Below are 72,089 nucleotides of genomic sequence, written 5' to 3'. Positions count from 1 at the left end.
AAGCTCTCACAATGTATTTTTGTTGCTTTTTCCACTTCAATCAGTGTGTTATTTTCAAGATCTATTTCCTCTTGCAGCAGTTACCCACACAATTAAGTAAGAAATATAAGTGGAAAAGTGTTAATTTACTAACAATAGATGTGAAGTTCAAATAAAAATTTCATTCTGTTGAAATTAACACTGGAATTGTAGACAATATGATAAAATAAACTTAATGACATTATATTGCAGGAAAAAGGAGTGAAAAAAAAAGCAGCCACATTTAGCTGAATGTAACTAAACCCAGACCTGCAGACTTATGTGCCCGCTTCTTGTCTGATGTGTGAGAGTACTTTGACTGTCCATGTGAGTTGAGTAGCTTCAGAACATTAAAGAGTGCCTTAGTTAAATATTTACAAGTGCTGTTCATTCTTCAGGTTAGCACTTGCACCACTTAAGTCTTCAAAATCTATCTCAAATGCTATGTGGACCTAGGCAGGATTTTATTTGAGAAGAGCTGGAATTCAGTTTTTTTCTTCTGCATTAGTATCAGAAGAATGATTTGCCCCACATTTCTAAAAATGGGCATTGCCATGCCATTTCCATTTCTGCTGGAGCAGAATTTTCTTCTAAAGCCCCCTTCACTAGTTCCTTGTAGATAATTTTGCTACAGTTTTGAAAATGCAATAGATACATCTTCTTAAAATGAAACAGAAACTCAAAATTAGCCAAGCTTAACACTGATTTGACAAGTGTTGCTCCTCACCATGAAACAGACGAGGGACGCAGAAAAATGCCTGCTTGTATGTCTTACCATAGATCTTGTCTTGCAAAACCTGCAGTTTCTTTATTTATTTTAAGAACTGACTTAAGTGGTCAGCATTTCTCCTTTCATAAAAGCATTCTCATTCTGTACCAAGGTGTGGGATCTCTGTCTCTCTAGTTCCTTTTATCTTTGTCAAACAAGGTTTAACAATGCTTATGTGAAGGTGTAACATGGGATGATATCAATTAGTCTGCATTCTATGACTGGAGACACAAACTGTGATTAATCTGTGTCAGAGATTAAGTTTACAAACACAAGTAAATACATTAAACACAGGTAAATACTAGTTACTGTGTCCCTGTATGGGCTCACTAACAATAGTGCTCATTTAATAGAGAAAATGAAGTGTATTACAGCAAAGTTGTCCTGAATCACACAAGTCAAACATAGTGATGTTCTGATCATAAAATGAAAATGACTCTTTTTTGAAAAGTGTCTCCACAAATATATCTTCCTGATATGTTGCATGTGCAGATGTTCTACCCAAAAAATCACACTGTCAAGTAGTATCTGAGTCTGTTGGAACTTCTGGAGTCCAGTTAGAAATTTTTTTAACCAGCTTTACCATTGTGTAAAGGACATGTGACAGGTGTTTGCAGAACTGTCAGCTCTGAGGGGAGATTACCATTACTTTTAAATAAAGTCAATTTTCTCAATGGAATCATAATTTGGAAGCACTCATTCAAGTTACAGGTCCTGTGCGGAACAACTTGTCTACTCAAAGATGATACGCATTCAGTTTTATGTTTGCTGATATTCCCCCTCCATTCTCTTTATAATGATTATGCCAGTTTCTCAGACAGATCAATTAGATGTGCAAAGTTAGATTGGATGAAAAAGAGTGTGTTTAAATAATTTGATGCAAAGCACTCTTAGACAGTTTCTCTTCCTTTGTCTTTGATACTTTCTGATTGACTATCTATTTTTGAATAATAATAATAATAATAATAATTAATTTTGTCAGAAATATGCTTCAGTGATGGATGAGTTAAACCTTAAGACTGTCAGAATTATCACACTAAGAAAAAACAATACTGCAAGTTTTGTGGCATTTATTCCACGTGGTTAAGTGAACGTATTCAAATCTTCTCTGTGTATCCAGAGAACAACATTTTCCTTCTAAAAAGAGAAAAATAAGAGACTGTCATGGTTTAGTGTCTTAAAACCTCTTTTCTAGAAACTTGGCTTTACATTTCCGCATCAGCACAGTGTGAAAACAAAATATGAATCATATTACTCTTAGCAGACATATCTTAAGATCATAAAATCACCATGTAAACCATTTGTGAGGAAAGATCTGATAAAACAGGGGGTCAGAAATACACAAAGGACAACTTACAACACCATCCACTCTAAATGTGAATGAGAATTCTCTATGTAATAAGATTTACTATTTCTCTTCTTAGGTCTATGAATTTACTATAAAATAAAATCTAGAAAAGAATGTGGGATGAAACCCCACAATTTTTTTTCTTGCTCACAAATAGTCAGAATGTTGTTCAAAATGTTCTGTTTACGACATTGAGGTTTTTAAGATTCTGTGCATTTTTTATGAATGCAATACTATATTTTTGTGTACATCCTACTTTAATTAGTTTTTGTCTATTAGCTTGTGAATGCAGACATCAGTTTCAAATCTATTGCCTAGTTTGGGTGTGGACTGGCACTCATTCTAATAGTTAGGTTTATTTGAGCAAATACATGACAGTACATGAGAATTGCATATTCAGCATTTGTATGCTGCATAAATGAAGTATAGCATACATTTTAATGATATATTATTTTATCCTTAGGTTAATTTATCTCCACAAAACCAGCAAAATAAAATTAGTAAGATATACAACTGTTATCCAAGTCCATCCAGACTCAATCCTGCAAACATTGCTTTCATAGCATTTAACTTAACTCTCACATAATTTAATTGAGATGTGAGCTCAAAAGTTGTTGACAAGTTAAGTTAAAAACTGCTATATGCAAGTTTGAAGACTGAAACACTGTGTGTTGGCAGGGTCAGCATGGTGCTTTCACTATGTAGACCTGTGACTATATGCTGTTGACTGTGTCTCAAAAACACACACATTTTCCAGTCAGAGCACTATTAAAACAAAAAAAAAAATATACACAATGGTTGATATATGACAGCTAATGAGCTCCATTCTAAAAGCATAAATGAAAGAATATCAAAATAAAAAGCAATCAATTGTCTACTCTACTTCATCCATCTTCTCTGCTCTGCTCTCGCAAGACTCCATCTGGAGTACTGCATCCAGCTACAGGGTCCTGAGCACAGGAAAGGTATGACCTGTTCAAACAGGGCCAGGAGAGAACCCTAAAAATGATCAGAGGGATGGAACACGTCTCCTATTAAGAAAGGCTGAGAGAGTTGGGATTGCACAGCCTAGAGAAGAGAATGCTCCAGAGGAGAGTTTTTATCAGCTTTTCAAAGCTTTAGAGGGCTTGTAAGAAAGATAGGAGCTTTTCAGCAATAGGACAAGGAGTAATGCCTTTAAACTGAGAGGTGATCAATTCAAATTACATAGAAGAAACATATTTTTTGCAATGAGAGTTATTGAACACTAGCACAGGTTGCCCAGAGCAGTGGTAGATGTCCCATCCCTGGAAACATTCAAGGTCAGTTTGGATGGGGCTCTGAGCCACCTGATCTAGTTGAAGATGTCCCACTTCATTGCAGGGGGATGAACTAATGACCTTCAAAGGTCCCTTCCAACACAAACTATTCTGTGATTCTATAATTCGATGATACAGCACCCAGCAAATGTGATGGCAAGAGATTCTTTTCAAAATCCCATTGGTACACTTGTGTGAGTTTAAATCAAACTACAGTGTTAATTTCAAAAATAATTGACATAAACCATGGTTCATTGTTTGGCGTAAAGATATATATTCTCTAAGGATCGCCAGGAACACTGGACTTATTATTTAGAACTTCGGCTTTGAAATAAAATGTAAGCACTCATGCAACCGTTTGCACCTAGTCACTTATTTTTATGCATGGTTTAAGGTAGGAAGACATATTTTCAATACATCAGTTTCAGAAAAGAATGAGTTTTACAACTGATGCATTGGTATCTTCTCTGCCAAGCAGATGTCAGTTCCATAAGCCTATTCCAATCTTCTAGTGAGACAAGGAAATTATTTTTCTTTTTTAAAACAGCCTTAGACATTGTAGCTTAAGGGCAAAAGTGTCAGAGTTATGTTATCTTCAATACATGTTTCTGAACTATTTCAGAAGAGGTAGGAAATACAAGTTACAATTCCCCAAAGGTAAGGGTATACAGGAAGAATATTTCACAGAATCACAGAATATGCCAAATTGGAAGGCACCCACAAGGATCATCAAGTCCAGCTCCTGACCCTGCACAGGACCATCCCCAAGAGTCACATCATGTACCTGAGAGTATCATCCAAATACTTCTTGAACTCTGGCAGTGGTTCTGTGGTGCATTTTCATGGGTATGAGATTTTTTGTTATGGATTTTGCTAATGGAGATGTTAAAAGTTTAAAATTTTTGTTAAAATCAAAAAAAATTGATTTTAAATTACCTGGAGGTACCAGGTACCAGAAAATTGTATTGTGTAATATTTTTCCACGATGAAAGAAAATGACGAAAAACTTCTAATTTGCAGCTGAGTGAAATGGCTGCATTTTTTGCAGCTAACAAGCCCAGAGGAAAAACTGCAAGTGCAATTTGTTCAATATCTGAGAAAATCAGGCTACACATGGCTGTGTCAAGGTGATACTGTAATGTATATATGCATGGGTTAAAAAAATACTTCATCTACACTACTGAAAATTCAAAATAAAATGTAAGTTTATGCACACTGGGGCATCTCACACAATTTATACTAGACACAGACAGAAGAGATGGGCACTTAAGAAGAAAAAATACTCCAGATACCAAGAAAAGAATGGAGGAAAGTGCTTTAAATTAATGGATGAAGGAAAAAAGTTGTAAAACTGTAAGTACAAAAATAGACTGTGTTAACTGGAAGCAGAGATTTAGATAAGGATAGCACCATGAATTCACTTAACCGAGAATGAGGTATTTGAACTGCATATGGAATGAAGGAAAAAAGAAAGATGGAAGGGATCACAGGAGAGTGGAACGGAATTGTAATGGCAAGGATAAAAAGAAAGAGTAGATTCTGAGATAACTGAAGATGGAAAAGTAAAAATATATGCAGAGAACCTGAATGTGATATAAATAAGGCAGAGGTACTAAGGGAGGGGGGAAGGTTGTTATTATAAAGGATGACTGATACTATCTGATAAGCAAATATTTCATGAAGAACAATTATTTTAGAAAACAAAGCTGGATTTAAAAAAATAATTTATAAATATTTCTTATTGTCTCATAATTGTGAGGGAAAAAGTTGCCTAATGACTTTGATAAATAAGGTTGATTTTATTTTAGAAAGTCCAGAAACAAAGCTAACTATTTCTACCAAAAGGAGGGGATGGAGCTGGGAATTTTCTTCATAAACCTAGGAGAAGAGTGACATAAACTGCTTTAAAACATTATTTTCCTTAATATAGAGAACAAAGAGAGCAAGCAGTGAATCAGCTTAAGAAGGGAGGAAATGCTTCCTGGCCTACGAACGCTGACCAAGTCCTAAACTTGCAAGAGTGAAATCTGGGTGTTGCTTTAAAGGCAGCCTTCCCCTCTTACTTACACTTCTGTCTTTGGTGAGAAATTCCTTTGCTAAATGTCCCCTTTGGACATATTGTCCCCAAATGGTTTAACTATGAAGACTATTCCCATTTGTACAAACTTATGTACAGGTTATGTCAAGTCTGAAGCTGTGATCTCAGATAGTAAGGCAGGAAGCAGGGTGTGACCGACATGATACCAGCATTCCCAAATTCTCCAAAACATAGCTCTATGCTGTGCATTGTCTGACCTTGTGCACAGATAACCTCTCCACCCAGGTCCATCTTTCTATCTAGACTGTGAGAACCAGTTTCTTTGGTGTATCTATGCACCTCTTGCTAGTGGATGAGGCATCTAGTGCAACATTTCTGTGTCAGCCATTGTCCCCTCCTTCACTAGTGAAGGCTGTGAACATGCTGAGCATTCAGGGATGCACACAGTGGAATCAGGGTATGATAAAATGGAAAGTTTTTTTGTAGTGTAGAAAATCCAGTGGTAAAGAGGGATATACTACTAATATATCTTGATATCATCTATTTAACTCCCTTGTCCAAAAGGATCTGAGGTGTCTTCTTACCTTCTTGAATCCTCTAATGCTTTCCTGCTTCACCCACTTGCTGCCCAGCAACATACAATCCATGGTCCACTGCTGCTCAAATTACATATTCCCTGACAATCTGTATCCAGAAAGTGATTGTGTAAGCAGTTACTGTGGCTGTATAAGCTTTTGCCATGCTCAGGGCAGTGAAATGGTAAGGGCAGGAAAGACAGGGATCAAAGTTGTCTGATGAGTGCCTGTATGAAGGAAACCACCAACGTAAAAACCTCCTTCCCTGCACTGAGTCAAGAGATGCTGTTCTGGATCCTTTCCACCTACTATGTAGGGGCCTTCTCCTCCATGCTTAGGCTTTTGGTAAAATGCTTAATTCAGAGAAATAAAGTCTTTTCTGCTTTCTGATGGACTTCTAATATCCCAAGACCTACAGTCCCTGCCCCCGAGGGTCCTCAAAGCCAGATCTCATCCCTCCAAGTTGCACAATCTCTGCTCATTCAAAGCACACAGACCCTACTCCTTATTACACCTTGTGTCCTTACCCTTTGTGCACCCCTTCCAACTTATTACCTTGTATGTTCTTTCTGCTCTGGTCAGTGCTTTTACCTGATACTTTGACTTCTGCAATGTTCAATAGGATATCAAATCTATTTCTCTTCTCATGTTGTCCAAAAAAGGGGATTTGCACTAACTCATAAGACTGATCTGTCAAAATTATTTATTGCTTTGATTTTATTGCAAACACAGTCAGAGAATTGTCTTTTAATGATGCTGGTGAGGTCTTTGTTCCATTTCTAAACCACTGATGGAATATGCCTGTTAATACTAGTTAGATGTCTTTTTAACTCTTCACACTTGAAACACTCATGATGGATCATCAGTTAGAATTTTCATTTCTCAGTTCTTTTGGCTTGTGGCATTGATGCTGATGATACTTCTGCCATTTTTATTGTTATTATTATTAAAGCAAGCTTCTGCCACAGGAATGAAATTCTGTGATCAAAATGTCTCTAGAATATCTAATGAATTCAGCTGATGACTGAGAGTAGGTGAGCTATAGATGTGTCAAAGGAAGGCAACAGTGCTTGATTCTCCTGATTCATTCAGTGACAGATGTTAAATTCAAGGAGGAGGGAGATGTTAGAAATAAGCATTTATTTATTCATTCCACAGTCTCCTGCAGCAAGAACCTACAGTAGTGACAGTGTTCACCCACACTGAACAGATTAGAACTGCCAATTCATGATTAAAAAAAAAGCTGATTGTTCTGTTAACATGGAAACCTTTCAGAACACAACAAAGGAAAAAATAATATACCTTCAGGCCCTTACTGGCACAGTGTGATGTGTATGATAGCACATTACTGCAAGTTTTATTTATTCCAACATGAAGGTCAGGATGTCAGACATTTTTTCAGAACTGTAAGCCTAGAACTCATGCTGGTCCTTTTCAAAGAGCTGATTGGGGCCCAGTATATGAGAATTCTCTAAAAATAAAACTAGGGTTTCTTGGCAAGGGGTGCATTTCATCCTGAATATGGACATTACTTCTAGATGAATGACCCTCTCACCCCTCCAGACTCTTCCTGGAATAAAAGCTGCCACTAATAAAATTACATCAGTGCAAGGTCAATTATAGTTCTCTCTCTCTCCTCAGTCTCTGAAGAGCCAAGAAAGGATGGTCACACAGCTTTAGCATTCAATAGCTCCTTTCCTTTGTTTATTTTGGGATATCAAAGTTCCATTTCCACTGTGATACTGTAAAATTTATGATCTTTGGGAATGGTGGGGGAGAGAATGGTGCATTTGACAGAAAGCCTAACCACCATGATAATTTTTTTTTCCCTAGAATTTTTTTCAAAAGATGAACAAATGTTTGGCAGAGAGAAAGGCCCTAAAATCTCACATATCAGAGCTTTCAGGAACCTTTTCTTTGCTGACCAGTCTTGCCTTCACCCTCATCTGAAGCTCTAGACACTCTGCTGGTGTTGGCATGACACATGAGCTGTGACTGCACATGTGGCTTTCACTGTAGCTCTTAGCCATAGACAGACAGTGTTATCCAATCTTCTGCTTCCAACAGTTGTGAGAAATCTATTATCTACCTGTTTAGATCATTACACTACCTATAAGCTATGTTATAGTTGATAATGACAACTGACTGTGATCTTCTTTGCTCTTCCTTCCCAGGCTTTACCTGACTTCCTTCACCAGCCACAAATGTGTAGTGGCATCCTTTCTAGTGGTATCCTCTCAGTGTGTAGTGATATCCTTTGGGTGTGTATCCCCAAACCATAATCTGCTGGGGAGTTGTGAATGTGTTCCCAAAGCAATAGCTTCCTGTTTGTATTTAAAAAATCTAAAACCTTTTTCTTCCCGTGCTTTTCAAAATCAGTCACTTGATCCATATGAAAGTACCCATCTTTAAATAGGTCATTATGAGTGTGACTTTACTGTGTTTTAGGAATGGTACTCCCCAGTTCAGTGTTCACACTGAAACCCCCAACAACAGGCTGCTTGCTTGCTCCTCCACTTTTCCAGTCCCCCCCCCACTGCAGCTGATTAGAGAAGCTAATCGGAGGCACAAAAGGTGAAGATCACCAGTTGAGATAAGAACAATTTACTGGAAAACAACAATGAGATAGATAAGGAAACTAACAGTAACAGCAACAACATTACTAGTAGAGTGCACAAAAGGAAGACTGCTGAGCTCAACCTGACCACAGCCACTTCACCTTGATCACTCCTTCTGGCTTGGCACCAATGTTACCCCATTGCTCTGTCCACCATGCCTGCTCAACCTGAAAGTATCCTTGTTCCCTGGAACAGAGTCCTTTTACTGTCCCCTTGGCAATGAAGTGAGGTGGTATAGAATAGCCTCTGTGTCCTAGTAGGAATGCTCCCTCTTGGGTACTGCAAAAAAATTAACCCTGTCCTGGCCAGAACCAGGACAGAATTCTTACAGAAAATCACTATTTTTAAATCTAGGCAACATCTCTTTGTATATCTGAGTATTTCTTTCCATTATTGTTGGAGGGCATATACAATGGCTGTATCCTGTTAGCTATATAGCTTTATTCCTCTGTTATTTGCTCTGTAGCTTTATATATTCAATAAAGATCTGTGAACCACATTGTCAAAATGTCAAGCCCCTTGCAGATCTGATTCACATCTGCTCAGAATTCAGGAATTAGCTCCAGCAAACCTTCTGTGAACTTTTAATTGCTGCTGGTACAAACTTTGTGCTCTCCTGCCTGTCTCCAAATGTCTTTTGATACTGTTCTGTGATGAATTTGAAAGCTGGAACTTTTCCTATAGAAAATCAACATTATTCTTTCCATTTCCCTGACTGGCTGAAAGTGGTGTCAGTGCCTCAGAGGATCAACTAGAAACTATTTCACTTCTGTGACTAAAGAAAGATAATCTGAGCTCTTTTTTCAATGTAAAAAAACCCCCAAACTAATCAACCAAACAAAAAATTTAAAATACTAATTTCTCTGAGTCTTTCGTTCTGCATTAACCAGAGTGATGAACTAGTGGAGTTCTATTTTCAGTCTCTCAGCGAGCCCACATGCAGTCAGTGCAGTATGACAGTAGGGCCACAAATGGTCTATCCTTTAGATCACCAGTCTAAATAATGCTCCACAGTTGGTTTGCAATAGTAACCCTAAACCATGTCTGATCTCAATACACAAGCAACAAAACATCACTTACTATATATGACTATATGACATACTGGCATTGGTGTACAAGTGAAAAATCCCTTGTCTCTTATCCCTTAACATGGCTTTTTGGTTTTAACCTCATTGTATCTCATCATCTACATCTACCTTTTGTGAGGAAAAAAATATCTGATTTGTGTAACGGTCCGATAAAGCTATCACGATCCCAGATATAGAGGCAAAAACTGGAATACTGTCCTAGTTAGAACAGCTGGGACCAGTTCATCACTGTATGGGTGTAACCCAAAACTGTGTATTCTGTAGACTTCTATGCCATTTCCCAGAAACTGTTATCAATAGACTATTTACACCCTCTGCCCAGAGCAGCCTGACTCCTCAGGCTACAAACTAGGTGTTAAGAGGCCTGAGAGATAGGAGAGTGCCCCCTGTCCTCACACCTCACATCCACTGTGGAACTCCCTGCCCTGAGGGAAGTACTGGGCATTCCTGCCTAAACTGGAGAATATATAATCTTGGAGTCTTGGAACTTTTTTAACCACTCGTGGGATCCAGAGGAAGACTGCAGATCACTGCTCTCAAACAAACTGCAGACCACCACTTTTCAACCGGACTGCAACCACCACCCTCGACCAGACTGCAATCACCACTCTTGACCAGACTGCAACAGCACTCTCACCAACAGGTTTTCCCCTCTCCTTCTACTTTGGACTCAGGGGGCCCAAAGAACACCACTCTGTTCATGCCTCAGGGTGCTGGGTTATACATTTGGGTTTTGTGGGTTAAAACCAATTGTTTGTCTGTATAATCATACTTATTTTATTATTATATTAAATTGTTATTCTGACTTATGATCTTTCTTTTGAGTTGGATTCATTTCCCCTGCCGGTTTACCTTTAAACCAGTACAAATACCTTTACTGAACATGCAAACCACTATTTAAGGGTCTCAGGGGCTTAACATGCTAATAAGGAGGCAGGATTATGCCAAATAGAAGATTCCACAATCTATTAGCATTTCCAGTAACAGGGGTGACATAAGGGAAAAATGATTTTACATTTCTCGGATACAGTATTTACATTTTGGGAAAAAAGATTTGATATTTCCAGTAAGCACGGTTACATTGTGGAAGGGTGATCAGCTTTTACCTGAAAGAGGATTTACACAGGGAGGGAGAAAACAATGGGGTATCTGATAGCATCATGCAAAGTCTCTCTGCATCCTACTGGGGGAGATCAGGACAATGGATCTTGTCTGGTTTTTTAGATGTTTTTTGTTCCCCAGCCTCTGTGGTCCAAGGTTTCCTGTTTAATCCTAGCAGTTCCTTTTCTGCTGGTATTCAAATTTTGGACTACAACAGATTTGTACTTGGTTTCCATGTTCTTTGCTGTTCAGCTCTGGTCCATCCAGATCTCCTTGCTACAGTACCACTGCATAGCAGAAACTCAAAATGTGTGTTTGTCTCAGGTAGGTAGCTATGACGCTGTATCACCAAACTCCATCTTCAAACTTCCCATTGCTCCCAGATCTGTCATATACAAAGTATCTGTGTTAGTGACAGGCTTTGTGTATCCTCAAGCATTTAACTCACCCTGGCCATGACTGCAAGAATCCTGGGACTGCCATACACTTGCAGACATGACTCCTCAGAGCTTTGATTTGCAGTCTCTAATGTTTCCTCTGTAGAGACTTGGTAGGTTATTGGATTTGCATGTCAGTCCATCTTTCTGATACTGCTTAGCACTGCACCTCACAGGCTAACATATTATCTTGAATCACCAGCAAGTTTATTTTATATTGGTACATCAGTCTGTGAAGAGAGAACATTCTTCCCTTTTGCCTTCATAAAGAACAGAGCAGAAAGCTCTGGGTGAATAGGGAAGGGTGGCACCTTAAACTGACACAGTATGAATCTATGAAGGTGGTGACTCAGTCTTCAGCCTCAAACTTTAGCTAGAGAGCTTGATAGTAGGGTTAGACCCTGTCATCTTATGCTGCCTCAGATCCTATTTCTTCCTTCTTCATGTTTCTCTGCTTACAATATATATTTCTGTTCTTTACATTCACCATTAAAAGGTCTTCTGCAATGTGTCTAAAATCCTCCTTAGTATTTTTCCATTTGAGTTTCAGTGTTGCCTGCGACCTGAATGGGCTTCTGAGCACATGCACAGACATATGATTTGACAATGAAAGCTAACCTTTGGTGGTTCAGCATTTACAAACATGCATACCTATTTCAGACTGAATTTGCTACAAGGAGAACATGTAAAATTTTTCTTCAATGAAATTAACTGGAGACCTCACTATTAAGTTCAGTGAACCATAGTTTCACTCTTAACTTCTGCATATGTGCACTCAGAAATAAGAAGAGAACACTTATTAATGTGGTCTTTCTAGAGCCTTATCTACAGTCACTACGTCTGTTTCCGAAATCAGTTTCATCCAGCTACCTAACACATAGATACTTTAAGGCTTGAATAACAGATCCCTTTTACTAATGATCAAAATCTTAATGACTCAGCTCTGATACTGCTTTCTAACCAATACTAGGTGTACTACTGCCCTTGAAAGAATTGGCTAAAGAACGTAAGGTCCTGTATATCAAATGTCAGCTTTTATAACTGAACCACAGTGATTTCTGAACAACAAAATGTCTTAAGGAATGAACAAGACATCTGTGGGAATGTCTATTTACTGGAAATTGGGAAACCACAGAGACTCACGAGGCACATACGGAAATTGTTATAGAGTATAAACATCCATGAGTTAAGCAGCTACCCAAAAAAATATAAATGAAAGGTTTAATTATCCTCTGTTGTGACCAAGCAGATTATTAGAAATAGCTGTTCAGGAACTCTATCCCACACAGAATGTAGCAGCTGATTCCCCAGAAGAGACTTCTGTAGTACACATTAAGAGACTGTTGGTCATGGGAAGTAGAAAACAAAGGAAAGCAAAGCTTCTTCAGATTTAACACAGGGTTCTGTGATAAAATCAGTAGCAAATAGTGCAGTAAACGACATTACAGCCCTTTAGAAAAGATGTGGTCTCCACTTAGAGAAGAAACTCAGAGCTATATATACAACTGCTTGACATGTATATTTCTGAGTTACAATGAGGTTTTTTCTGGGTTACTATGTATTTCTGAGTTACAATGAATTAGCAGAGATCATGGCAGGCAAGGTGCCTACTGTGTCAGAAGAGGTTTGTGTGGATCCTAGCTGTGCCTGCTGGTCAAGCCTGTTGTGCCGTAACAAGCTCTCTTGCTATGGAGTTACTGTCTTTCAGCACAATAGCATTCTTTTCCCCCTCCAACTCCATGATTTCTAGAATAATTTAAAATACTGATAACCTGGAGCATTTGAATGTGGTCGAAAGGAAATAAAGACCATGGGAAAAGAAGGTGTACATGGACCTCCTCTGATGGAGGAACGGTAACAGAAGTACATATGGCTCTCCAAGATGGAAGAGAAATAGAGCACCTTGAGTCCTTGTAATCAGGAGGAGACGAGAAAACAGACCAAAACTTGTGTTTGTGAAGCTAATGTCCATCTCTGTTTTGAACAGCTATGAAGAGTGACCTCTAATAAATAAATTACTGCAAAATAAGATAAAGAACTGCTCCTGTACTAAGAAATAGTCTTCAAAAAGGAAAATAATTTCCCACCTCACAGCAATACTGAGTTAGCCTCTTCTTGTAGTTTCTCAAATGAAGTGTCTCAAACTGAAGGTCTAATTACATAGCTTCTCTTTCCATGAATCTACCTTTCTTTTTGTTTGCATGAAAGCAGAAATTTAACTATGTCTAAGGATCATCAGATCTAGGTGAAGCAAAAACCTCTCTGTAGTCGACTGCTACTTTGAAAAGGTCTTCTTACACATAAAGCATTTAGAGTGAAATCCAAGCTTTGGCAAGTCTCCTACTGGAGATTTATTTCAGATGAATATGCTAATCAAAAAAACCCACTTTCAATGAGGAAGGAAGTGAACTAGAAATGTAACTTTATGAATAAAAGTATTACATATTCTTGCTACAAGATTTTCCTTCTGTATTTCAGGGTTTAGATGGAAATTTTTTTTCTTCTCCAAGGAAAAACGTATTTATTTCATCAATGCCACTTTATGGCACTTTCTTCAAAGCTAGCTTCTATATTGGAAAGAGTCTCCCTGCAGACATTTTAAGTTCTAACCTGATTAATTTGGTCCTTTTGATTTAGTTTTTGATTGCCTACAGGTACCTGACCTATTCCAATTAAATACTACAGATGATAAAAATAATCCTCTTATTAGCTGGCAGCCACAGCTACCACAGTACTCTCATTTAGTATACTAGAAGAAAGTCATGCAGAAATCAAAAACTTTAGAGAAGTGTTAAACATACACAAATTTTCAGAAATATGAGATTAACTCCCAGCTCTACAAAATCTCTTTTATAACTAACTTGAGCACTAGGATCTCCCAGAGTAGACCAGAATTTGGAAAGGAGATGTGCTACTGTATTTCATTGTTATTAGTAAAAAAGCCTAGAACAAAAAACCCCTACAGCTAAAAGTAGAAAGTCAGACAAGTTAGAGTACTTTTGAACAACCATGTGCCACCTAAGTATACTGAAGAGTACCTGTGTTACTTCTACTATTATTAGAAAAATTTAAACTGCAAAAGACTCATTTGTATATGATATTTCTACAAAACATATTTTTTAATTCAAAAGTAAATTTGTCAGACATTAAGGTTGAGTTCTTCATATATTTCCATTTAATTTGGGGAATGGCTTGGAAAAGGAGGTAGGTATATCCTCTCCATCAGACTGGGGGAAAATTACAAGATCTCTCAGACAATGAACATCACTCTATTTCAGAATCATCTAAAAAAACAATTGATCTATATAAAAATTTGGGTCAATACTTTAGAGTAACAAGAAAAAGAAGAAAAGTGTTTTAATGATGAGACCAAAAATCAATTGTTTTCTGTCAGACCTGATCTATACCAGGAAGACCAATTGAGATGCTCCAAAATGTTGACAGAATATTTTTTAAGAGAAACCAAAACCAAAATAAAACATTAAAGTAACTAGAATTTGAAATGAGAAGATGACAAAGTCATTACTGATTGTCATAATTAAGTAGAGGAAAGACCTTTATTTTTAGCTTCCTTTAGTTTGAGCTTTAATTCATAGATACATTTTTTAGGGGTAGCTCAGCTCCCATTTATCTATGTTAGTAAATAAAAATGGTTATATCTCCATTGTAACAAAAAGAAACAACAAAGCACCGTTGAAATAGTTTTAGAATTTAGTTTGGATTTGTAATGATATTGGAGGAAATGAGATTCAGTCTGTAGATTACGGCACCTAGTGCAAGGATCTTTAAGGAGACTTTCAGACCTACATTGAACAACGTGTGTAGGCTGTCATTATACTGGGGAAATCTGTGTTATATTGAGAGCTTAGGTAACGGTGTGAGCATAAAATGTAGGTGTCCTAATCTTTCAGCTGAATTCTAGCCATGCTGTTTTATAGAGGTTACTGATCTTGAAGCTGAATGTGATTTTTTGAGATGGTCATGCAAAAAGTCTCTGGTTCATTTAAGGAGGGGTAAATAAAAGATTGCATGAGATTCTTGTGCTGATCTCTCTGAAGCTGAATTTAATAATATTTGGCTGTAATGAGATTGCCTACTTCATTTTTTTCTGTGATCAAGAAAAAAGTAATTGACAAAGGGCTTGTATATTGATGGAAGGACTGGCTTTCAGGCTATATACAAACTACAGCTATTGAAAGACTATAGACAGTATCGATCTGGAGTAATGAGTTGAATGTATTTGAGCTTTTTCTCCATACTATTAAACTCTTCTAATGAGAGTAGCCTAGTATTCAACCCATGCTAGCCCCTGAATAGCACTCAGGTGATGTTTGGAGCAGTGCTAGCTGAGTCGGACCAAATCTCCACAGGACCTATTCTAACAATTTAGCTTTATAAACTGATTGCTTCAGGGCTTGGGAATATATCTTTGTACTCTACAGTTTATTACTATAAATATAGCTTATATATTTCTCTAGCAATGTATTTATAGAGATGTATAAAATCATGAGTTTTCCTATGCTATGGCTGAAGACATGTATTTGGATGTAATAAAACGAGCACACCAATAGATATTTCAGATATTCTTTAAAGAAAATGAGCAAGTTTGAGACCCTATTAAGATGTACGAGATTAAATATTGTAGAAAAATGCTGCAGATGAGGATTAAAGTTACAGAGAGACCAGGGAACAAAGTTTTGAAGGAAAGTGTTGGGAGAGCAGGATTGTGTGAACAATTTCTCCTGCATTTTTTGTAGGCCTTGCCTTGACATGGCCAGGCACAGGCAGTAAAAAGAACTGCGTAGTAAACATGGCTTCAGGCTCTGAGGCTGAAACAAAAAAGGATCTGTGCCAAGATTAAGGAGGAGTCCCAAAAGTTAAACAAATGTTCTCACCTGGTATGAACACCTGCCATAGTCCAATTAGAAGTGGTCAATAGGGCATATTTACATCGTGAACACTTTCATGTAACCAATAATGTGGAAGAGAAATCACACACCAGGGTGTAGAACCAGTATTTAAACAGCATCTTTGTAAATAAATGCAGACATTTCGTGGATCACATTGATTGTGTGCAGTTTGTCCCGAGCCTCTCCGCTGATAGGAAAGATCTTGAAAAATATCTAATATTCAGTTACTTCAGCAAAGTCAGGATAGCACTGCTATCCTGCATAGTTCTTTCCATAGTCCTAAACTGATGAGAAATAGAAGATGCCTGATATGTGCATACTTTTGAATTGAATTTTCCTTTTAAAATATCCAGTAATGTCAGGAATTTAATTTATCAAATTTTTCACATTTGTTATTTTTTTATCCTCATATGTCTCCTCATTTGATTGGTTTGAATTATCTTTTTTAGTCTTTTAGTACTTTCTTTTTCAAGTTGTACTTAGTCGGAAGGATAACATACTTCGTAATGTCTATTTCTGTTCTCCTGAACTAAAGTAATTAAAACTTACTGCACTTTCAGTTTGTGTGTTAAGGAGATATCTGTCAACATTCCCTACCCACATTTTCTTTTTCTCTCCTGCATATTTTAAGCGTATATTTGCACTTCTGCAGAAATTTGAGCAAGATCTTAATGTTAAGGGGGGAGAATGTCTGTCACAAAATCAGGGTAACGGAATGGTTGAAGTTGGAAGGGATCTCTGGAGGTCATCTTGTCCACACTCCCTTCTCAAGCAGAGTCACCTAAAGCCAGTTGCCTAGGACCATGTCTAGATGGCTATTAAATATCTCCAATGTAAAAGATTCCACTACCTCCCTCGGCAACTTGTGCCAGTGCTCTGTCACCCAAGTGTTTCCTTGATGTTCAGAGAAACCTCCTGTTTTTAAGTTTGTGCCCATTGCTTCTGGTCCTATCTTGGCTCACAGCACTGAATAAAGGGGAAGGATCCCCTCCCTTGGCCTGATGACAATACTATCTAATGCAGGTGGGAAAACATTTGCCTTCTTTGCCACAAGGACACATGACTGGCTCACATTCAACCTGGTGTCCACCAGGACTCCTAGGTCATTTTCTACCAGGCTGCATTTCTGCTGTGTGACCCATGGCACATATGGGTACATGGGGTGGTTCTTCCTTAGCTGCAGGCCTTCAAAGTTCCCTTTGTTGAACTTCATGAGGTTCCTGGCAGCCCATTTCTCCAGCCTGTCAAGGTCCCTCCAGATGGCAGCACAACCCTTTGTCATATTGACCACTTCTCCCCGTTTGGCATTTGAAAAGTTGCACTCTGCCCCGTTATCCAGATCATCACTGAAGAATGTTAAACAAGATCGGATGCAGTATTGATCCTAGGGGTACACCACTAGTCACTGGGTTCCAACAAGACTTTATGCCACTGCCCATTATCCTCTGGGCCATTATGGCAGTTTCCAATCCATACTGACTGCTCATCCATCTGTGACTTCACCTTGGTGAGGCCACATTGATTACTTCTGATTACTTTCTCCTTCTTAAGGTGCTTGAAAATAATTTCCAGAATTACCTCCCCAGAGACTGAAGTGAAATTAACTAGCTGTAGTTCTTCCAGTCCTACCTCTTACCCTTCTGGAAGATGTTGGGGACATTTGCTTTCATCCTTTCTTCATGTACTTCTCTCAGCCACCATGATCAATTCCCAATTTCTTAAGTATTCCCTGACCTGATCTTTTTCCACCAAGGATCCAGCTTTCTAGCTGTAAACTTTCCCCCTGGGATTCCTGAAGGCTAGTCTTGCTAGTAAAGACTGAGACAAAGAAAGTATTCAGTACTTTCGTCTTTTCCATGTCCTGAGTCACAAGTAACCAGACCCCCAACTCATTGATAAATGGACCCACATTTCCCCTAGTCTTCCTTTTATCTTCTGTGTTTTTCAGGTTTCTGAATTCCAAATGGTGAAGGTTATATCTATAGGGCCCTCTTCACTATCATAAATCTTGTCTTAGGAAAGGTTTAACATGAAGGAATATATTTTGGGTTATCAGAGTGCTGGCTATAGCACAGCCCTGGAGTCCTGTTTCTTGCTTTCTAAAAGCAGGTTCTAGATCCTGCTGCATCAGAGTCGTAATATCCTGCACAAGAACAGATTGTGGCATTGGAAATGGTTACATGTCCTGCTGTCTGAGGGCCAGAGCAAACCGGCAGACGTGTGGAAGTTGTGGGAGTTCTTCTGGCAGTGATAAATGACCTCACCTCAACACACACAGGTCCTCACGTGAACCACTTGATTATACTCTACTGTAAGACTCAGCACCATCATGGATACTGGAAGGCTTAGTGGAGGACCAGACCAACAGGCTTCCTGGGTGGCAGGTCCTGGACATGTTTGTCTTTACCCTAGTTTGGGGACAGCTCTTGGCTGAGGCCAGACAGGACATACAGTTGGGAGGGATTACTCAAGACCTATAGCTTGTTCTGGAAAACTCCTGTATTATAAATACAGTGGCTTATGAGTAGTACAGACTTGAAAGAATAGCAGGAGAGGAGCTTAAAATAGAATGTTTCAAAGCATTTTACTTTGGTGAGCCTGTTGTGGCAGGAGGCTGGTGATGTCAATATATGGGTTTCTATAACCTGAATTTGATCAGAATTTATTTTATTTACATTCTTGACAAAAAAAAACAGTCAAAAAAGGATATCACAACTATGGCAGTTATGATCAATTTTATATGTTGGGTTTTGGGTGGGTTTTTTGTTTTTCTTTCTTTTTTGGTTGGTTTTTGGATTTTTTTTGTTTTTCTTTCTTTTTTTGGTTTGTTTGTTTGTTTGTTTGTTGCTTTGTTGCTTTGTTGTTTTTTTTTTCAGTGAGCTTGGTTTGGTGGTTAGAGAAAAAGCAGAAACCTCTGTGGAATCCAGGTTCTCAGGTGAAAAAAATAGTTCTGGCAACACTGATTTGATTAGATATGACAATTTGTATTAGCTAAGAAATATCTCTGATACACATGTTGGTAATGTATATGCCACCACTTGGAAAAATCATTTGCTAGAGCAGGTGTTATTTTTCACATAATGTATAACGCAGTTTTCTCTTTAAGGTAATGACAAAGTAAATTAAACTCCTTGGGGTGAAATGGAATACAGGCTTTAAATTAGCATGAAAATAATTCTTAATAGCTTTGATAACTCAAAGAGTGGTTCCAATTCACAAAATCTAACACTTTCAAGGAAAAATATTTACATATGATTCCATTAGTTCTTTATTTTTGCTTTTATTAAAAAAAATTAAAAATATCTAATCATTTGTTCCAATCTAATCATTTGTTACCTCCAAGTAACAGTATTTATTAGATGAAGATTGCTTGATTCATTAAGGTAAGGAAACTGCAGACGCCTTCAGTGATTATTACTTGTATTTCTTTTAAAATATGTTAGTCAATGATGTGATCTTTAAATTTAAAGTTTTAATTTTCTGACACTTTTTACTGAAGAGCAAGTTCCATGTAAAAAAAAAAGACTCTTTCCTTATAATTTTTCCCAAAAAATACCTTCCAAAGAGAGTAGAAAAAGTGGTCATGGGTTTTCTTTAGTCATATTCATTGGGTTCTGCCACATGGCTCAAGAGTGTGATTTCAGAGGAAAAAATATTACCTGATTCAACTACTATCTCTGGGGAAAAAATATTGATTTTTCATGAAATTACAAGTTTTTAGTTCTGAAAATTGACAAAAAAAATATTTAGCTTGTTTTTAGTAGTATTGTGAACTAAGACATTCATTAGAGTGCAAGGATGTGCTTCAGGAGTTTTGTATCAAGAAAAGATTTAATATTCTAATTCCAAAGTCTCCTATTCTTAGTTCCTTAAAATTGTAGAATTTATATCCTGTCCTCCTTGTAAAGCAGTAGCAAAAAAAATATTGCAAAAAGAGCTGGAAGGATTGCAAAAACTTGTTAAATTATAAGTCTCTTTAGACTGAACTTCAAGTTAATTCTATTTGTGAGTTTAAAGAGTTTTATGAACTGATTTTAAAAGCAAAGTTATTGGTATTAAAATTAACTGTTGAATTGCAGGTTGTGCTAACTGAATTGTCTGAGAACTATGAAATTTATTTTTCTTGAAAGAAATGCACATAAAGTGACAACAAAATGTCTAAAAATAACAATTGTCCCGAGATTATGAACAGTTTCTTCTTTTTGCTGTTATGCAGTCCTCAGCCTTTCTGTCATAACACCTCAAAATTTACATTTTGTGATCATATCCTGGTCTGATGCAATATTACCACAGTTGAAAAAGAATGAATAAAACTGATTTTGGAAAAAAGCACTCTGTGACACAAACTAATATGAAGTTTGAGCAAAACTTGACTGTACTTCCTTTTTTTTTTTTAGAAATAGTAATTGTTTAAATGTTACACACAAGGTGAAGATTTGATTTAAGTTTGAAAAACAAACAAACAAACAAAACCAAACAAAGCCAGTATTGGCCATTAGGATCTCAGCATTTTCTGACAGCTCTGGGGTAGTACCTTAGAATTCTTTCCAGAAAATCCACAAAATCTTATTTTCCACATTAATTATATCTTACCAGTCTTGTGAACAAAGGACAAAATATATGCTGAGTTTTACCCAGTGTTGCAGAGAAATTTACACAATAAGAAAACACTTATAGGGGTTTTGTTTGTTAAGCTAAGAAGCATTCTTATTAAAACTAAAAGAGGTATTTTGAGAATACCTGATATTTTGAAACAGGTTAAACATTTGCCTCTAGCACAGACCGGTTTATGAGGCATGGCCTCACGCAGAGGTGTGGGTTTAAGAAAAACTGGCATATCTACACTGGAGTCTCAGCTTTACTGTATTTATGTTCACAAGTGCAGTATAGATGGACCCCAGTGTATATTGGCCTGACCTCTGACCATCTGCCCTCAAAGTGATATCCCCAGGGTTGTGTCCAACAGGAAAATTACAGCGGCTAGTGTACTTCATTAGGCTCTTTTCGAAAGAGAATTAGGATTTTGCAACAGCCTAACTTAAACAGCAAAGAACAATTAGATCAATATTGAGGTGAGGGCTACATTTAGGAGTGTCCCAGGTTTTGGTCTGCCTCTAGCTAGGTCAAGGACGTTATAGATATTGTCTTAATCTCTGGTAGTTCAGCACATCTTTGAGTTTTAGCCTGAAGGCAAATGCTGTTTTCAGAAGGTTTTTTTTAGAGGTAGGAATACAGATTACAAACTTGCTGTATGTAGATTTGTATTTACTTCACAAAAAAATGCTGGTATGTAAAAAATGCTATACATCTACATAGTAAATACTGTTAGACTTGTGGCAAATATTTTGATTGTTATTTAAAGTGCACATTTGAATCATGGCTTCCTTCCTTAACATATTAAGAACAAAATTTTTGTGGCATAGCACTCCACTAACCTTTCTTTGAAACATAATGTGCTCATTTTCATGTTCTCCTCAAAAATCTGTCAAAATAGAAATTTCAGCCATGTTCCAGAAAGCCATCTTTTAACCTAGAACAAGCACGCATGAACACCTGCTCTTCCACATATTAAAAGGCTCAAAGGCAAGCAAAGAAGCTCTTGTGTGAACCCAAGGATTACTCAGCAATGGCTGTTGGTGTCTTGAGCAAACACATTTGTCTCTTGCTTAAAAAAGATGCAGGTCACGTTCTCTAGGCCAACAGGCACAGACAAGACTGTTGAATTGCCATCTGTGTTTAATCTGTCACTAAAGAGCAAACAAGGGTGTTCCAGCCTTTCAAAGGAAATGCTGACTGGTAGGAACATGTGACACATTAGAAAGCCCCCCAGTCACAGGGCTTTCTTCACTTGTGCCTTCTGTTTGATTGCTTTCTTAATTAATTATTTGACCAAGATAGCTATCTTAATCAGTATAGGCATTTATTTAAAAGATTAATTGCTAAAAAAGAAGGACAGAAAATTCCTCTTGAAGATTTCTTTTTTCAGTATATTATAGCAGTTATATGATTTCTGGTCATGTCTGTTCTAATTAACCATCTTCTTGTTAAAAAGACAGTTTTTTTAAAACATCATTCTCTGAAAGTATGTGGTTAGGGATATAAAAATGCACAAGAAGTACTTTCAAGCTACTTTAATATATTAGCTGAGGGCGTTTTTTAGAGACAATTCGCACTGAAGCATGTTTTTAGAAGTGTTCTGTCAAAACCATTAGTTTGCCAGTGGGTTTTTTAGTCCTCTTTTCTACGGTAGGTATACTTCTGTGGATTAAAAGCAGACTTCACCTTGACAAAATCCATCTCTTCTCTGAAACTCTCCTATGTATATACTAATTCATGCAGCTCCCTCTATCTTATTGGCATCACTAAAGAAAGGATGTAATTTCATAAACCATGTATTATGACTCAGCTTCTGCAGCAACTAGAAAAACATATCAATTTACTTTCTCTCTAGGGACAAGACATCACTGTGATAATTAATCAAGACAGAAAAAGTTGGTGAAAACAAGATCAAGACAAATCTCCCAGCATTTTAAATAACATGGATGACACGTATATCTTGTATGAAATGATAGAGTTTCACTGATATAAATGATATCTTTATTAATACAGCCTGAAAATTAAGTTTGATGTGCTTTGGGTTACTGTAATTTATCTAGCAAACTACTTAGCTACCTGCTATCATGAACCAAGTGCTGGAGGCAGAGAGAGAAGATAAAATATAGTCAGGCAATTCAGTTCCCCAAGCAGTTAGAGGGTTCTCCCACAGAGTCACTGAAAGAGTAGAATAATTTTGTTGCACTTTCCATTATGCTGAAAATCTACAGCAAACTGGACAATTTGCGAGCCTTTAAAAAGTCTACATAAGCTTGATTACCTAGAAAAGAAGTAAAATTATGAAGAGACAGGCTTCTGAGGAGAACATCTATTTTTTTTTTAACTCTGCCAGAGCATGAAATCCTCACAAATCTTCCTGAATTTCAGACATTTTCTGGCCAAGCATCCCCTTTTCTGAAAGTTACTCTTATATTTTGATATGCATCTGTCTCAGATAATTATAAGCAGGTTTTCTTCTACATTTAAGAGCAACAACCTCCCTAGCCTTTGTTTTGCTGAGCCTAAAAGGAAGAAGAATCATCCCTAGAACAGTAAAACTCTTTTTTTTGTTTGGAACATTGCCAAATTCAGTGGTATATTGCACCAGCTATGGGCACCGCTATAAACAAATCTCTCTCATTTTTTCAGACTATGGACATAAAATATATTCCATGAATTCAGGATTTTTTCGTGATCTCAAATCTATTCTATAGAGGCAATGACATTAAAAAAATCACTGCGTGGATTTTTTTTTTTTAAGTATCCAAAACATTTCTAAGGTAGCTTTTATGCATCCTTCGTGGTGTATCCAGAAAACATGGCAGTGGAATATAATGGTCATTTTGAGCAGTCTTTCAGGGTGTATGATGCAACTTGATCCTGCTCTTACCATGTATAGATAATTCTGTTTCCCCAAACTCATGCTAACGGAAATGAAAAATTATTTGGAAACAAAACCATAGCATATTTCATTTTGCTTTTAGAAGAATCTTCCCTCTGTCACTGTCGTTACTTTCCAAACAATGACAATTTTCCGCTGTGACCCTGAACTATGCTTTAATTTTGACAAATTGTGTTTTCAAGGGGGAAAATGCTCTGTTAGACTCTGACTAGTTCTGCATACTAGAGATGAGCAGATGGAAGGCTACTTGTACTACTCCCACCAGCAGTGAGATTCAGGGGGTTGATGCTTTTCACTTCCCAGGAATTTTTACTGGCTTCAAATTTTTCTCCTCCCACTCTCAACCCTCAATCCTCATTGGGGCTGAAACCAGCCTTCCCTCCTGTTTTTCAGATCTTGTTTCTCAGTAATAGTTAAAAATACTCCCCACCTGAAATAAGAGCTAGGATTGACCCCAGGATACACCGATGCTTGTATTTCTTTTGTAGTGTGCATCCAGAGCTTTCTAAACAGCTTATGAATGGATTAAAGACATTGACATATCTAGGAATATCAAGTAAAAGACTGCTATTTTACCTGTATAAAAATCAAATTTTAAAGTAGTTTGGCAACTCACTTATGACCATCAGCGTGCCAAGACTGGAGTGGAGATTGAAATCCAAATTTTACATGGCTGAGGGCAGATTATTCATGCTTGCTTGAAGTATTTTCTCTCTTAAGTATTAAGGCTATAAAACTATTATGGACTTGTCCTAAGATGACTGTCTCTTCCATGCCCAAATAATGTAGTGCCTTAGTGCCCAGGTGTCATTTGTTAGGGAAATTGAAAGGATATTTTGAGCTGCAATCTGTTCTTTTCAGGCTGCAGGCATTCGGTGCTAAAAGCCCTGCTGAACAGGCAAGTGCTTCAGTGAAAGGAATAAAGCCTGGATCTCACAAAAAGCTCCAATCATAAATAAAACCTTTTTCTACAAAGAGCCTGCCACTTTCTCGTGAGAAATACCCGTTGCGCTGACAATGCTTAAGTGCCGCTGCTCCCCTGTTTTGCAGCTTCCTGAATGCACTGAAATCATGCCTCTGCTGGAAAGGACCGGCGGCCTGGCTGTAAGGGAGCGGCAGGCGCGGCGGTGCTGCTGGAGCTGGCAGAAGGAGCAGCAGCAGTCTCCCTCCCAGCGCCGCCTCCGCCTCCCTGCCTCCCCGTGCGCGCAGCGCCGCCGGCCGGGAGCAGCCCCGCCTCGCCAGCTCTTTGCCTCGGAATCCGGCACAACTCTTTCCGAGAAGCAAGAGCAAAATGTAGGGCCTGGAAATTATTCATATACAGAAGAAAAACAAACAAACAAACAACTCCCCCTCCAAAACAAAAAAACAACAACACAACACCACAACAACCTGCCCCCCAAACATGCCACGTTTAATTCAGTAAATGCCCCCTCCCTTGTGTCATCATACTGGCTCCACAATTACTTATGGATTCCCATCCAAGTTTTTCACATTCAAAAGGAGTTTAAAAGATAAGTAGGTAGTTTAAGCTACAGTTTTGAAGAAATAATACAGTACTGGGATCTCAAATTTGTCATAACTGAGTACCACAACCCGTCCAGCCATCTAACTGAAAACATCATGACTCACATCTCTGGACAGCTTGTTCTCACCTAGAAGACAAAAGTTTTCCATGGGCATCTGAAGTAGTAGATAAGTAAATACTGTATCCTGCTAATATTTCCAATATTAGCTAATATTGCTAATTTGAACTCCATAATGCCTCAGAAACCACCTTTTGCTCCTGAGGTTAAAGCTAGCCATGCTGAGGATGAGGCATGGAGCTGAGCTCAGTGTGACCTAAAGCTGAGCTCAGTCTTTCAGGACTGAAGATTATTTTTTTCTTTTGTATCTGGACCATGTTTTTAAAGCTTTTGCAGTGACTGGGTGTCAGGTATCCACTAAAGCTGCTCTCTCACTCCCCTCTGGACCTGGATAGAGGAGAGAAAATATAATGAAGGGCTCATGAGTTGAGATAAGGACCAGGAGAGATCACTTACTGATCACCATCATGGGCAAAACAGACTCAAAGTGGGGATATTAATTAAGTTTATTATTAACAGAATCAGAGCAGAAGAGTGAGAAGTAAAATATATCTTAAAAACACCTTTTCCCTACCATTCCCTCCTTCTAAGCCGTACCTCCTTCTCCCCGGTAGTGCAGGTAGGCAGGGAATGGGGGTTATGGTCAGTTGTTTCCACTGCCACTCAGGGAGAGAAGTCCTTCCCCTGCTCCCCGTGGTGTTCCTCCCCTGGGAGACAGTCCTTCATGAACCTCTCCAGCCTGAGTCCCTCCCAAGGGCAACAGTTCTTCACAAACTGCTGCAATGTGGGTCACTTTTCCATAGGGTACAGTCCTTCAGGCACAGGCTGCTCCAGCGTGGGTCCCCCACCAGGCCACAAGTCTTACCAGGAGAACCTGCTCCAGCGTGTTCTCCTCTCTCCATGGTCATCAGGTCCCTGCCAGGACCCCCATGGACCTCCCACGGGGCACAGCCTCCTTCAAGCATCCCCCTGCTCCAACATGGATGTAGGTGGATGTAGGTGGACCTCCGAACCTCTGTGGCCCTCCGTGGGCTGCAGGGGCACAGCTGCTCCACCATGGTCTGGACCATGGGCTGCAGGGGAACCTCAGCTCGGGTGCCTGGAGCACCTCCTCCCTCTCCTTCTCCGCTGACCTTCGTGTCTGCAGACTTGTTCACGTGTTCTCACTCTGCTCTTCTCTGGCTGCAATTCTCATCTGAACAATAGCTTTTTTTTTATTATTTCCTTCTTAAATATGTTACCCCAGAGGCATTACTATCATTCCTGATTGGCTCAGCCTTGGCCAGTGGCAAGTCCATCCTGGAGCTGACTGGCATTGGCTCTACCAGACATGGCAGCTTCTCACAGAAGTCACCCCTGTAGCCCCCCCACTACCAAAACCTGGCCACAGGGACCCAATAGAGCCTTGTAGGGGATATCTAAAGTTAGGTGGGATGATTCCCATCTCAGGTTTGGGTATGAAAACTTTAGCACAGACCAAAACTGTTTATTTTATCTGGTATCCTGTTGTGTTCTTAGAATATGTTTTTATTCAGTTGTAATTTCATAGGGGAACAATTGCTTCATATGTGTGCAGTTTGTGTTGGTATTTCACTAGTTTGTAATTTTAAGCATTGCCTATTATCAGAGGTAATTCTCACTATAGTACCGTCTCTTCAGGTGTTTGTAATTGTTTGAACATGGGACTGAAATTTTCCCTCTTGGATATATTCTTCAGTTTTAACTTTTGGGAAACTGATAACTAAATTTATTTTAGCTGTTTCAGAGAATAACGCTAAGAAAAGGTGTCACGTACCTGTAAAAGGTCTACGTACTCCTTCTTTTTCAACCTTCTGTACTTTCTCTAAAGAGCAGAAACTCAATGTTGAACTGAAGAATGGCTTTTATTTTAGGGCACACCACTTCTGTTGTGAATGAAAAAAAAACCCACTAATTTGTCTTCCATTTACAAATCTTGGAAGAAAGCACAGTTTAGTTATGACTATAGGGGGCTTGCAAAGGTTTTACAGTTTGATTGAGGATCCCACTTACTCTGAGTACACGAGTACTATCCGCATGGGCTGATATACTATCCCATGTTCCAGTGCAGGGTTGGAAGGTGTTCAAAAGGTTTTGAGCTGAGTTGAGGCTGTGGACCAATATCATAACAGGAAGCTTACTACTGTGCTGTTACCAAGGAGCAAATGTCAACCTAGAGGAGAGAAAAGGGAGCTCAAACAAGAAAGGGAAGGGCATGCATATCACAACAAAGTCTCTGAGTCTGCATTTGGCCTTGAGGCCAACTGACATAGCATAGCTTATTTCTGTATAGCTCCCCTTCCCACCCAGAATAGGATGACCTCATCCAGATTGCTTACTTTGAGTGGTCTCCAGCCATTGCTAAGTGCAGGTTAATTCATTCAGGATAAAAATAATGCTAAGCCTTGTACTGATGGTATACAGAGCTGCACAACAATGCCTTGTGTTTTCTCATGTAGATGAAGCTTCTGGTGGTAGTGACGTGGCAACAGGGAAAACATTCAACGGCTTAATCTGGGAATGTTAGAGAAGATGACCAAGGAAAGGGTCTAAATAGAAAACATAAGACTGAGAGAGAGCACTTAGAGAAATTGCTTACTGTGGATGAAGAGCTTCTGGATGGGGAAGGTTGGGATCAGAAAGTAATTTAATTGCAGTCTTTGTAAACAACAGTATAATTTTAAAATGCTGTATACTCATCTCCTAAACATCTATCAAAGAAAGGGTCCCAGATCTCTATTCTGATACAGCAATAACAACAGTCAGACAGAATGATAATCAGTCTGGGGCTTTGCAATCCCAGATCAGTTTTCATGGATTTTGAAGGACATTACATTCTTGTATTTTTGTAATGATATCAATACATAATGAAACATAAATCATGTGGATATCTCATTTGCAAAAAAAAAAAAAAAAATCAAAATTACATTGTTTGGATTTCTTTTAAGCATATCCTTAGCCTTGCATGTCTTAAATCTATGTGGCATAATTTGTTAACAATTAGAAGTACTGCTAATGTTTACATTTCAGATGTATATTTTAGGCCCCACCTCCCACTTAAACTACAATTCCTGGAGGAATTTTGTTGCATTTTGAAAAGTTCATTCATGATCTCTAGGAGGGTAAATGCAAGGGAGCATTACCATGCTATCAATAATGGTGTGGAGCTGTCCTTTTAGCAGACTCAAAGGTTTACTAAACTAGTGATTAACAACTTCTCTGTTTGCCAAAGGAGAAAAATACAACTAAGACAAAGTGCTTACAGAATCACACAATAGCTAAGGCTTAGATGTTGCGTTGGAGATTGTTGAGACAAACTCTGATGTCAGAGCAAGGTCTGCTAGAACAGGTTACCCAGGACTGTACCCAATCAGGTCTTGAAGATCCAAAGGTGGAGAGTTTGCAGCCTCTCCAGGTAATCTGTCTCAGTGTTTGACCACTTCCACTAAAGTGGTCAGTATTTCTCATATTTACATGGAATTGCTTGTATTCCAATTTGTGCCCATTGCTTCTATTCTGTTCACTGGGCACCATTAAGAAGAACCTCTGACTCTCTTCTGAACTGCCCTCATTGGACATTCATGCACATTTATAAGATTGCCCTCAGCCTTCTCTTCTCCCAGCTGAGCTGTCCCAGCGCTCTCAGCCACTCATCATATGTCAGATGCTCCAATACCCTAAGCATCTTCCTGTCCCTTCCTTGCACTCTCTCCCGACATAGCTTAGTCTCCCAACGTAGCTTAGTCTGACTCTCTCAAAAGCTTTTTTGTTTCAGAGTAACATGAAAGTGGAATAGGGATGGGTGCATCCCAATACCTTTCTTTAAAAGTCTTTCTCAATAATCCTGTTCCATTTTCTCTAGTAGTTTTCTCAAGGAACCTGAATTGTCCTTCACATGCCCATCCTCACACCCAATATAGAGTCATTCTCTTGACACAGTGCAGTATTTAAGAGATCAACCCAATAGCAGCAATGAGATTTCAGGAGTCACTGTGATATCAGAGCTGTAGGATAAATTATCTGTAGAGGAGACGTGGACACATCGTGCTTAGTTGAATTATCCCTGGTGATGTAGCAGCCATACTTAAGAGTTAATTAACTATCACTCTGAACCTATGAGGTCATAGGTATTTCATATCAATATATGTTACCAACACTGCCTTGGAGACAGTGTGTGCAAAATTTCTATTCTAGTTACACCACAAGGATTCAAAGAAGAGATTCTCAAAGTTTCTGAAGGTGGGGCTGATACTGTTCTCTCACCGTTTAACAGCTCAATGACTTAAATACTTAGGATGCAGGAGACGTGACTGTTGATTCTTCAGTGTGACCTTAATCTGTTTTCTTGACTCTATACAACTTCGTAGTACCATAAATTGCAAAATGGGGCACAGATAAAAATCCAAATCTCTTATCTTTTGAGACAAAATTCTGAACTAGTGTCTGCAAAGCTCTTAGCTTATATTTGGACACTGTTTGCATGCAATACCTAAAGTGAAACACTGATCAGCCTGATCTCTTGCCTCTAACACATAAGACAATTAAAAGGAAGGGAGAGCATGTTTGAAATGCTTGAGTAGAATAGAATAGAACAGAACAGAATGGAATATTTTCAGTGGAAGGGACCTGTAATGATCACTTAGTCCAACTGCGTGACCACTTCAGGGTTGACTAGAAGTTAAGGCATGTGGTTAAGAGTATTGTCCAAATGCCTCTTAAACATTGAAAGGCCTGGAGCATCGACTACCTCACTAGGAAGCCTCTTTTAGTGTTTGACTGCCCTCTTAGTAAAGAAATGCTTCCCATTGTCCAGACTAAGCCTCCCTGGCACAGATTTGAACTATTCCCATGCATTCTGTCACTGGACACCTGGGAAAAGAAACCAGACTCTCTTCATTTCCCCTCCTTGGGAAGCTGTAGAGAGCAATGAGACAGCATCTCAGCCTCCTTTTCTCTGAAACAAGCCCAAAGCCCTTAGTTGCTCCTTACAAGACGTGTCCTCCAGCCCTTTCATCAGCCTTGTTGTCCTCCTCTGGATGTATTCAAGGATCTTCACATCCTTCTCAAATTGTGGGGCTCAGGATAGCCCACAGTGCTCAAGGTGAGATAACAACACTGAGTAAAATGGGAAAATCCCCTCTTCTGCCCAGCTGGTCATGACATGTTTGATGCACCCCAGGATGCAGTTTGCTTCTGTAGTCTGGTCTGCCAGGGCCCACTGCTGACTTGTGTTAAGCTTGCTGATGACCAACACCCTCAGGTCCCTTCCTGTGGGGCTGCTTTCTAGTAACTCCTCTCTGAATTTATAGAGTCCAGCATTATGTTGTCCTAGTTGCAGAATCTTAAGCCAAGAGTTTTGATTATTGCTTTTCTCTTATGACGGTTAATAGACAAACATGATTTTTTCACCTTGAGATGGAAACACTACTATATTTGTGATAGTTTCCATGTCTATAGTTTCAGCCACCTTAAAAAGTGAAGGTAGGGCATATGAGCAAGCCTCCTTCTCTTCTCAATATTTGGTAAAAGGAAAATGAGCATTTATGACAAGTCAAGGTGAATGATCTGTGACCCAAATGGGATTTTTTTGTTCTTTTTCTTCTATTTTTGAGCTTCATTTATTTTGCTTACATGATACACAAATATACAGTTTAGCCATTGATAAACAGGGTGTAGTGTCTGTTTATATAAGAAAGTATATTTATCTAAGTACTCTTTCTTTTTTCTAATGTTCAAAAAAACATCCATTCTAATGTGTGCTGAAATATATGTTGGTTTCTTTCTTATTTTAGTCATCTAGTTAGGCCTTCTCTTTTCAGAATACCATAGCAATATACCTAAAAATGTTCCTGAACGGGACATATGTACCTGAGAGGAACAGAGAGTCTCTAAAGTCTCTGGGGTAGTGACCACTGGGTTGTGACCACTTTGGCATATTTCTTTTTCTCGTTCTTATTCTGCCAGGCCTCTCTTAGTGTATGTGAATCATTAGACAGTAGCCAGCAAGGTTAGAAGTGCATATATATATTTATTTAGGAAGCTGAATTTTAAGAGATTCCTTGCTCTTAATAGCTGATGATTTTATGAGACAGACACTTTCCTTGTGCTGCCACTCCAGTTTAGGTTTTACAGTAGATATCGTCTTGGCACTTGCAATCTTGATGGGCAGGCTATGTGCTCTCCTTTTCCTCTTCTGTTCATGTGCCTTCAACCTATTGGGCTGTGGAAGGAAAAGAGGTCATGAGAGGGAAATCCTTACCTGCAGTGCTGCAGTTATCCCTTCCTCCAGACATCACCACTGCCTCTTCCTTACTGTCTCCCTGCACGTACTCGTGCTGGTCCATGATGTACTGGCTGGTGTTGTGGGGTGTGCACATCCCTGGTGGGCGGTGTCCTGCCACGTTCATGGGGCGGAGGCGTGCTCTTGCCTCTCGCCAGGTTGCTGCTGGCACACGCAAGGTTGGGACCCAGCAGCGCTTCTTCGCATTCCAGAACAGGACTCCCTTTTGACCACTGCTGCTCTGCCCACCTGCCTGGTCTTGGTGGCTGGGCTCGGTGCACTGTAGTTGTTGTTGCTGTTTCCAATTCCTCCTCCGGCTGTGACTCCACCAGTGTGCCTTCTCAGGCCGCTTCCACTGTGGCCTATGCACAGGAACCCTGTGCTGGCCACCCTGGCTCCCACAGCCATTTGAGGAAGATGCACATGGGTCCTGCTCCATGAGGTCCTTCTCTCTCTCCTGTTGCCCTTGTTCATTGTCTCTGTTAACGTGCATTCTGCCCCTGAGCTTCCATTGCTCCTGTCGTCTTGTGCCCCTGCCAGCCCTGTTGCTACACAGGAGCATGATTAGCATGTCGTCTGCCTGCACTTGCTGCCACTGTCTTTGCCTCTTGCCCCTGCCCTCACCTCGCCATGCCTTCTTGTGCTGCCCAGGAGTGACGGCAGCCAGTGGCATGGCACTTCTGGGGGGACTGTGCTGGGGGTAGTCTTCCCTTCGGCTGAGGCCTGGCCCTGCAGCGCTGGCAGTGCCCCTGGCTCCATATGGGGTGTTTAGCTTGGAGGCTTGTGAGGGAGCCTTGTGTCTTGCCCTCCCCATACTGACACCCTGCTGTCCCAGAGAGGCTCTTCTCATGGGGACAGAGTGACAGATTGCCTTCCCACCCTGCCTGGAGGAGCCAGTGGCCCGTGGCAGCAACATGGCGGTGTAACAAGGACACCAGCTATCGGTCAGCAGGGGGCTCCCTCCCGGGTGGGGCCCTGCAGGCCCTAGGCCAGGCCTCGCTTTAACGATTGCCAGACCTGATTCCTGCTTCCCTCAGAACACCTTGTGGGACGGAGGGAAAGCTGTCCTGGTCACCTGGAGGAGAAGGATGCAGAGGGACTAAGTAGCTGTCCCAAGCTGGCACAGAAAGTCAGCACCTTCAAAAAGCTTTTGCTGCTCTCCTGACTCAAAATCTTGAATTCAGCCCTTTATGTCAACTGTTGAAATGAATTCCTGCCTTTTTAGTGTGGAAGGTGTAAAGATAGATAGCAGGCCTATCTCAGAATTAATTTTCTATACATAGTATATTTACATAACACCAGATGTTATTTGTAGCATTCCTCTTGTTGGCTTTTTGTAGTACAGAATGAAAACTAATAAATTACAGAATCATAGAGTGGTTTAGGTTGGAAGGGACCTTAAAGATCACGTAGTTCCAATCCTACTGTAGGAACACCTTCCCCTAGACCAGGTTGCTCAAAAGGCCCACCAAAACTGACCTTGAACACTTCCAGGGATGGGAATAAATAAATAAATAAATAAATTTGTCTTCTGTGATAAGATAAAAGGCTTTACAGAAGACAGCTAGGCTGAAGGGTTCAAGACAAGCATGTCCTCATTCTGACCACACAAATAAGGGTGGGATTTTTGTGTCTGTGCTTGTCTCTGGAAGTTTTCACAGCCTGTATTAACTGGGAATGTGGGTATTTATTATTTAGGCTCCCTCTCCATACACTGATACTGTCAGATCAGGCTTATCATTTCATAGTAAATGATGCATATCCACATTTAGACCAGAATCTCTGTCTCTCTTTTGCTAAGAGATATCATTGAGAATCCTGAATTTTCATACTTAATGATTAGAGCATCTTTATAGTATCATGACCTGAGACATAAATTGTACTGATGGCATTTATAGTCTTCTTATTTAAATACAAAAGGACAAAAAAAGTAGAATATTTTAAAAAAGAAACATTTTTTAAAATTTTCTATGTTGATTAAAAAAAAAAAAAAGAACAAAACAAACAATAAAGCAGAAGCAAACCCAAATCCAAACAAACAATTCTCCCTCCCAACCAAAACCAAAAAAATCAACATAATGTTCCCTTGGTTTTATCTTGAAAGAGTTTTCCATTCCTTCAGCTTTCATTAGAGAGAAAAGGGAAAAAAAATTTCATAGGATTAAGTTTAACAAACAAATAAAAACAACTCACATTTACCCTTAGTGTTAGGCTTTGGTATGATACCAGGTGTCACTATTTATCAACACACGATGGCAGTAGTGGTCCATAAAATGATTAACTGAGGCTGTACATTAGTAAGGAGTCTTTCTGCTGTGCCTTTTGCAGCCGGATGTGCCTATCTCGTGTTGGCCTTTTTAGTCATCAGCACGCTTGTAACAAACGTGGGTAGAGCCCTCCCCAAATCTTCGTTCGCGAAGCCCAACCATGATGATGGTGATGATGACGTTAGTAAAACAAAATCTGTCCTAGGCCTTTTTTTCTAGAGACAACTACATTTAATTGTGTACACAAATTTTATTTTTATTTCTTTATTTACCAGGTAATAGTTAAACTTTAATATATAAAATTATTTAATTTTAGAATTCATCCATAATTCAGCATAAAAATTGGCATTTACATTGTTTTTGTAGTAAAATATTTGCCTTGATATTGGTAAATAACTTGCAGTTGGGTAAATAATGGATTTTTCTTCTAGCATTTAATAATCTTCTTTGTATCATAATAATTAATTTAAATATTAACAGAAATATTTCCCAAATTAATGAGATTTGAAAAAATCATCTTAGTTTAGCAGCAAGTTAATGATTTGTCTTTTGAGATTCTGATAGCATATGACAGTATAGGCTGCTGTCAAAGCTCAGATGAGGTTACCAACGGGCAAACGGGGTAGACACATATATGCATAAGGTGTTTTGCTCAAGTTGATGGGATTACCATCCAGTCTGATGTCTTCAAGAGCCCTACGTACATAAGTAAAATCTCTCATTTTGCAGAAAGTATCTTCATGCATCTCTTGAATATTGTTGTTCTAAAAGAGAAAAAAAAGAAGCTATCAAAATAGTTGCCTAAAAGTAATTTTTAACTCTTTGAAGAACCATTTATGGAAGTATTTTTGGTGTCTAGAGAGATACTTACTTGAACTCAATGACCCAGATTGTGGCAGCAAGTCATCAACAAAGAAATCTTCCAAATGGGGAAAATTTCTTGGCCAATACAAGGCTTCAAAACTAGGTAACTCATACCATGTAGCAGAGACAGGCTTTGCAGGAGAGGCCTGGTAGAAGTATAAAGATTTTCCTTTCTAGATTATATTGAAGAGACTTATTAAGACAAATTGGAACCAGCATAAGCCAGTCCAAAAATCACAGAAACAGAATTATCATCCTGATGCTTGATGTGCTTGCAAAGGCACAAATTAGAAATTTGATCTGTGACAAATTTCTTTCCTACAGGCCCTCTCACATTAGTTTACCTCATATCTGTATATATACTGGGAAAATTGAATGCTTTAGGTTTTATTCTTTTGATTTAAATTCCTCTCATATGCCTTACATTCACTGATCTTTTGTTCTTGAAGAGAACTATTTTCAACAATGAATTGCTAGAATGCAATATTATCAGGAAATTGGGACTAAAAGGTTCATCTCCTAAAATAAGGACTGTCTGAAAGTTCTTCTTCTCTTCATTCCTTTGCTAGACAGAAATTAGTGTGGAAAAAGTACAGCTCACTAACTTTTGTCTGTAGCACATATCGCTGAATATTTAATTTACAGGCACAAACAGGTGAAAAAAAAGATCAGCTAACAGGTAGAGAGTTTCTATAGATTTACTTATTGAAAGATAGGGCTTCAATTATATGTGGTGCATTAGTTTCCTTATTAAAAGGGTTTTTTCTGTATTATGTAACATCTGATAATCCAAACCGTGCATTGATACAATAGGAGATAAAGGGAAAGAAGCAGAGCTGGAAAAGGTAAAAAGGAAGAATTCAGAAAGAAAGTGCTAGATAAAAGAATTGCAGAAGGGTGATGGATGGGATCTTCCAACATAGTCAAATGGAAACATTTGGCTGAAAATGTTGACTGGGAATTACCTTTATTAAGAATGAAATACACTGAGTATAGATACAATAAATATGTAAAATTACTTCCTCTGTGTGTCTGAAAGTATTCCCTTTGGAAGATTTGTATAAGCAGTGTGAGGGATTTCTGTCATTTAAATCTCTTAGACTAATGATGGTCTTGACAGCTGTGAACATAATTTTGACTTGTACTAATAATAAGTCTAGAATTTAATGTTTGAAAAATATTGTATTACAAATTCTAAAAACTAATGCTTAGCTGAGCTAAATTTTACTTGTTTGAAAGACCGCATTCACTGATTAGTTTTATGTTTTCCGTATCTTGTTTAGTTAAGTAAGAACACTTCCGGATAAACAGAAGAAACAGTACATAGCAATAATTGCCTTTCCAGTTTCACTATTTGAGCCACTACTTTTGTAGCCTACCTGAAGATGAAGAGCTTGGAGGCTTTCAGGGAGCGGCAAGGGAATATGATCCAAGTTATTGTCAGTGATGTAAAGATGCTGCAGTTCATTCAGATCCTAGAGGATGAAGGAAAAAGGTAGGGGGAAATGACTGACATGTTTGAAAATCTCTAGCAACTAAGTTTGAAATCTATCACTGCAATGAGCATGGCTGGATAGTAACACATTTTGTTTTAACATGATACGGGTGAAAAGGCATAAATTCAAAGATAGTAATGAATTTAATTTGCACATGCTGAGAATGTTTCTGTTAAGAATTGGGTGTCTGGATTAAAATGAAGGGGGAAAATGTTTCTGAAATATCTATAGACAATTATTAGAAATGTAATTTCAATGATTACGTTTTGAAGGGATAATATTGCCTTTTATGCTCATTATATAGAAGGGCTTCTTGTTCTGTCTGCTTTCTTTTGTGACAAGCTTACTCAATTTTGCAAAAGTGTTTTGGTGTTGAAGCAAACAAAAACTGCAAAAGAAATTCCTGAGCTAAATATACATTTCTCATTCCACTTCAAAAGGTAAATAATATTCTCCCTTGACTTAGTGGATGAACAAGTGGCAGGCACCATAGCTAGGCTGCTCACAATCATCTTTGAAAGAAGAGGTACCTGAGGACTGGAGGTAAGCCAGTGCTACCCTCATCTTCAAAAAGGGCAAGAAGGAGAATCTGGAGAATTACCAGCCAATCCGCCTCACCTCAAGCCCTGGAGATGTGATGGACCACCTCATTCTAGAGGCCATCTCTATCCACATGGATGATGAGGAGGTGATCAGGAGTAGTCAGCATGGATTCCCTAAAGGTAAATCATGCTTAACCAACCTGATTACCTTCTAAAATGAAACAACTACCAGGATAGATGAGGGGAGAGCACTGGATAATGTATACCTTGACTTCAGTAAGTCTTTCGACATTGTCTCTCACAACATACCCATAGGCAAACTTAGGAAGTATGGACTGGATGAGTGGATAGGGAGGTGGATTGATAACTGACTGAATGGCAGATCTCAAAGGGTCATAATCAATAGCATAGGGTCTAGTGGAAGGCCTGCCTAACTTATTCATCAATGACTTGGATGGAGGAGCAGATACCTTCTCAGCAAGTTCATTGACAACAAAAATCTGGAAAGGGTGACCATCACCCCAGAGTGCTGGGCAGTCATTCACAAGGACCTCAACAGGCTGGAGAGATGGGCAGAGAGGAACCACTTGAAATTCAGCAAAGGCAAGTGCAGGGTCCTGTACATGGTGAAGAATAACCCCACACACCAGCACAGGCTGGGGGACAACTTGCTGGAAAGCAGCTCTGTGAAAAAGGAACTGGGGGTCCTGGTGGACAACAAGCTGTCCATGAGCCAACAGTGTGCCCCTGTGGCCAAACAGGCCAATGGTATTGTTGGGTACCTGAGGAAAAGCATTGCAAGCAGGTCAAAGTAGGTCATCCTGCCCTCTACTCAGCCCTAGTGTGGCCACATCTGGAGTGCTACATCCAGTTCTGGACTCCTCAGTACCAGAGAGACATGGAGCTTCTGGAGCGGGTCCAGTGGAGTGTTACAAAGACGATTAAGAGACTGGAGCATCACTCTTATGAGGACAGGCTGCTCTTCTGACCACATCCTGGAGACAGGAAAAAACGATTTTCCCTTTCAATCCAGACTTACTTTAAATGCCTCATTACGTATTCCTTTGTGACCAAGCCTGTTCTTACTGACATCAAGGAATGTTAAGGTAGATGGTAACTCAGGGAGTTGCCTTATCCTGTTGTCACGGAGCACCAGCTCCTGAAGTTGGAGCAATCTTCGGAAGGCATCCTTGTGAATATCCGATATAAAGTTTGCAGTCAAATCAATTCTTTTTAAGTTGTCTGACAGAGAAATAAGATACAAGAAGCATGTAAGAATGTATTTCCTGAAATTTCAGAAAAAGAAAAAAGCAAATGGGTCATTTAAATTACATGTGAAGTGTCTTGAATCATATTCATTCCTGGCCCACTATGTGACAGTGTTCTCAGTATATAATGCAATAATACATATTTGAACAGTTCTCCTAAGGAGGGCAACCTGTGTCTCCTTCTCATCCTGTTTCGAACTTCCTGTGCATACTTTATATATTTTGCAGTGAAAGACTTCAAAGTTAACAGTTTCAAGGTTTCTGTGTGCTCTGGAAATCTTTTAAATTACTATATTTTGAAAAAAATAACACTTAAAGAGAAATAAACATATTCTCTACTGCCTTGTTCCACGTTTCTTTATTTTAACATTTTCCTATATGTAAGATAGTTGTACACTCAAACATTTTTCTAATTAAAAAAAAACCAAACAAAATTAAATTGAACATTTGGGGTTTTTTTCCTACCTATCTAAAGATGATTGTAGTAACAGCAAAACAACTGATGACCATTGCTATTTCTAAAAATTTAAAAATTTGACAGAGAATCTGTGTCTAAAGTATTGACCTTTATGCTCCAAAGTGGCAAACTGCTTTTCTGTGTGTGCATTTGTGTGTAAAATTCTACCATCATCAAACATTATAGAAAACCTATCACTGTGTTTTAGATTAGCATAAGCCAGAAATAGTAGAAATTAAAGCTAGTTGCAGCAATACTACTGTCCATACTTAAGTTAGCAAAGTCATTTCTGCTGATCTTCCTGATTCTGTTGTAGCGTGAATAGAAATATGTGGTTTTCTTAGGCAATGGTGGAACAGCATCAAGCTCACGATCATCACAGTAGACTGTAGTTCCTAAGCATGTACACAAAAGGCAAGTGGGAAGACCTGTGAAGGAATTTAAAAGAAAACAGCTTGTTAAAAAGGAAATGTACAAAAATGATATGTAAATTACGGCAATGAAATGCTCACCTAAACACACAACAATTAGATTTTGTCTATAGTAAAGTTCACTCCCTTTATGTTTTGATCACCACATCATATAATTGCAAGAATGAAGTGATTAAATTCTTAAAATTTATTTTTGTAATTATACCTAGAAGAAAAATTAACTTGTTCTAATACAGTGTTTCTCAGACTATAACCATACAATGTTTGGTGACAGCAACCAGTCAAAGGTCAGTTTCCCCCTAAGCTGGCAAGTGTGTACTTCCCTCTAGACAGAGGACTCAGAGCTAACAAGTGAAACTTGTTATGATTCCTGTTTTGTTCTCTAAATAGCACTTCTGAATATTTTGTAAGGAAATTAGTATTTTCCTGCAGAGCTATGGAGAAGAACCTCAGTTTCCTTTGCATGTTGTTTAATTATGTTTTCTGATTCAGAAATTCAGTCATGAAATATCTCTCTAGCAGTCTGAGTTAAGGGAACTTGGAGACCCTGTTAACAAAATATTTGGTTACCACCACGAGTTTGTGAAAATGAAAAATGGAGCCATTTCACCTCAATCACAACGCTGCATGAATACTATGAATTCAGAAGTTTCTTTTGATGGTACTATTCAAATTTTGTGAGACCTGTGAGACTCAGTTTTTGATACATCTTTTCTTTGATTATGGTTATAAAACAGCGTATCTGTTTATCAGCTTTTAATCCCACAGAAATACTTTTCTGTTTCATGTTTTCCCCTCCTTGTAGCAGATGGCTGGTTATTTGTTGTGTTTACTTACAGAATAGTAGCATAATTCATGAGTATGAAAATGTTTCTCTTGTGTGTTAGTTTTTTCTCTGGATCAGTTGTGGCTACATGACAGATGTGCCTTCTTAATCCATATTAATTACCAATAGCTGATTGAGGTGCCTCTTCAGGCAAGATTAAAGAATGAATAACCAGAGTACTCTTTTATTTGAGAATCTCTACTTGGACATCCAGGAATAACATTTATGGAGAGATAAGACTCTTTTCATGCTTTCCCTAACTTTCTCCACAGGACAGCTTACATTGGCTACAAGGAGCAAGCCTGACACAGGGAAAAAAAATAAATTATCACATGTTGAAATATTCCAGCAAATCTCGGCCTAAATGAATGTAGAGTTAAGGATGGTTGACATTTTTTCATAATATTGTAACATAGTACAGGAAAAGGGTTTCCTCTTCTGTCCTATTTTTGATCTTGGAGGAGTGGTATTTGTCACCTATGGATGGTGCAACTGAAAAAGAACAGAAGGAGGGGAAGGATTCAAAAAGACATCAAAAAGAAAAATGAACTTGGCTTGGTGTTCCTGAGCCTTGTAGTCTTCTATTCAGTATCAGGCCAATAACAGCAACAACATCTGACAGGAAAATATGTTGCTGAAAAAAAAGAAAGACACAAAAGCAATCTGGTTTGACATGTTACAGCCTTGAGCCTCCCATGTGTGTCTATAGTTAAAACACTAGCTGGTTTGCATCCAGTGCTTGAAAATGTTGACACATACAGAATTCATCCTATATAATATTTACATGACATTTTGTAACATCCTGTAGTTTTCAAAATTGAAAAAAAAAGTGGGCTTTTTTTTATTTTTCTGAAATCTCCTGGGAAATTCTCATTCAATTGTTATTTGTTTTGACCTCACTGAATTTTTTGCCTGTTCAAGGCTTACTTGTAATATGTATAAAAATAAGACTATGAATTATTAACTCCACTGAACACACAATTTTGGAAATATGAACTCTGGGGTTTTGGTTTGGGGTTTTTTTGCAGTTTGTTTGTCTGTTTGTTTTATAATTTCATTTTTCTTCTATTGCACTCAACTGCAGTGTTAGGCATAGTAAAAAGTGGGATTTTCCTGTCTTTGTATGTTGATCACCATACAACACAAAGATCCATCACAGCAATGGACAGCTTAGTGGGCTTCAGCTACAAGAGTTTAGAGGACCTTCTGACAGATGCCAGTTATTAGCATTGCAAAGTTTGTGTGGGAGAAGGACAGATTACGTTTTGCAATTTTAATTCCCCTGAAAGATGTATGAAGTTCTTATTTTATTATACATAGTCAGAAGAAATGAAAATCATTTTCACCCCAAATTTCTAAATAGTTCCCTTTCCTTAAGTTTAACAGTTTCTAGTTTTTACAGCAAAAAAATCTTCAACATTTTAATTAAACATTGTATGACCATATTTATAAAAAACATGTAAAAATCATCATAAAACAAAGATAGTTGATAATGACATTGAAATCTAAGACAGAAAACCAAGTACTGGTAGAATTTGCTAACCATCAGCCAATTTTTAAGTTGTAAATTCTCTTTGACAGAGTTGTTTTCATAGTGAAATAGTATGGAAACGTTTTGACTAGGCACTATAAGACTTAGAGCATTCAAGATAGGCATGTTATATCTTTCTTCAGTAAGAGAAGTACAGAAATTATGAACTTCCTCTTCAGTAAAAAAGGTAGACATTCATAAGCAAATAAAGTGTGTTTACTCAAAATCAAAGCTACAAACAAAAACTCATTGCTCTTTCTTACTAACCATCTTGAGTTTGGAGTCCAAGAACCCCAGATCCCTGTGCTGAAGACCCATCAATTAATTTTGGTGTTGATGCTTCGTCCTCAGTTTCTTCAGTCAATGGTGCAGAAGAATAAATCTCTTGAATTATAGGAGGTAATGCTGTCCCAATCTTGGCCTAGAAAAAATGAAGAGAAAATGTTAGTATTTACTTCCACTGGCAACTGTTTCTCTTCCGGTTATCCATATTCTCCCACTAGAGGTCACATATTTTCTGAGATTTAGTGCTTGAGCTGCATTCTATTCAGCAGCTTTAATGAATTCTGATTATGTATAAACAATTCATGAAAATCCAACATACTTATTTACTTTTTATCTCAGTGTTTGGAATGTTTTTTTTATGCACATACGCATATACTTCATTAGTGAGAATATAGTGAAAATATATACTAACAAAATTATTTTTCCACACTTAAAGATAGATTTGTGATAAAAACTGATATATTTTATGTGACAAGTGAAAATTTGCTGTGAAACATCAAAAAGATGCAAGTCATTTATCATAAAATTGTAAATTGTACCAGTATGAATCTAAATCTGATATAGCTGTGCAGGCTCTCTTTTAAGAACACTAACATGCTTTAAAAATCTTATTATTGAAGATTTTTCCACTCTGACTTCTCATGCTACTTTTAATATGTTGGCAGTGGTTTTGTCACTTTTTTTTTCTAAATCTGAATACCAAAAGGCTCTATCGAGTTTCAGTCATCATTAGATGTATTATGTGGTATGAAAAATTAAATATATATAAAAATATTAGATAAAATCTTAATTTAAAAAAACCTACAAAAGTTGTAAGATCCTTGCATGGAACTACAAATCTTTTTTTTTGTCCCAAACTCAAAATAATTAGTTAAACCAGTAAATTTTGTCGTTCTGTTGACTTTCCTATGTGAAAAATTCAGGATAAAAATTAAGATATAACAATTTTCTTGCATCACATCACTTCTCATAAAAAGACTATTGCAGATTTGCCAGGCTTGTTGCAAAGGGGCCTATGTGTGCAAAGAGACAGAATCACCCAGACATCGAGAACCCACTCTAGTTGTGTGACCTTTGCAAGTTGCTTTACCTCTGTATCTTTATTTCCCCATGTGTAATAATATTGTTTGACCATGCCAGGGCCTCTTTTGAAAATCCACTTTATTCTTTAAATACAAGACAATGAATTAGTGTCCTTATAGGGCTTTGTACTGTTTAAAATTTAGGTAATATATCTACCCCTGTGGGTGCTGCACCCCTGCACTTTGCTTAACACTCCTTACCTTTTTCTAAGGCATGACCAAATACAGGAATCTTGTCACAGTATCATTATCCCAAGTGAGAAGGCACCAAAGCTTAAAATTCTGCTTCAATAAAGATTTTCCTCCACTGTAGCTTTCTAAGACAACACCACCATAAAAATATTGAATCCTGAGTCTTTCAGCTAACCAAGCATCTCCCTTTTTGAGAACATCCTGCATCTACTGTGGGATTTGCTGTGTCCATGGAGAACAAGTTGTTGAAATCAATTACAGTACGGTTTTTAATTCTAATTTTAAATGATAGGTAAAAAGTAATTGTATCCAAACTGGCCAAGTGGTTAGGATTTTTTAAATTGTATTTTCTATGTCAACTATACAAATTAAAGGAACTAACACATCTGAGATCTGTGTCCCAAGCACAAGCAAAGCTTTTGCTGTATTCTGATCCCTATTTGAATCTCCTTGTATGTGTATATATACCTCAGATGTGACCATCAGGTCAAGGAGGTGATGCTGTCCCTCTTTCATGAGACCCCACCTGGAGTACTGCATCCAGCTCTGGGGTCCCCAGCACAGGATATGGGCCTGTGGGAGTAAGTCCAGAGAAGGGCCAAGAAGATGAATACAGGCTGAGAGAGTTAGAGTTATTCTGCTTGGAGAAGAGAAGGTTCCGCCAAGATCTTGTAGCAGCTTTCCGGTATCTAAAGGGGGCTTACAAAGAAGCTGGAGAGAGGCTTTATACAAGGACATGTGGTGACAGGACAAGGGGGAATGGCTTGAAGCTGAATGTTTTAGATATTATGAAGAAATTCTTTATTGTGAGGGTGGTGAGGTGATGGAAATGGTTGCCCAGAGAAGTTGTGGATGCCCCATCCCTGGAAGAGTTCAAGGCCAGGTTGGGTGGGGCTTTGAGCCACCTGGTCTAGTGAAAGGTGTCCCTGACAATGGGATCCTTCGAACTCCCTTTCAACACAAACCATTCTATGATCTGTGAAAGTTTTTGGAAGAAAACACTTTATACTTCATAATAGACTCACTGGATCTTGCAGTGTAGCTATATATTCATTACAAGCAGTATTAAACATTATGATCATGGTCTGCCTGAGAACATCCAAACAACTACCTAAAATAGAATTTTTTGCACAGGAACAATTTGGTTTAAGTTATATAATGGCCATAGTTTCAAATATTTTCCATCAACGAGTTTCACTGAAGACAGAGAATTTTGAACCTCACAGGCTCAGATTTTGACTAAACACAATTCAGGTTCTCTTATATTCTTTAGTTGTATTCCAATACACCACAAATAGTATTACTAGTTAGAGTTCTGGATAAAAATGCCCTGATACAGTTCAAGGGTCATAACTTTGCAAAATGCAAGGTGATCAAGTGAGCAAAATGACCTTCAGATGAACTATGACTGCGTAACTTGAGTTGATGTAAGTAAGAGTAAGGATGCATCTTGTTTCGTGCAGATAAATACACAGTGTTCCCATCTGTAGCACTGACAGTAGACAGCTTAACCAGGAATGGACTTGGGGACAAATCAAAAGAAGACTTTAGGAACAAAGGAAATAGGACAGCTGTTCTCTGAATGGAGGAAGTCCGGAGGGAGAGAGATGCATTCCAGGCTTTTATTGACCCAGGTTAGTACTGCACTACAGTTCTTGCGTATGGTGTCTACTTCACCAGTTTTGTGGAAATCAGATAATTGTCCCTCTCCTGAACTTTGGAATAAAATCTGGAGATTTTGAGACCTGTTATTGGCTTTATATTCAGCTTTTGTGGCAGTTCTACCAAAAATAATATTTTGGAGAAGAGTATTTTCAAGATAGAGTTTGTAAATAGGCTTCAGACCATAGATAATTTTCACTTCTTATGGGATTTGGGTTATCTACTGCCATCTCTCTGAATATTTGTGGGTATACTTTATGGAACTTACTATTTTGGGATTTGTGATTTACTTTATACTTTCTGAGGTGTTCTTTGTTGATTAATCACTGTAGCTGTTGGGTACCAAAGCAGAGGTATTAAATCCTAGTATTTCTGTATCTAGACTGTTATCTCTCTCTTACTGTAGGATGTTATCTGGTTTTGCAGATGCACAGTTGAAAGTCTACCAGTAGTTTCCTTGCCATTGAACTAAGTCTGGGTTCTAGGGAAATTTTTCCAAGTAGTTAGTATTATCTATTCAGTCTCCTGCAGCAGTTGTGACAGTTATAAAAAAATAAAAATTATTGCAGTTAACTTAATGATGTTGTCATTTTTATACTGGTAACAGAGTAGGAGTTCACTGATATGTGTATTACATACCAGCCCCAGAGCATGAGAAGTATTCTCTTGCTATTTACATATCTTGGACTTGAACCAGTAACCTAAAGGTAAAAGTCTGTTTCCCATTATTGGTTATCTGATCCATGCAGCTTTCTATCTTTTAAAATCTTGATAAATCATGCAAGACTGTAACAAGACAAAGATGTCTCTTGGACTGCACACTGTACAGAATGATTCCTCATCTTCCAGATGTTTGTTTATTTTTGGCAACATGCACTTTAGTAAAAAAAATTGAAACAGAAATGATTAAGTATCACTTAATGGCATTATTTTCCATAGGGGTTTTGGAGGGAGTTCAGCTGAGGGGGGTGGAGTTGTATTTCCTTTGCTACTTCAAGTAATATTCTTTATGAAAAATCACAAAGCAGGAAGAACTTTGTTGAGAAATACAATGAAGTATCTTTCTCTTTGACAGTAGTTGCAAGTCTTCAAATAATAATCAGCCTTTCAAGACAGATTTGATACAGAGCACAAGAAAAAAATGAAAGAGTATGATATCACCTGTCTTTAGCCCTCTAACTGTGTGGTTAATAGTTACCCTATTCTGTCTTTGGAATCAGTCAAGAGTCTTGGATAATACCAGTGCAGAATATTAGCTACAGAGCATGCCAAACAAGAATGATATCTTTCTAAGTTTGCATGGAGTATCTATTTTTTCCCCATCTTATATTTATCCAATGTGACTCCAGTTTCAAATGAAATGCTTAGTGTGAATGGCCAATTTAGAGGCACTTTCAGACCCAGAAGTTCTGAAAGTCAAGAACACAGAAATCAGAATGTATCAGTGGGCAATAAAATGCAATTGGTAAAAGCCAACTCCCAGCTTGCCATCCATAGGCTGAACAATAAGTCTGTGCTATCATCCTTTCACAGACAGTACAGAATGAGATAAAACTTCTGAAAAGCAGCTCCAGTTTCTGGCCACAGATGCTCCTTTTAGGGTGAGGCCTTTAGGTATCTGTCTCTCACCACTGACTGTAAAGAAGACGAGGCAAATGAAAGGTCAGAAATGGCTCAAGAGTCTGAGCTGTGGGGGAAAAGAAAAGTAATATGAAAGAATACCAGTAGGCTAGGAGTCAGCAGGACTGGAACAGAACAGAAATGTAGATAAGAGTAACCTACACCTTTAGGATCAAAGTTGATGTATTACCTGTGAGAAGTTTAAATCCACAGGAGAATCTGAAGTGTATACTGTTTCAGACTTTCTTTTACTGCAAAAAATACACTTGAAAACACAAATAAAAATTCAAAACTTAAAAAGAAGCATGAACTTGAAGGGACAGTTGTTTCACACACTGACCCATTAAAAGGAACTAGTTTCCCCCACAGCTATTCTAAAGCTACCAAAAGCTTACAAGCATATATCTAATTATGGTAGAGGTTATTCATAGAATCACAAAGTGGTTTGGGTTGGAAGGGACCATAAAGACCATATCGTTCCAACCTCCCTGCCTATGTTTTCTTTTGCAAAAGTGGCTTATACTTGCTTGAATATGGCATTTAAAGAGTTTTTTTCTCCTATTGTTCTATCTTAAAGAGAAATAGATCTGCTAGCCACTGTATGCTAATGCAATAATTACTTATACTGTAAATTACACAGCTCAGATAAATTGTCATTTTTTCATTACAGAGCTACATAAATAAGTTGTGTGCAGAAATTAGTGCAATAAAACTCAGTGAGATCTTGAGGAAGGTGATAGTTGGTTATAAAATTTCTAATTATACTGATTTTATCTACTCACACTCTTTCTCTCATGCTAGGTTGCTGTCCATTGCCTCCTTTTACTCAACAGGAATATGATTTCCTGATGGCTCATGTGGAAAGAAATGGTATATATTGTATTCTACAACCTATGTCCTGTCTGCTGGTAGGAGGATGAATAGTCTTCACTGAGAAGTTATCTGTGCTGCAATGTTATCAGGGTGCAGGAACTTTGATTTTCACATAAACAACACATTCCTCAGTTTTACTCCTGGAAACAGTGTTCTGGAAGTGGTGCAGTCGAGTACAGTATCCTTTGCTACAAATGCAGACCATTCTTTCAACCCTTTCATCCTTCCAATTTTTTTAATTTACCTTGTTGTTTCTGCTGGGTCTTACACACACATACATGCATAAATTTCCATTCATACTTCAGTCAGACCAACCTTAATATTTAAGTTTCAGGGGTCTGGAGTTGTAGCCCAGTTCTCTAGGACTGTGGTTTCTCCCTTGGAAAATATAGGTAGATTATAAGGTTTTTCTAAAGAGTCTTAGAAAAATAAAGTCTTTTTAGCACCTTGACCTTAGAATATCCTACAGCTTCTTGTTTCAAAACAAGTGTATTTATGTCATGTCTGATTTTAGCTGAGTAAAAAATTTGTGCTGCACTGCATTGCATTGTTTTATTTACTAATTCTGTTTTCAGAAAATGAAGAAAAACTCAAAGGCTCCTTCCAGCACTGCATTTGAAAGTGCAGATTTTATTTCTAACATTCTACTTTGAGGGATACGTAATATCCAAGTTAGATTTTTTTTTTTTTTGTAGGACATAAATTTAATTAAAAACTGGTTTACTCATTTCAGTTCAGGTGAAACAGAAGTGCTGGTTCTCCACATATCCAAGCAAGAGGGCTGAGATGCAAGTTGCTACCTAGAGGAGGCTGGTCCCCCAAAGACCCTTGTTCCAGATGTCCTAATCATCAGGTGGGACCCAAAGGGAAGTTTGGATGAGATGTTGAAACAAAACTGGAATACATCTAAAGAGGCAAAACTCATGACATGAGAGGAAAACAAGACATAGGAAATGTTATTTTGTAGCTGAATATGAAAGTAACTGAGACCCACGACTTTTTCCAAACAATTATTAATGTTCCATGCATTAGATAATCACTAACTGTGAACAAAGATAGAAATTACTCAGAGCAGAACCATAGCACTTCTGCCTTTGATCATGCTCTGGATTGTGTTTTGATTGGCTCTAAATTTATTCTTATCTTAAATGATTTTTAAAGGGAACAGAAATGCATGATATTTAACTTCAGTGTTCAAAAAATATAGCCATGGGTACAATTTAAGAATCTGTGATAATTTTCTAAAATATCTGTATCTTTGTTTCATACCCCACATCAGTAGAAGCAGCCACAAACCTGGAAGTCTGGGGGGAAAAGAAAAAAGAGTTTAAGGGACCAGGGAAATCAAAGTAGCAAGCATCTACTGTAAAAGGTGTATGTAAGCTCACTGGAGTTCAGCTGCCTCCTCTTTCACAGGTTTTTCAAACACTGTGGTAGTTATTCCTAAGCAGTGAGCTCCAGATGGGCCAATTCAGGTGGTTTTGAACCAGGGTAACTACTTACAGAATCTCATCCAGTCTGAGGCAAGAGAAAAGATGTAGTTACTCTGTTATTATGCTTGGTATCAATTTTAGTTTCTCAAGAATGTCTTAGCCAGTACACTTAGCCTTTAAAACATTTCAGATAACTAAGTGGGTTGTACTGGAATTTAGGGATTAACTGCTGTTTCAAAGTCTTCTTCTTGTCTTATGGTATTTACTTTTGCTATATGACAAAGTAGTTAAAACATCACTCAGATACTTCATGATGACTTTTTAATTCACAGAAATGTTCACCTTTTGTGAAGACATCTGTACAGAAGCAAATGGAATCAGTTATGAACCAAATTCAGAATTCAGTGAATATGCAGAGCTGTAGTCAAAGCCTGTCTGAAAAAGTAGAACATTTTCTTTTTGGGGATAAAGCTTCAAATCATAAATTTAATTCTCTTACCAACCATGTAGCTATCTGACTTCTACATTACTCATACCAATTAATAAGTATTTTAAAAATGTATATGACATGTTCTGCAAAGTCATTGTATATCCACCTTGAAGTCTCTTATTCAATTGGATACCTGTCACAAAGACAGAAACAGCAGTGTAAGCCTCTCTCAACTCTGTAGAATGGCAGGAGGGAATTCTTGAATGTATGTGTTATAGCAACAGCAGATATGGTTTATGTGTACCTGCACACACATATGAGTGACTGTGTGTGTGTAGATGAAGTTTTGAGCTTTGTGCAGGCACCCGAATTTCCTATTGTCACTTTGATTCAAATTCAACAAGGTAATGCAGCATCAAATATTAGCCTTTCACAGTGCTTCTTTCTGATTATTTTGTGGATCATACTTTACAGCTCACCTCTTTTGTGTACACAGACCGACTGTATTTAACTCCCTTGTTTTGCTGCTTATTCAGTGCTAGGATAACCACTGTTAAGTGCTCCTTTGCTTCTCAGCCTCACTGGTAACCTATCTTAGCAACGAAAATATTTTTCTGATGCTCCTATATTTTCATTTATTTTTCTAACTTAGCTTTTCCTACCTGGAGGAAAATGGACTGATTATGTTTAACAGGTACTGTAATAAAATTTCAATGTCATTTTGTTAAACATTACTAGCTGATATATGTGAGAATCTCTCTCCACAATTTGTTTTTCTCAGTTTCCAAACAAAGTTTTAGTTTCAAAGAGGAAAAAAGTGAGAAACTTACACAAGAATGCATTTGAAAGTCTGGTTTGATTGTATCCATTTTGAAGATGTAAATCTGTCTTTGTATATGTTTGCAGAGTAGTGGGGACAATGGAGACCCAGTCTTGACTGGAGCCTCTAGACCCTATCATGATATAAATAATAATTGAAAATACTAATGAATATACTATGAAGAAAAGGGAAGATACAGCAGCTCAAGTTTATACTGCTGTTACTGTAAGTTTCAGAAGAGAAGTCAAACACAAAGCTTGTACACTTACAGTGACATTTCTTTGCAGTATCTTTCTCCTTCAGAACCCTGGAATTAATTCCTTGGAAACTGACTTTTCTTTTACATTGCCTTTTTATAGTCACTATCTGTGAAAGAGTTTATACTGCTCTCTGTAATGTCTCTATGCACATTTTATTTCTGAGTGATATATTACTTAAGGTTTTTCCAGTAACAATTTCCCTTTGGATGCAAAGCTTTGGCTGCATCTTCCATGTCTCACTAACTGGCAATCTTGAAAACCACAGAATTTATAACCCAAATTTGACCCACCCAACACATGACAATGCAGAGCTTTAACTGAAGATTCAGTGCAATTCTCACGAGTTATTCCCAGCTATAGTTACTTTCCCCATGCAAAATATTTGCATTATAAAATGTACTCCATGTATACATTGTTAAGTACCTTTTTCAACACTTAAAGTGATCCTAAAATCTATGAGAAAAATACACTTCAAGTGGAAAAATATCAACAGTCATTATCTAGTTAAAATGTTTTCAGAAAAGTGTTCATAAGCCAATGAAGTCTATGTGTATATACCTGCATACACACTTCACAAGAAAAAATACTTCCAGAGTATGAGAAGTCACAAAGTCATGAACTTGGAATTAGTCACTCTTGATTAACTATATTAAGATGAAATTTTGGTACTAAGTGTGAGACAGGTGCCTAGGGTTCATCGAAAGTTACTTGAGGTAGATAGGTTTATGGGGTCAGGCTGGGATGGACTTAGTTTTCCCCATGGCATCCCTCATAGTGCTGTGTTTTGTGTTGGTATCTACAAAGGTGTTGATAACACACCAGTGTTTTGGCTACTGGTGGGGAGTGCTGGCACAGCACCAAGGCTGTCTCTCCAACATTACTCCCTCACCAGTAGGCATGGGGTGGTTAAGATCTCAGGAGGGGACACAACCAGGACAGCTGACCCAAGCTGAGCAGAGGGATGTTCCAGTGGCATCTACTCAGCAATAAAAGGTAAGAGAAAGGAGGCAGTGATGGTAGGGGGGCAGCTTTATTATTAAGGTGTTTGTCTTCAGGAGTAACCACTATGCATACTCAAGCCCTGCTTCCCTGGAAGTGTTTGGGCATCACCTATTGATGGGAAGCAGAGAATAAATATTTTTTTTTTCCTTTGCTTCTGCATGCAACTTTTACTTTTCTTCATTAAACTGCTTATACATCAGATCATGAGTTTTTAATCTTAATTTCTTCCCCTGTCTCTCTGAGAAAGGGGAGTAAGAAAGCATCTTGATGGTCATCTGGCAGCCAACCAAGGTCAACTCCCCTCAGTAGATATCCCAAGAGAATGATTCATACTTGTCTTGGAGGATGGTTGTGGGATGCAAAGAATAATTTTATCCAGGTACAGTGAGTGGGAAAAATCCCTCCCTTATTACCTCTAGGTCTTTCCTCATTTTGGTGATACACATTGAATGAGTGATTATAGTACCTAATGGGTAATATTCTGGAAAGGACATACTACATGGAAAGGATATACTGCATAGGTGCTTTAGCTTAACTCTTTAAGTTGCACATATGCTTTAATTCACATTAAAATTAACAGGGACAGCACACCGAATGCATCTGAAGTCCTAGAACCAGCTGGTGTCCTGACCTGCTGAAAATCAGTTGGACACACAACCTGGGTAAAGTTTGAATTTTGTCAATGACTCTAAAAATGTGATAAACAGAATGATTTCTATTTGCACTTAACTGAATTTTAAAATCTTAAATTGAAGAAACAGAAAATGCTGGTTTTGTTTTTTTTCTCCACTATTTAAGAAGTCTAAAGACATGATTCAAAGCTCTCTAAAAGGAAATACAGGCCTTAAACAGCTACTGTACAGAGGCTAGGTCTATTGAAGGCTTGTTGTTTGTCTGTATCTCTTTGGTATTGCTCATTTGTAAGCTATGCATAATAAAAACTAACCTGTGACCTTGCATAAATACTGGGTTTTACATATAGACCCATTGTGTATTTCACATCTTTATGAAAACAAGATTGTAGGCAGGAAAATCATAACCATGATCAAGAAATCAAATATATTCTGTTTAAAACTTGAGTAACATCAATAACATTCAGTGACTAAAATATAGCTTGCAAGACTGACATGCACTATCAAGTAGTGCACTGACATGTCTATAAAAGCTGCTTGATTTCTACAGCACTGACCACTCATCTCTCCTGGGATATGGGGAATTGTGAATGTTTAGGTTTCTCTTGGGTGGTACATGGTATGAGGAATGCAAGCCAAAACCAACCCCAACTGGCTAAACATTTAGGAAAAAAAGGTTCTCACAGGGAAGTCCATCCATATGCATAGTAAAATTCTGTTCGACTGCTATGATAGATGACCTTCACCTGATGAATTTTAAGAAGGCTGACTGAAGAGCTCAGTAATGGGAGATAATCCTCCACTGGAAAAGAAGCTTACCAGACAATATGAACAGTCTTTCTGGGCTCTGCTTATTCCATACTTACTTAAAAAAAGCAACCTGTGATGATACCTCTTGTATTTTTTCCTGTTGGAAAGGATCATCCTGAATTTCCTTTCAGTTGGAAAAAAAAACACAGAAACCTTGCCTTGTCTCTATACTTAATTCAGAAACTTGGAAAAGGGCACCTCATGTTTTGGTGTCCTAGGACCACACAGAGAGAACACATCACAGGAGAATCCCGCCTACCATTCAATGCATAACTTAGAAATCTACTGTTTGAATGAGAAAAACCTCAGTGGTGAGGTGTATGCACATTTCTGGGAAGGAAGCTGTTTCTGTAGGAATGATAAAGACTTCATTTTTAAGAGAAAAAAGAGACAGAATCTGTGATTTCTTAGTCGATGTGAAATAGAGAGGGCACAGCAACTAAAATTGGTGGGGACTTCATCAAGGACGAGAGCTCAAGCACATAAGGAAATAAAGAGCTTTGAATCTGTGTGGCACAAAGAAAGAAAGCCAAAGGCAAAGTAATTTCTTTACAGCAAAGTTTTTCTCAGTCCTTCTTAGATTGAAAATTTATTTCCTACAAACTGTAAAGTTCTGATTTCGTGCAAACTTTGAGATTATTTTTATCTCTTCAGTTCTCCAGTTTTGGGATATATTTATTCCTAAATTGTCTCTGTCCTTTGATTTCAAATCTGCTATCCAATTTCAGTCTCACATTGATGAAAGACTAGCTCCTGTCCCTCCTGCTGTAATTATGAATATTTCAAAGGAATGCATTTTTATGAATTATGTATTATTATGTGAAAAAGTACTAAAAATGTATAAAAATAAAAACTCCATATTATTATTTAAATATTATATTTTTCACTCAACTCCTATGGCACTCAATCCTGAATCACAGAGTGCATATATTACCTTCAGGGAAGTTGTGTCCATGTCTAATCAGCAGTGAGAATAAAACTAATGTAGCCTTTTAGTAATTGTAGAGATATAAAGGAGCGTAGGAGAGGAAGGAAGCACTGAAGTCAACAAGTGGAGTCCCTTGCTTGTACAGGCAACACATCTTAACTCATACTATAAAAGAATTTCAAGTGTTTTTCTTTAGTAATTTTTCTTACTTTCCTGTTTTTAAATTCAAGTACTTTCCCTTTCTTTTTTCTTCCTTCTGCTCACTTTCCTAAGGGAAATAGAAAACATTAGCATTTATAGACTAAAATACTTGTACTGAGTGTATCTATTACAATAAGAAATAACCTAAGAAAATAGCATTTTACTACCTCATTTAATGGAAAATGCTGGATGTCCTGTCTCAGATAGATAAATCACAACAACAATCTTGAACAGAATTTTTGGCAAAGCATGGAGACCTGAGGAAAGCATGATGCCTTTCACCTTCTCTCAAGGATTACCACAAAAAAATCACCAAAAAAGATCAGGATATATTTTGGCTGTGTTTGAAGATTAGGAGAAAAAGTGAATGAACTGAAAAAGCAGTAGAAACCACATGAGTAGATTTGTGTGATAAATGTTTTCATGGTGAGAAAAAACTGATCAATTGCCACTGCATTTGTGCACTTTGGAAAGACAGAATAAATGAGGTTCTAATTACCTTTACTTGGTCAAACTGCTTGTTTTCATCATAGACAAATGGGTGAGGCAGCTCTTCAAGTGGTATGTCATAGAACTCAGAATCATAAGTTATTGTATCAGTGATAGGTGCAGCTCCAACAGACTCAAAAATAAAGAATCCCAGAAAAATATTTATAAAGGTCTGCATTCTGGTTTTTTTCTGAAAGAGAAGAAAACGGACAGATTATAGGTAATCTGGTATTCGTAAGAAATCCATGAAAATTTAATGTCACAAATACAGTGCTTATATATATAACACAATATTTCTGATGAATAACTCATGTTTATTCATGATGACTCAGTGGTTTAGTCTGGTTTGCTTCATGAAGAGTCCCTGAGTCTGAGAATTTCTGCAGATTGCTTTGGCCATGTTAATATTTAGAGAATTTAGAAAAGACCTATTGAATTTTATTCATATAAAAATAAATTGATCTCAATGAGAAAGTATCTGACTGTGGTTTTTCCTTTTCTTCTAGCTTTATCTACTTCCACTGCACCATTCGGAAAGAACTTTTGAGAAACTAGAGAAAAACTAAATTATTATTATATTTATCTCTATCACAATAAATACTCTTTTGAAATGTACAACAAAGTAATTTTATCTTTCTCCTCCACCACAGGAGAATCAAAAGAAAACAAAAAAAATTTATTAGAAAACATTAGAAACTTTCTTTGTTGTCTCTGGATGACCAAAACACTTTACGCCCACTTGTTTTGTCAGAATGTAATTTTAATTGATTAAATGGTGTGGCATATTTGCATTTTGCAGAGGTCTGGGGAGCAAACTAAAAACTGTGTCCTCTATAGCCCCATAAGTGACAGTGCTCTGAATTCCTTCATTATTCAATCAACACCATTTTTAAAGTAGTGAGAAATGGTAGTGTAGTACAGTCACCTGTTCTCCTTGGAGAATAGAACTGTAAAATTGAATTCTCACCCATTTAGAGTTCCAGAATTTTGTAAAATAGTAGAAAATTCATGCTAAGCTTGAACACTAGTGTTTATGAATTCCTTTTTCCTTGTAAGTGATGCATTCACTATTATCATATAAGATGCCTGACACAAGGCTCTATTCAGAATTCTTTACTTACATCCTGATTTAGTTACAGCTCACATTAATTTCACCAAAAGCACAGTGATAATGCGCAGTGCATATGTCTAAAAAGTTGTATTACTGATGCGATACCATAAGACACACACTTAAATATTTAATTTAAAAACTATAGCTACTTGTAATAGATTAAATATAAGAAGTATATGACTCATTTTTTTGAATGTATGTGCAGAGAAACAGGCTGAATTTTAGCTTCATGAAAAGAGGTCTTTATGAAGCTGGTTTAGGCATGAGGATATGAAATTCCTCTGGGGATGGTCAGTAATACAAGGCATTCATTTTTCTCTCATTTGCTTTATTCAGAAAGACTTCAACTGCTTCAGGGAGAAGCTAGAGTCACTGGGGCTTCTCTTTGAGAAGGCTTACATGAATTGCACCTTTCAGTATTAGCTTTCAATATTACTAAGATATTCTGCTCCATTACAAAAATGAAACAAAATAAAATAAAAATGTAATCACTCTCTGTAATAAACAAATATATTAGAGCTTGGGGTTTTTTTCCATCTTTATGTTTTATTCTACCTATTTTTGACAACAGTGGTTTTGGTCTTGCTTTTCTTTTGTGTGTCATTTATCCCAGATGATTCAGCTATGAAGGATATTATCTATTAACTCAAAATGTAGTACTAACATATCTGGTGTACTTTTTCCTCCAAATAAACAATTCTTAAATAAAAAATTGCTCATTATTCAAAATTATTTTCATATCAAATTGCATAGTAAAAAAGGCTTTTAAAGGGTATATAGCTTGATAAGTATTAAATTGTTTATATGTATATAGACAAAACCAGCAAACATAACATCTGTGAAAAAAAATTGTTTACTTATGGCTATAGTATCTGCACTTATTTGCAGGGTTTGCATATCTCTATTTCCCTTATGTGTAATATATTGAAACACACTGTAATGATATTGGCATCTGCAGTAGCTGTAAGATCAAATATTTTGAGAAGATTATGTACACCTCTCATAGGAAGGAACTAAGACATATCCAGGGAAAAATAAATAGTCTCCACAATCTGCAAGACTTTGAATCAGTATTATGCATGCTAAAATAAAACAAACGCTATAAAAATATTTCCAGCGATAAAAATTCAATTAAGAGAGAAGTACCAAAACTTACCTTTTGCTTCCACTCTCTCAAATGGGATGGAGTTACTTGGAATGCAGAGCCAGTGGTATTAGACCTCGACGAATGGCAACTGCATTCTGGGGTTGTGGGAGGTAGTACAGCTTCCACCCTCAACTGGAGACCTCAGCTCAGGGAGTTTCTCAGACTTCAAACACCTTTATATGTGATTTTTCTGAACTGAATTTTAGGAAGGTCAAACAAAGCTTTGTTGTAAGAAAATGGCATTTATTTCACATCACAATTTTTTACCCCTTCCCCTCAAATTTCTTACTGCTAATACCAATATACCAGTAACATTTTCAGTTGCATTCTGGCAACAACTTTTTGGGTGACCTGATAGCCTAGAAATGCAAATTTTCCAGTGTCCAAAATCAAGGCTTAAACAAATTGGGTTATATATTAAAATTTTTCCCATATATAACATTTCTATTTTGTGGCTTATTATATGTAATGATGTTTAATGAATTTCCATCTATTGTGGGTATTATCTAGTATGCATTCAGAGGTATTTTTTTCCCCTTTATTTTTCTATAAATACTTATGAGGCAATACTCATAGGATACACTCTATTCAGTATGTTTTTTCTTCTAGAGGAAATACCAGTTCCTTAATAGATATGAACATTTATCAAATGCTGCAAATGATAGGCATAAACTGTAGTATCATGTGCTCTACTACAGTAGAAATAGGTTTATTGACTTATTAGCATAAGTCAAGCTAGCTCTTTTCTTAATTGATCATATTCTCTTTACTATCAATTCCTACTTAACTCTGTGCTTACCTTTACACTACCAGTATCTGTACAACATGCAGCTATTCCTCTGAATGTTTTCATCATTTTTCCAGCTCTTCAATGGAATATACCTCCTAATAATGTCAACATCCTATATTAACAGCTAGGAAACAACATAGCTGACTCTGTATCTATGGAGGTAATATAAGATTAATGTATAAGCTAAAATGTGCTAAGGACACTTTATTCCCTTTGCTTTATGCAATTTACGCATTAATTTTTTTTCAAATAAGAAGGCTATCCTAGAAAGCCAAATTTGCATGAGACACTGAAAGCACATTAAGAATTTTAAGCCGTTTGTCAATAATTCGAATATCCAACATCAAATTTCTAGTGCTAGCCTAGGGAATTCAAGATGTTTAACTGGATTTGGCAGATAAGTCAATGGGTGGAAGAACAACTCTGTTAGTAGATAGGTAGAGGATAGGGTATTGTGGGACATATCAAGTGGCACTAGATATCATGTACTATTTTGACAGTTGAGTCAAGTGTGCAGTGACTACTCCTTGATGACATACCTCTTTCTAAGGAAGGTTCAGCATTAATTGCTTCTATAAAAACAGGCATCTTGAGTCCTTAAATCAGATATTTTTAATTTCCTTATTCACTGTCTTTTCCCATTGCAAAATGCATCCTCTTCCATGAAGAATCAGGGCAGTAAGTACAGTGGAAACACCACACTATTATGTCCTGTTACTATTCATTTTCTTCAGGTCAGTACCCTCAGTTTACTCCCTAAGTTAGTGATCTAGTTGCTTGCAATGCCTGTGTATGCTCCTTCATGACAAGAAAGCAAATAGCTGTGTCTTTGGCAGCAAAATTCATCATTTCACTTTCTTCCTGCTATTGGTAATTGTTATGCTCCTTCATTTGTAAGTAATTAACATTATTCCACTTTTAGGTATATTATTTTCTGCTGTACTTGCTAATTTAGGATTTACTGTGCTAAATCCTCACTGTCAACAAGTCTCCTTTATTTACAAAACATATTGTCTCTAGACATGTCTAGTATTCATTGCTTTCATCTGTAGAAAAGACCCCAATTTTCAATTCTTTATTTAAGGAAAACTCTTTTCTACAACAAATTATTCATATATCTATTAATGTTGTTCTTCATTCTTACACAACTAACTTGATTTAGATGTACCAAGACCTAGGGCCTGAAATTTTTCTATCTTTTTGTCTATGGGTTGGTTTTTTTTGTTTTATAAGACCAATGAAGTTCAAACCACTTTGTGTCTAGATCCGAATCTTGATGTTAATGGTTTACTGTATTCCTGTCAGACTACAATATGCTTTGCTGGTCCTGTTTTCCAGAAATAATAAGCAAGTAAAATTAATTGAAGGAAAATGTTGACTTAAAAACATTCAAATGTCTTCTATTTTTTGTTAGGGCTGTGGAAACTTATCTGAAAAGAATATGTTTTACACAAAGAATTTTACAAGCTTATGAGCATGATGTTTTGTATAGCACACAAATAAGAAAACAGTTTTGTTTGTTTCAGTTTATGCTTTAAAGAACCAGAACTTGGAGATTGAGTGGTATATCTGTAGGGGATAGGCCTTAGTTGATGCTTAAATTAACGTTTGGCATTTTGTTTGATCTTGGATGCTAGAAGGCCTGATGCTAGCAATGCTAGACTAGCTAGAAACCCAAGAGACACAAAAAACAATAGATAAAAGAAAAAGAAGACTACTTATAGGCCTTGTGGTATTGCTGAGAAAAAAACACAAGCATTTAAAAAAAGCTCACATAAAACCTGTGCTTGAGCTAGAACCTTATTCAGATCACTGCTTGTGCTTTCTGAATCCTGTTATCACAGAAGATAATGAAATTCCTGAGTCTGACTAAAGGACACTTGGGAGTGAATTTCTTATGTCCTCTAATTAGTCCCTTCACGGACATTTGGGTTTTTTCCAGATCCTCTGGCCTTGTGCAGTTTAAGTTACTGTCTTGTGAACTTCCTCAATTGCCTCTAAATCTTGCTGTCTTACTTACTTGGTCTTGATTAAAAGCTCACTAGAGTTAATGGAGAGTTCTATCTTATTCAGTGGTTTTTGGAGCACTACATCTGGAAGCATATCCAGCTGTTGACCATTGCCTAACACATTCCTAGCTAAAATGCATTCCCACTGCATAATTTCTGGCAGCAGTAAATGAATTAATTTATTTCCCTGTTTTCTGAGACAGCTTTGTTTCCATTTCAGTTCTCCTAGTTCTTGGAGGTGCAGTGACTCCTAACTGTGTTCTTGAACTCAGTGCCAAAGCCTCAGGATTGTCTTATTCTTGTTTTTCCAAAACCTTGATTATAAAGCACTGAGCCTTTGATTCAGGCTGTCAGCATTTACTTGATATAAATATAAGTTTTTCTTTGCTTTCTTTTCTTTTGGTCCTCACAGATTCATCCCCAGGAACTTGTATAAGAAAGAATGTGTGGGATAAATGCTAGCTTTGCCATAAAACGAAAAATCCTGTCTGACCCTCTGTCATAGGTTCAGAAAGAATTTGGATATAGTACCAGGTTTCCCTCTTGTCAACTTCTCAGTCTGCCACCTTGAAGAGAAGTACAGGTCTTCAGCATGCTGTGTCAGCTCTGGAAAGTTCTAGTAGTGATTTTTATAAGAGCAAGATAATATCCAGCTGTGGGAGTGACAGGGGAGCCCCAAAATGACTCATTCATTTTGTTGTTTCACCTTGGCACCTGGCTAAAAGTTGTTCCTGGTCTGAAACTATAGACTAAGAGTAATAAAGCAAAATATTGAAGATGTTTATGTATTTTCATACAAAACAGTAGTAATAAAATAAAAGATCACCTTCTCCTGGCCCAGGGGCCAGTCTACAGAAGAGGAAGTAATTCTACAAAAGGGGGTGTAATACATGAGTGTTCCAGTAATAGTGACATAGAAGTTCAGCTACTTGGGCTACACAGTCTCTTAAAAAGTCACATTCAGTTTCCTCCAACTCTTCCACATTCTGTGATCAGAAATGCATCTGTCAGATGAACAAAACAGGGTCACTCACGTTGTGTGACAGGGACAGCTGTGTTTTATTCAGGAGAGGGAGGTCAGTGAGTATTCATTTCTCGAGATACGCTATACCTTATGAGCTTGTTAATGCTAGTATGAGGAAGCAAATGTAGGACACTTACAAAAGAAAATATCAGAAAATAGTCAGGTTGAGCTGGTACCAAGCACTGGGCATAAACCAAAGACTACAGAATATGCTCACCAAGCAGATGTAAGAACCATATATTACAAATAAAGTTGTTAAGAGAATGTCACCTCACTGGGTATAGAAAACATTGGTCTTAAATTTCAAAATTTATATTTTTGGCTGGTTCCCTATGTATTTTAATTTATGTAAAGATTATTTCTAGAAAAAGCAAGTTTGTATTGTTTCCCTAAAAGCCCTGTGTAAGATGTAGTTCATTTTTCATATAGTAGGAGAGAATTCATAGTTGAAGTAATAAAACATCATACACTATTTGGTTGCTAATTTATATATACGATTTATTTTTGAAATCTTTGCTTCTTTTCAAGTACCTATAAACTCTTATCTATTTATTTTAGGTTTCAGATTATTTGGTGGCAAATGTATAATTTACTAAAAAAACCTCCTGCAAAGAATGTTTATTTTCTTTGACTTTGTTGTAGAGAATTGCTACATAGTAGATGTAACTCCTTCAATGGACATTCATAATTCTTTGGAAAGATATTTATTATTGTGAATTTTTTTTAAATTATTTTAGAATTTAAAATATGATTCAAACAATATTCTGTAACCTCCACATATGTACAACAACCTAATCCAAATGGATTGGGTTAAGTTTTCTAAATAAAAGTAGTATTTAGTGTTCTAAACTATGGCCATTGAATGTTCATGAAGAATTTTACTAAGGTGCGTAACAAAGAGCATTCCTTTTTTGCACTTGGATTAACCTTTGAAATCCTACTTCTCCCAGACCTTTAATACTAGAATCCTCCAACATTTTCATGAATGTTACATACCGTACCAGTAAGTCTGCTTCCTGTCCAAATAAAAGTTTTTCTCACCTTGTTTTTGGTCTGTGACCTTGTTATTTCCTGAATCATTATTTTTTATTTATTTTCCAATTTAAAATATGTTGTCAGAATTATATTGAACAAGGAGAAAGCATGATGTGAAATCCTGAAATCGTTGAAATTACTACAATGAGTTTCAGGGCTAAAACTCGGGCCAGTGTAGAATGTTTCCTTCTGTGATACCAAACACTCTGACTCTTTTTGTTTGTTTGTTCTAAAGACAGAGTGAGAGGATGGAAAGGTAGGAAACTGCTTTGATAGATCTCTTGCCTGTTTCAGTATCACTTGCATTTCATGAATTGCTGGATTGTGGAACCTTGTTCATCCTAGGGCCTTGGGAAAAGGGGAGCATCCTAAGAACCTCGCTGGGACTAGGGAACAAAGGCTGGAGAACAGAAAAACAAACGTCTCAGAGAGAAGGAGAAAGGAAGGAAATCACATGTCTGGAGAAGGGATTAGCATTTCCATTTTGCTCATCAAAGTTAAAAGAAGTACAAAAGAGGGATTTAGAGTGCTCCAACTGTTCCATCCCATGTGCAAATCACCATAAACAGGAGGGAAAAGAGAGTTAAACAGAAAATGTGAAATAGCTGCATTTGTTTTTACTACCAAAGTCTTGTTTAGATTTAATTATTTCTGCATAAACAGTGAATGCAAGGAATAAAAAAAGATTTTTAAAGAATCACAGAAATAACTACCCATTATGTGTACATAATGCATATGCAATCAACTCAAGTGTCTTATTTCTCACATTTGTCTGGTTTTTGTTTTTTGATGGAGGATTCTCCTTTCAATTCACATACACTTAAATGTTGTTATTCTTTTCCTTTACATTTACTTTCATTGTCACTTCTTACTTCCATGGTTGACGTAGGCAGATTAAAGTGTCAAATTTTGTAGTATGATTTTTTCCCCCAATACCATTCAAATATTTTTTGGTTTTTTGGTACTTCCTGTCCAACTAGTTGGTTTGGGGGGTTTGTGGGGTTTTTTTGGTTGTTTTGTTTGTTTGTTTAGGGTTTTTTAAATCTTCCAGAAAAAAAAAACATGTCTATTTAAAATTTGTCAGGCATATGCTTGATCTGCTTAATACTGATTACTAATAGTGAAATTTCTGAATAATTTCATGCAGTCTGGTCTATCAGGCTATTGTTCTTTTCTAAATGAGCACCCAGAATATTGTTTTCTTACATATGTAAAAAATGTAAGAAAAAAATACCATATGTATATAGTCTCTGGTTCACCATTGCATTCGGTCTTGGAATTTCGTAGCTTTCAAGAAAAAAACATTAACTTTAACAGAGACCATTTACAGCCAAATCAAATAACAAATCTATAGTTACAGCAACAGGAATGGATAGATCCCAGTTTTCTTTCAGAAAGGGTGATTTTAGAATCTTAGATATCTGCTTCTGAAATTATTAAGCTTTGTTGTAAACTATGAACAAGATCCAAACTTACCGCTTTTAATCATCTTAAGCTAGGCTTGCTGTCATGACTGTTTTGTAAAATGCAAAGATCCTCCTTAAATACATTTCTAATTTTACATCTCTGACATTTGTTGGTATAATCAGCCCACAAGTTAAATCCATCAGTGCATACTGTTCACACTTTCTGTATGTTATAAATTTTAAAGCAGATGAAAACCTCATCAGATTGCTACTATATATACTATATACTCTTATTACTCAAAATTTGCTAAAACAGGTTTGAAATATCCTCTATAATAAATTATATTCCTTGCACTTCTTTTTATTTGATTAAAAAGTCTCAGGAGAATATGTTTTTTCTAAAGATATTTAGTAATTTTGATTTGGAAACAACTGACAGGTAGTACTGAAATATAATCTAAATTGAGTTTGGTACCTACAATAAAAATTTTCCTTGTTCTATGTAAACATGCATAGGAGTGAAAGAGATACGGACTTTCTGAAGATTTTGCTGGAGAAACCATAATGGGTCAGGTTTTTTCTACCTTTTTACTACTCTTTTCATAACTAATTGGATCACAATGAATGTGGATTGGTCCATCAGGTACATGCATGCACACACATGCAGGTTATACTACAGTTCATTAATGAAGGCAGTTTCAGGAATTCCCATTGAAGCCAAAGATGAGAGTCAGAGCTTCAGACTCACATACTTGGCTTACATTTCACTCGCATTAGACAGACTGTCATTCTTCTGAAACCAAATTTACAGTTTACTGTTTAAGAGGTATAATTTTCATCAGTTTTGAGAAGGAGCAGGGAAAGAAATCTCTGTTCTTTCTTTAAACACAGTTGAATATAAGATAGCACTGCTGAGTATGCAAGCATGTGGTATTGCAGAATGGTTTTTATTAGCATACAGAGCTATTGTCTGTTGTTCCAGCCCAGCCTGCGGACTGGTGGTGTTAGACCCTTTCAGGAAAATGCAGTTCCTGGCCCCAGAGATGGAAGACTTCTGAGCAGTTTTGCTTAGCTAAGCAAGCACAGTTCAGACCTAGGTTATCATATTTATGGTTAAAAGATGAATGATGTTCCTTGGGATTCAAAAATTAACCAGAAACAAAGTTCAATAAGACAAGGATTTGGAATTCACTAGAGCACAGGCTTTTTGTTGTGTGTTGATATACCCATTTATTCAAAAGAACACTCTTGTACTACACTTAATTTGTGGATAGAGACTATAAATGATTTCATGTAACATAATTTCCTCAATAGCCTGAACAAATTTGAAATTGAGGTCATGAATTAAAGTTATTTTTCTCATTAACAAATTTTTCCCAATATCCTATGAATTTTGAATATGAAATTTTATGTGTGTTCTTAGATTTGCTTTTGTATTTTGTATTGCATATATTGCGGTGTTTTATACCCTCTATATGTGTTTACAAAATGTTAAAAATGTTTGTAAAGAAGATAGTATAACAATTTACATTTGAATCCCTTCCACTAATCCTACAGTTGTAACATAAAGACCTTCTCTGCTCTCACTGAATCTGTTACAAAATACATGCATATTAATTAGTTGTAGTAACTTAAATTTTACAACAGTACAACTCACTAGCAAGTACTTCTCACCTACAGTGATCCAAAGAATTATAATTACTTCAAACTGCAGAATATAATCTGGGAATTATTAGTGCAGTGTATAAACCAGTCATTTTCAGACTTTGCTCAGGCATCAGTGTGTCAGACACACAGGTGGCATTTGTATTCTCATAATATCAGTTGCATCCTTCAATGGCATATATGCATTGTCTCCTTTTGATTGTTTCTTCTAGCAGTATCCAAGGTAGTGGCTCTGAGAGCACTGATCTCAAGGGAAGCTCTACTGATCTTAAACTAGATTGGTCTGGTCTAGTATTCTGGAAATATATTAATTCTCTTAATCTCTTACGAAATCAAGGATTGAATATAAGAGTGTTTTTTCCTGGAATAAAAAAAAAAAAAAAAAGGAAAAATGCTCTTTGTAAAGGGTAAAATAGCTCCCTTTTCCCCTCAACTATTTTTTCAGATGTTTTCAAAGAAATTGGGGTTTTCATATTAAAAGTTATTTTCAAATAGAAGTCATCCTATTACAAAAGCCAGGCATAAAATATGCATAAAGTATTGGAATATATTTCATAGGATTTTATAAAATATTAAAATTGTAACCCTACATGTAGGGTTTTCAAAATATGAATGTCTGACAAGCAGATTTTTTTTTTTAATTAATGTAATCAAAGTACATACACTGCAAAATAGAGCTGCAAATGATCTGTCGCTGCTGATCCTCAGCAGGATTGCTATGGCCAGTACAACTGACTGACCACAATTTGTTTTCTTCCCTTTACTCTAATAACAAGGTAATTTTTTTTTTTTAATTATAGATGTTTTTATAGAGTAAGCTGTTAGGTTTTCTTTTAGCACAGATTTTTCCATAACAGTCTCCATTTTATAGGAAGTTTTCTTTCCTTTTAATAGCAGTTTCTGACTTTGAAATACTTGATATTCAAAAAAAAAAAGGCTGTGGTAGAGTGTTGCTGTGTAGTGGGTGGGATAGCACCAAGAATTTTGGACAAGCTGTAAAAGAGGAGAGCAGTTTCACCACCGTGGCCCATGAGGTGTCTCATGGCATGAGGGAGTGGGAAGATGGGGAAGGGAGAAGGTAAACCTGCTTTAGTAGGTACGCTAGCTTTAGTAGCCCTCCTTACTTCCCCTTCTAGCAAAAGACAGCCTTCACAGGATTTTTCATGTGACAGAACAAGGACTATCCTGCTTCACAGATGGATTCAGGCAGCTTGAGTAATACAATGGCTATATCTACACCAGCGCTACGTCATCTGGTGGGGGACCCACCAGAGCAAAACCAAAGGTGTATTTCCAAGTAGTGTGGGCGAGAGTCTTGTTGGATGATCCAACCCTGACTGCAACACAGAATTTGGGCTCTATCCAGCATTTTTGACAGCTGCCAACAAGCTTTGACTGACACAGCTGAGAGGTACAGAAGGAGCTATGGCCCTCAATGGGGAGCATGGGAAGTGGGTGCTGTAGTTGGAATTTGGGGCAGAAGGAGTGAGCTAGTTGCACAGAGTGAGACAGACATAGCTGGCCTGTGCCAGAGCTAACCACAGCCTGACTCCAGGACCTCTGACACTGTAAATAAGAGACACACAATCCTTCAGCCAAAAGTTCTGTTTATTTGGTTTGAATTTCTTCTTTAAACTGTTTCTTTTCTGAATAGACTTGGGAACATGTCCTTTGAGACACTAATGCAGAAAGAATGTGAGAACTTTGATCTTTCTCATAGGCTTTAAGGAAAAATATTAATTTGCTTTAGCTCTTACAATGACTGTGGATTTATCTATTACCTATAAAATGTGCCTGTGAACAAGAATTAAATGTGTTTTCAGCCAGATCTTTACTTATATCAATTAAATATTTGGAAAACATGTTTTAAATTTTTTAGAAAATATCAACACAGACAGCAGTTCGGCAAAAATGCAGTTTCCTATTAGCATGACAATAAAGGAAACTATCATTGGTTGATGAGCAGCATGTGAATTCCTTTACTATTCTACAGGCCACATATTCCATATATTAGACATACTTTTAAATCCAAATATCCAAGAAAAATATCGAAGTTAATACTCTGTGTTTATCTGTGGTTGAACAGAAGTATTAAAATATTGTTTTTAGGTTCTATTTGAAATATATATGTTTTCCAAAAGTGTTTTTCTAATTTATACACATGCACAGAGATCCTAGTAGGTTCAAAGAATCTCGAGATAGTGTAATCAAATGGCCTTCAAACTTCTGATTTTCAGGATTGTCTTTTAGGGGGTTTTGTTTGTTTTTTCATTACCTGCACAGTGTGTCATTGACCCTTATTGCTTAAAATTAAACTGCAATCAACATTTACTTAGCTCACCATCTGCCTCAAATTACCATGTGGTCTCTGCTCTGCAATCTCTTCATCTCTATGTTGCCACTAATAGAAACAGGATCAGGATAGGCTGATGAAAGCCCCTTTATCTAGCACATTCAACATAGCTAAAATACAGGTAAAATTGTTCATTGAGTGAAATTTCACTACTGTATATCACACAGAAGAGACAAACAAAGCAAAAATTGAGCACCTGATCTGACCAAGTGTTGGGAAAATAACCAAGGACTGGATGACACACAGAAGGGAAAAGGAAAATGCTAGTTAGGGTTCCACATAACTGCAAATGTACTGTGTCTTGGTGCCATTTCAAGATTGCTTATGTCCTGTTTTCACACAAAACTGTGCTGGTGAATGTGTGAGGGAATCATTCATGGGGAAGTTGAAGTTAGTACAAGTTTCCTGAAGTTAGGAAACTCAGATTAATCCATATTCATCCATCTTTAGACTAAGGGAATAACTACGGCTCTGGTGCAGAGAAAAATTCCCCACCCAGGCAGAAGCAACACAGTGTTAAATTTCATTATATAAATGTTGCTTTGTTTTTGTTTCTGTCCTTTGATGAGCAATGCAGTGATTATAGTGTTGTTTGCCCAGATGCCCACAGTTATTTTGCTGATTCCTTTTGGTAGTAAATTGGTCCACTGTAAGTAACCAGGGAAAAAATTATCTGCTGGCACCATGGCAAACGGTCTTACGTCAGCCACGTATAAACTCAGGTGGGGACTTAAAAGTTTTTTAACTGTAAGAGCAATAGAACAATTGTCCCATGTTGATGAACAGCCTTTGGTAGTTTTAGCGTAAAATCACAGAAATGCATGAATTAGATTATGTGAGAACAAGTAATGGAGATTTTTGCTCCAAATGAAGAAGTTCTACATGAAGATCAGAAGCTTGAGTTTTATCATCTGGGGAAATGGAATAGGTAGAAATGTTCATCTATAGCCTGATGTGGTCAAGATGATAGTCAAGGAGGAGTATTTGAAACTGCATTTTTAATGTATGGAGTGTATCTGAATGACCATGTGTGAGGAGAGAAGGAGAAAAAATAAGAATTTCTGTACTGGAGACCAGAAAGAAGATATTCTAATAACTGAGCTATATAAAAATATTGACAAAAGCCATGCACAGAAATAACATTTCAGGTATAAGAAACAGCATAGCAGATAGTGACAAAATTTAGACCGCAGAAGGAAGAAGAAGGAGTACAAAAGAAGAGTGAGTGAGAAATTAATATCAGTAAGAAAAACACATAGATTGCATCATGGAGAATTACAGAAGAAAAAGAGCAAGCTACATTTTTCCCATTCAAAATTCCAGTTTCTTTAATATAATCTTCAGCAGGAAAGTGGGGAATGCTTACCACAGAGGTTAAAGTAGTGTGAATCAATAAACTTGTCTAAGGAAAATGAGCAATGGGAGGTCAGCAGGGAGTGGAAAAAAAATGAGGGAAAGATTAAGAGCTACTGAAGAATGGCCTGAGATATAAGAGGACACCCAGCTACTGATGTTGCAGCTAAACCCACAAATAAGATGCTGAACCACCACTATTTCACACAATCCTGGAAGGAAAACAGACATTTCAGTTTATCTCTGTTATGCAGAGATTTAAGTGTGCCTCTCATTTGTAATCTCTAGTATTCATAAATTGTCTTTGCCTTAGTAAATTCTGAAGAACACAGCCTCAGCTGGTGAAAATCAACAGATTTTCCTGTCAGAGTGTAGATTAAATAAAAATTGAATCCTGAACATTTTATGGTGGCTTAATGATAGCTAATACACTAGCATGATATGCCAAAACTAAATATAAATTAAAGAGCAGTGCAGCATGACTGTTAAAACAGCATTACTGAACCAAAGCCATCTCTGAGGTAAATCACTTGAAGACTGTGGTGAGCTTAGTCTTTTGAGAAAGTTCTTGCTTTCATTTACACCTCTGAAACACCATTAACAAAGGCAGATTTTATTCCACTTTAAATAGAATTGAAGGGCAGTGAATAAGTCAGACATTTCTATCATTAAAAAGAATCCTGCTGAGGAGACCGGTCAGCTTTGGTTGTTATTGTACAGTGCCAGTGACTGTTACTGTGTCAGCTGCTACAGTCCTGTAGGACTTTCTGCAATAACATTCGAAATGGTTTCATTTCATTATGTCTGGAATTTTAAATCATTGCATAAAGATAATAAAAGGGAGGAGACAAGAACTCCATAATATATCGTCTGAGAAGAAGAATAACCAAAGGCAACAAAAACTTTCCTTTTGGCAGTTAGTTTTTTCCCTTTTACTCCATGAAACATGAGAACTTTTATTATATAAAACTGTGCTTTCTTGTGAATTTTTCCTTTAGGTTTGCCAATGAGAGATGATGATTTAATTCTTTCCAGATATTCAGTTGATTTAATATAATTTTTTCATGTGGAACAAAATGGGAGAAATGGGCACAGCTCCTAGAATATCTATTCTTTTTCACAAATCCTTAAGGGTACATTTCATGGAGTCTCAACATATTTTTGGCATTTAGTTCTTGAAGTAATTACATGGTGTTTGGTTATAAGGCTGTTTACCGAAGATCATATGGCGTTTGTTCTGTGTTCTTAGCCCTGTTTTTTTCCTTTGTTTTAATGGACAAAGATGTGTGCTTGAATGAAAAATACCATTTAAAACAGACATATTTGAATAAGAAGCCCTCTTGTCCAGGTTCTCTAGACACAGCTGTTACTATTTCAAACCCAGAAGCTTTCATGTACCTCATTCTCATTTCATTTCTCTGGGATTATTTCCGGAATAGCTCGAAGCATTGATTATGGTTAAAAGTTTCATTTTTCTTTAACTAAAACCAGTTTCATGAAAGCCTTCATTTCATAATATCTTTTATTCACTTTTGTGCCTCTTCCTCTACCCTGTGTCTTATACGTGTATGCAATATGTTTCTTTTGTATACTACACGTATATAATTGGAAAAAACTTACTGAAAAGAGCAAATGTATCACTCAGTCACGAACTATTGACAGAACAATCTTGACACTGTGGGATTCTGGAAAGAAGATGTGTAGGTGTGGAGAGGGATCCAGAACAACATTTTTTTCCCTAACTTGATTATATATTGAAATAGAAATGTGTTAAGGTTGAGCCAAAAAGCAATACTGTGGGTAGAGGGATTTGATATGAGAGGTATTGAGTACTTTCTTCTCAACTTTCCCTCCTCTTTGTCACAGAAATTCAACTTCAAAGTTAATAACTTTTTGTACTGTTCCATATATTGTTAAAGTAAAAAAGGACTTAGGGAAATTCACAGAGTTTTCCTTTTAACCATTCCTTTTCCTTTAATTTTTTAATAGGGACCCATAAGGTCACCCCCACTGTCTGGAAATGACTGCTTCACTGACCTCATAGTCCAGGGTGAGGGAATAGCTGAATTTTGTTACTTTTGCTGTCATGACCATTTCAAAACAGTGCTGCTGTTCTCACTGTTAAACTGTTGACCAAAATCTATTTGAGACCAATGTAACCCAATCTATCTCTGTAACAAGAAATTAACTTTTAGATTCCTGGAACCTCAGAGAGAGTGAGATCAGGTAAGTTTATCTGCCTTTAAAAAAAAAAAAAAAGGAAAAAAAGACTAAAACATGTTTAACTTGAAAGGTAAACCTATTTTCTGGTGAAAAAAAATCTTGCAAGTTGGATTTCTGATCTTATAAAATCAGTATTTAAATTTAAATTTTGTCCATATTAATCAAGATTAAGTATTTAGTATCATGAATAAGATGACTTTACAAAGCCATCGTATTTATAAATATATGGATGCCAAAGGTTTTATGATGAACTAGTGTTTGGACTGCACTTAGAATTTCTTTAAAAATTTTTTATACAACCATCCAATAGTGACTTTTCTCCTTCGACGTGGATAACCTTTCTCTAGTATTCCTAGAAAAAAATAGGACTTTTTCTTTTCATGATGTTAAATGGAGGCTAGCAAGAAGAAAAACTTTCCTTTTTAGCTTGTGGTACATCTGAGCCATGACTCAGCACCTGAAAGGGGTCATAATATTTCTGTAAAATCCAACAAGTTACCACACCTCTGAAAATTAGTAGACCCTGAATCTTATATCAACCAGTGTCTGAAACGTCAGCTGATAAAACTAAGCATATAAACTGATAAAAACTTGGAGGAGCATATGGTTTCCAGGATAAAAGCCTGAGAAGCTGCCAGCGTTTATTTGTCAGCTGACATTGCCCCTTCATGTGGTTTCCAACTAACAAAATTGATGATTGTGGCATATTACCATATTCCTTCTGGAATTCATTCTAAAAGACAACTTCACATCAGCATGGAATAGTGCACAGAATAGAATCATGCATGATTTGAAGAAAGCTCATAGATGTTATTCACACATCTGCACAGTTTCTTTGTGTTTGGACTATGTATTAATCACAGCACTTTGGACAGCATTACAAATACTGAACACTTGTTATTAGCTGTTGTCCTGCCAGTTCTCAGAAAAAGTAACACTAGATTAGGCTGAAGCATTGTAAGTCTCAGGCTTTAGGAAAGGCCACAGCAGTGCTATAAGAGGCATTGAGGACCAGTAGTTTCCAAGGCTCTCAGTTTTCCTCCCAAAAAAGCATCTAAGCTCCTTGTGTCTCCTCTCTTCTTTTACTCTCATGTGAAGGGATGCTCAAAAAGGCATCTCTCAGTCTTCCTTCTTATCCAAATATTTTTCCTTCTTCCTCCTTTATCTCCTCATACCAAACTTCTTCTCTCCCCTTCCTAATCATCTTTTTCACATCTGTCATCCTCTCTCTTCTAGTATTTGACTTCCTTTTTCTCCTTTCTTATCAAATTATGGTTATATTGGTGAGATGACAAGTATCAAATAAAATTGTTTTGTTACTTGTTCAGATACTGGCTACAATGAGAGCTTTTTCATATGTCTGGAAGTACTGAGTAAAATTGATACCAACTAAGACTCCTGCATGGATTTTTGAGATCCCTAAGAATTCCCCCTAAGCAGGCAGTTTTTCCACAATTATGATGCTGGGAAAGGGCATTTTTTTTAAGAGGAAAAGACCATCAATATGGATAAAGCTAATATACCTTTCTAAGTAAAGAATACCATCCACAGCCATTTTGACTGTAATCTATTGACTAATTTCTCATTTTTTCATACCACACCACTTCCCTTTCTACACACTTTGTATCTGGTCCCAGTTCAACCACTGACAACAGATCTCCATGATCTTGTGATGCAGAGGAGGAAGCACCACCTAATCCCGGTCAAGGGCTGTATAATTTGCTTTCAGCTTTTTTTTCAGCTATAGAAAGCACAAGGCTTCAGTATGTTCAACTCATCTTTAAACAGGTTAAAAGGCTTCAGTCTAAGGGCTTAGCCTCTTGAAAGAATAGGTATTTCCATTCCCATCGAGAAAACAGACTGGAGTCAGCAGCTCAGGTGATTCCCAGTTCTTTAGACATTTTGTTGGATTTGAAACCACTCTTAAAATTATTATATGCATGTCTACACACAAACAGAGCAGGGAGAATTTAGAAATATCAAGTGTTTTCACTTC

At 37.3% G+C, this 72,089-nt stretch overlaps 2 protein-coding genes across 2 annotated transcripts; both read right to left on the bottom strand.

Annotated features, from left to right (window-relative positions):
- Positions 1-31,316: 31,316 nt before the first annotated feature.
- On the bottom strand, positions 31,317-32,583 carry LOC108641009. Its single transcript, XM_018080267.2, has 2 exons — positions 31,627-32,583; positions 31,317-31,516 (listed from the first exon to the last, which is right to left on the bottom strand). Exons 1-2 carry the CDS (start codon positions 32,490-32,492, stop codon positions 31,504-31,506), a joined length of 879 nt encoding a protein of 292 aa, XP_017935756.1. The 5' UTR covers positions 32,493-32,583; the 3' UTR covers positions 31,317-31,503.
- A 1,853-nt stretch (positions 32,584-34,436) lies between these two features.
- Positions 34,437-54,161, bottom strand: EPYC (epiphycan). The gene is made up of 6 exons (XM_018080258.2): positions 53,988-54,161; positions 41,526-41,679; positions 38,740-38,898; positions 37,785-37,987; positions 36,087-36,182; positions 34,437-34,607 (listed from the first exon to the last, which is right to left on the bottom strand). Exons 1-6 carry the CDS (start codon positions 54,153-54,155, stop codon positions 34,437-34,439), a joined length of 951 nt encoding a protein of 316 aa, XP_017935747.1. The 5' UTR covers positions 54,156-54,161.
- Positions 54,162-72,089: the final 17,928 nt, after the last annotated feature.

The sequence above is a fragment of the Manacus vitellinus genome, unplaced genomic scaffold (assembly GCF_001715985.3).
Source record: "Manacus vitellinus isolate BGI_N305 unplaced genomic scaffold, ASM171598v3 scaffold_5_pilon, whole genome shotgun sequence".
Classification (NCBI taxonomy): domain Eukaryota; kingdom Metazoa; phylum Chordata; class Aves; order Passeriformes; family Pipridae; genus Manacus; species Manacus vitellinus.
The sequence above is the reverse complement of the archived record's forward strand: the minus strand, read 5'-3'. Positions and strand labels throughout refer to the sequence as shown.

Excerpts from the sequence above, each read along its gene's own strand:
- LOC108641009 (XM_018080267.2), bottom strand. The coding sequence starts at position 32,492 with ATGTTGCTGCCACGGGCCACTGGCTCCTCCAGGCAGGGTGGGAAGGCA.
- EPYC (XM_018080258.2), bottom strand. The coding sequence starts at position 54,155 with ATGCAGACCTTTATAAATATTTTTCTGGGATTCTTTATTTTTGAGTCT. Across the intron at positions 41,680-53,987 it reads AGCAGTTTGACCAAGTAAAG|GCCAAGATTGGGACAGCATT; the intron begins GTAATTAGAACC and ends CATTTTTTCTAG. Across the intron at positions 37,988-38,739 it reads AAATGACTTTGCTAACTTAA|ACAACTTAAAAAGAATTGAT; the intron begins GTATGGACAGTA and ends TTTCTCTGTCAG.